Raw genomic sequence first — 72,089 nt, 5'->3', positions numbered from 1 at the left:
ATCACCTAATTCGTCTAAGTGACGAATTAAAGTCTAGTTATTATTATACTTCTTCCTATTATTCTTCCTCGATTTTGTTCGCAGGATATCTCAAGACTGAATAAAACCATTGTCATGAAACTTTCAATGATGATAGATCTTAGTCTAACTTAGAACTGCGTGATTTTTCAAGGACTCAAAGTCATCGTGACGTCATCCAGGCGCCATTTTGTGAAAATCAACTAATGATCATATCTTCATAACGGAAAGTTATTTTTCATTCATATTTATCATGAATAAGATCAATATTCGTCGGGTCAATTTGAGGTCAATAAATGCGCGCAAAAATGCGCGTACGCGTAGGCGCGCGCGTTAATGCGCGCGTAAAATTTTAAATTGCTCAAAATCGTCTTAAATTTTTTTTGCATACGTTTCAGGCCATTATAAGCATTTCATAAAAAATCACGCAAAACACGCATTTTTGCACGTTTTCGTTCGTCACGGCCGAACGAAAAATAATCCCCCAGCAAAAACTTTTGACAGAATATTCCTCATATTTTTTCGGAAAATTTGATACCATGTTTAGCTCTTTATCACTATTAAAAACGGAATGAGCGTCCGTTCAAGATAACCGTCCGTACGCGCGATTTTTGTAATACATTGCATATATGGGCAAAAACATGCCTATAAAAAGTCCATTGGGATGAATAGGGATTGCCAATTTTTTTTTCATATTTAGATAGAGTATGAGTCGGAGGTATGATTTCATATCTCATTTGGCCATTAAGTACATCTTAACGTCATCATAATGGCCTTGGAAGTCAAAAATACAAAATTGCATATTATGACGTCATTGTATTTATGGAAAATGTAGTGTATTTCTCTCAATATTCATCGATTCTCTTTGAAATGTCGATATGTTGTAGATAAGGCAATTTTCTACAAGATCACTTTTCACTAAGTTTCATTTTAATGAGGTCATCATAGTACAAAATTCAGTTAAAGGCCACATGTCAGAATTTTCGTCATTTGCGTGTTATGTCTATGGAAGGTGAATTTCGTTCACATCATGAATCTGCATGGCATTCATCTATGAGCACTATCTATCTTATGTGTGCTCTGTTTTCTCCCAAATTGGGGTATGTTATAGCTGAGACCATGGGCTATAAAAACGGTGTACTTTGTTTTTTCATCGGATGTTGGGATCATGTCGGAATTTTCAATCGAAAGTTGAAATTGCAAATTTTGACGGAATCATTAGGTGGTACGTATCATTAGGTGATACGTAACGAAGTCTACGTATCACCTATTGATTTCGTCAAGATTTTTAGGTGATACGTACGTAGACGTATCACCTTTTGATTTCGTCAAGATTTTTATTATTATTTATTTATTTATTTATTATTATTCTTCCTCGAATTTGTTCGCAGGATATCTCAAGACTGAATAAAGCCATTATCATGAAACTTGCCATGATGATAGATCTTAGTCTAACTTAGAACTGCGTGACTTTTCAAAGACTCAAAGTCATTATGACGTCATCTAGGCGCCATTTTGTGAAAATCAACTTATGATCATATCTTCATAACGGAAAGTAATTTTTCATTCATATTTATCATGAATAAGATCAATATTCGTCCGGTCAATTTCAGGTCAATAAACGTGCGCAAATGCGCGCGGGCGCGTTCGTCCGCGCGTTTACGCGCGCGCAAAAATTAAAAATGCTCTAAATCATCTCAAATTTTTTTTGCATACGTTTCAGGCCATATGGAGCATTTGACAAAAAATCATGCACACGCGCATGCGCGCGCGTTTTTTGTGCGCACTAGCATTTTGTAACATAGAATTGCCAAATTTTCTATTTCAGCGTATTTGGCACATTTTTCCAAGCATTTTGATAATTTGTTCACCTTTTAATAACGCAATGAGCGTCCGTCAAAGTTGACAGCGCGCGCGGATCTGCGTTATCTTTATCCACAATATATGGGCAAAAACATACCTATACAAAATTCATTGTAACTCTTCAGAATAGATATGAACTCCCAATATGTTTTCATATGTTGATAGATTATGAGTTGGAGATATGATTTCATGTCTCATTTGATCCTCAATTAACTCATGATGTCATCATAATGGCCTCCGAACTCAAAATTTAAATTTGCATATTATGACGTTTGCATATTTTTGGAAAATTGATTGTATCTCTGAAAATATCGATTGTTTTTCTTTAAAATTTTGATATGTTGTAGCTGAGATAATTTCCTACAAATATAGTGTACACAATTTTCCTGTTTGATAAAGGTATCATGGCGTATTTTTGCAATTAAAGGAGGCATGTCAATTTTTCACATTTTGCGTGTATTGTCTATGGGACATGACTATTTCTCAAAACTGCATTCTACATTTCCGTCTTTCGCGAGCAACATCTCCGTTGTTTTGACTTTTTTTTCGGTGAGCTTCGAGTATGTTGTAGCTGAGACAATGAGCTATCTCCAATGTGTACTTCATTTTTCGATCATATGCCGGGATCATGCTCATATTTTACTTGCAAAGTGGGATTTTAGAATTCCATTTTCGTTTACGTGTAATCGCTATGGGAAATGTTTTGGTATATCGGTAACGCACTTGACTTCCGACCTTGAGATCCCGGGTTCGAGTCCGGGTGTCTCCCAAAAAAAAATTCTGAACTTTTTTTTTCTTGTTGACCTTTCACTGTACCATCTCCTTTAATTATTCGAACACGTAGAATCGCAAATAATGTAATAAACAACCCTATTTACTTTATTGTTTCCCTATTTTCACTTAATCCATTACTTTTTGCGTGTAATCCCTGTGGGAGATAATTTTTTCTCAAATCTGGATTCTACATTCCTGTCTTTTGCGAGCAATATCGCCGTTATTTCTGCTTGGATTTTGTTGATTTTTGAGTATGCTGTAGCTAAGATTATGTGCTATCTAAATCACCCCTCATTTTGTCAATAAGATGTCAGGATCCTGCTCATGATTATGATCTTCATCATGATCATCATGATCATCATTATCATAATGATGATAATCATTTATCAATTACATTTTCATTTCTTTGAATAAGATAAAATCGTCAAAATGTTATCTTCATGATGTAAATTAGAGTCAAAGGTGTAACTGGTTACTGCGCAGGGTCAATGGTCATATTTTTTCAATCTATCTTCCCTAGATCCATAATGATCAAGGGGACACAATTTAAACTTGACATATGGATAGATCTTAATGGATGAAGCATTTCATGAAATAATATGATATCGTGTAATGCATTCTTTATTATGTAAACCATTAGCATACGTATCACCTAATTCGTCAAAGTGACGAATTAAAGTCTAGTATTTATTTTGTGTCTGTATAGAAGAAATTATTATTAATTTTCCTCAATTTTGTTCGCAGGATATCTCAAGAATGGCAAAAGCCATTGCCATGAAACTTTCAATGATGATAGATCTTAGTCTAACTTAGAACTGCATGACTTTTCAAAGACTCAAAATTATCGTGACGTCATCCAGGCGCCATTTTGTGAAAATCAACTTATGATCATATCTTCATAACGGAAGGTAATTTTTCATTAATATTTATCATGAATAAGATCAATATCCTTCCGGTCAATTTCAGATCAAAAAGCGTGCGCAAATCTGCGCGTACGCGTTCGTGCGCGCGTTTACGTGCGCGCAAAAATTAAAAATGCTCCAAATCATCCTTAATTTTTTTGCATACGTTTCAAGCCATATGGAGCATTTGACAAAAAATCACTCAAACGCACATGCGCACGCGTTTTTTGCGCGTTGTGGCATTTTGCAACATATAATCGCCAAATTTTCTCTGTCATCATGTTTGGCACATTTTTCCAAGCATTTTGTTACCATGTTCATCTCTTTATCACTATTAATAACGGAATGAGCGTCCGTTCAAGATAAAAATCCGTGCGCGCGAGCTCATATATTACATAGTATATATGGGCAAAAACATGCCTATAAAAAGTCCATTGGGATGAATAAGGACCGCCAATTTTTTTCATATTTTGAAAGAGTATGAGTCGGAGATATGATTTCATAGACCTTTTGGCCATTAAATACATTTTGACGTCATCATAATGGCCTTGGAAGTCAAAATACAAAAATGCATATTATGACGTCATTATATTTATGGACAATTTAGTGTATTTCTCATAATATTGACTGATTTTCTTCCAAATTGCGGTATCTTGTAGCTGAGGCTATTGCCTACAAAATAAATACACACTGCTTTTTATTTCATTGATGTCATCATAGTACAAAATTCAATTAAAGGCCACATGTCAGAATTTTCTTAATTTGAGTGTTATGCCTAAGGAAGGTGAATTTCGTTCACATCATGAATCTTCATGACATTGATCTTTGAGCACTATCTAGCTTATTTGTATTCTATGTTCTCCCAAATTTTGATACGGTGTAGCTAATAAATTATCTACAATATAGACGTACATCATTTATCATTTCGATGACATCATCATAGTGAAAATTTCAATTAAAGGTGACATGTCAGAATTTTCTTAGTTTGCGTGTTAGGCGACTTTTTCTGAAATCCTGATTCTACAAATCTCTATCGAATACCTGAAGGGGCGCTATACCACTCTTAATCATGTTCTTTATCGTATTTATGATCATTATCATGAGATCATCATCGGCACACTTTCATGATAACAAAATAGCACGTATCACCTAATTCGTCAAAGTGACGAATTAAAGTCTAGTTTATTTATTATTATTCTTCCTCGAATTTGTTCGCAGGATATCTCAAGACTCAATAAAGCCATTGTTATGAATCTTTCACTGATGATAGATCTTAGTTTAACTTAGAACTGCGTGACTTTTCAAAGACTCAAAGTCATCGTGACGTCATCCAGGCGCCATTTTGTGAAAATAAACTAATGATCATATCTTTATAACGAATAATAATTTTTCATTCATATTTATCATGATTAAGATCAATATCCGTCCGGTCAAGTTGAGGTCAATAAACGTGCGTAAATGCGCGCGTGCGCGCTCGTCCGCGCGTTTACGCGCGCGCAAAAATTAAAAATGCTCTAAATCATCCCAAATTTTTTTTGCATACGTTTCAGGCCATATGGAGCATTTGATAAAAAAATTACGCACACGCGCATGCGCGCGCGTTTTCGCGCGTACTGGCATTTTGCAACATAGAATCGCCGATTTTTTTCTGTCATCATATTCGGTACATTTTTCCAAGCATTTTGATAATTTGTTCACCTTTTATTAACGCAATGAGCGTCCGTCAAAGTTGACAGCACGCGCGGATTTGCGTTATCTTTATCCACAATACATGGGCAAAAACATGCCTATATAAAATTCATTGTAACTCTTTAGAATAGATAGAAACTCCTAATATTTTGTCATATTTTGATAGATTATGAGTCGGAGATATGATTTCATGTCTCATTTGATCCTCAATTAACTCATGACGTCATCATAATGGCCTCCAAACTCAAAATTTTAATTTGCATATTATGACGTCAGCATATTTTTGGTAAATTGATTGTATCTCTGTAAATATGGATCAATTTTCTTTTTATTTTTGATATGTTCTAGCTGAGACAATTTTCTACAAATGTAATGTTCACAATTTTTATTTTTGACAAAAGTATCATGGTGTATTTTTGCGATTAAAGGAGGCATGTCAATTTTTCGCATTTTGCGTGTATTCTCTATGGGACATGACTTTTTCTCAAAACTGGATTCTACACTCCTGTCTTTCGCGAGCAAAATCTCCGTTGTTTTAGCTTCGTTTTCGCTGAGCTTCGGATATGTTGTAGCTGAGACAATGAGCTATCACAAGTGTGCCCTTTATTTTTCGATTAGATGCCGGGATCATGCTCATATTTCACTTGCAAAGTAGGATTTCTGAATTCCATTTCCTGTTTACGTGTAATCGCTATGGGAGATGTTTTGGTATATCGGTAACGCACTTGACTTCCAACCTCGAGATCCCTGGTTCGAGTCCGGGTGTCTCCAACACTTTTTTTTTTTCACTTTTTTTTCCTTTTGACCTTCACTGTACCATCTCCTTTGATTATTTAAACACGTAGATTCGCAAATAATGTCATAATTAACCCTTTTTACTTTATTATTACCCTATTTTCACTTAATCCATTACTTTTTGCGTGTAATCCCTATGGGAAATGACTTTTTCTCAAATCTGGAGTCTACATTCCTGTCTTTTGCGAGCAATATCGCCGTTATTTTGGCTTGGATTTTGTTGATTTTTGAGTATGTTGTAGCTGATACTATATGCTATCTAAATCAACCCTCATTTTTTCAATAAGATGTCATGATCGCGCTCATGATCATGATCATGATCATCATGATCATCATTATCATAATGATGATAATCATTTATCAATTACATTTTCATTTCTTTGAATGAGATAAAAATCGTCAAAAGGTGTTCTTCATGATGTAAATTAGAGTCAAATGTGTAACTGGTTACTGCACAGGGTCAAAGGTCATATATTGTTTCAATCTATCTTCCCTAGATCCATGATGATCAAGGAGACACAATTTAATCTTGACATATGAATAGATCATAATGGGAGAAGCATATGAATGGGAGAAGCATTTTACAAAATAATATATCGTGTAATGCATTATTCGTTATGTAGACCATTTTCATACGTATCACCTAATTCGTCTAAGTGACGAATTAAAGTCTAGTTATTATTATACTTCTTCCTATTATTCTTCCTCGATTTTGTTCGCAGGATATCTCAAGACTGAATAAAACCATTGTCATGAAACTTTCAATGATGATAGATCTTAGTCTAACTTAGAACTGCGTGATTTTTCAAGGACTCAAAGTCATCGTGACGTCATCCAGGCGCCATTTTGTGAAAATCAACTAATGATCATATCTTCATAACGGAAAGTTATTTTTCATTCATATTTATCATGAATAAGATCAATATTCGTCGGGTCAATTTGAGGTCAATAAATGCGCGCAAAAATGCGCGTACGCGTAGGCGCGCGCGTTAATGCGCGCGTAAAATTTTAAATTGCTCAAAATCGTCTTAAATTTTTTTTGCATACGTTTCAGGCCATTATAAGCATTTCATAAAAAATCACGCAAAACACGCATTTTTGCACGTTTTCGTTCGTCACGGCCGAACGAAAAATAATCCCCCAGCAAAAACTTTTGACAGAATATTCCTCATATTTTTTCGGAAAATTTGATACCATGTTTAGCTCTTTATCACTATTAAAAACGGAATGAGCGTCCGTTCAAGATAACCGTCCGTACGCGCGATTTTTGTAATACATTGCATATATGGGCAAAAACATGCCTATAAAAAGTCCATTGGGATGAATAGGGATTGCCAATTTTTTTTTCATATTTAGATAGAGTATGAGTCGGAGGTATGATTTCATATCTCATTTGGCCATTAAGTACATCTTAACGTCATCATAATGGCCTTGGAAGTCAAAAATACAAAATTGCATATTATGACGTCATTGTATTTATGGAAAATGTAGTGTATTTCTCTCAATATTCATCGATTCTCTTTGAAATGTCGATATGTTGTAGATAAGGCAATTTTCTACAAGATCACTTTTCACTAAGTTTCATTTTAATGAGGTCATCATAGTACAAAATTCAGTTAAAGGCCACATGTCAGAATTTTCGTCATTTGCGTGTTATGTCTATGGAAGGTGAATTTCGTTCACATCATGAATCTGCATGGCATTCATCTATGAGCACTATCTATCTTATGTGTGCTCTGTTTTCTCCCAAATTGGGGTATGTTATAGCTGAGACCATGGGCTATAAAAACGGTGCTTTTAGTTTTTTCATCGGATGATGAGATCATATCACAATTTTCAGTTGAATGTTGAAATGATGAATATGTCACGTATGTCCTATTTGTGAAACTTAAACGTTAGCAGTGTCCTCGTATTGAAATTATGTAAGGAAACCCTTTTACTTTCTAGACTTTACTCTCAGACACTATTGAGTGACTGACTGACATGTTTTTTTCTCTGGTAATAAAATACATAAAATGAGCGTTATAGAGAACATGAGCATTCGGCTACATTAATAACCCACTCTGTTCTCATTGTATATTTCCTATTCAAGACTTGAATAATGACGAACTTCATTCAATATTTGGTAGTAATACTACAGATACTTATACTGATATCAATGATTTAAACTATTTATCCGAAAAAGAATATGAGTTTCATTTCAGTAGGTTTCTGAACTGTAAATATTATATTGATGAGGATTTTACGACTGAATTCAATAACATTAACTATCATTTTAGTATTTTACATTTTAATTCGCGTATAGTTTAAACATACATTGTAATGCTTTATCCAATTTCATCTGTACTTATGTATAGAAACTTGGGTTAATGATAGTACGCCACTATTATTCAATGTATCTGGTCATTCATTTATACAATTTAATCGCCAAGTACAAAAGAGTGGAGGTGTTGGTCTATTGGTCGCTGACAATTTTGAATATGAAATACGCAATGATATATTTATATTATACCCATCATACAACTATGAATCACTGTTTATTGAAAGCAATTTGCCGAGACATAAGAATATTATTGTAGGTGTCATATATAGGAAACCCCAATCAAATATCAATGATTCCATCCCTGTCTTTGAAAATGTTTTACAAAAAACACATACTGAACATAAACAGGTTTATATAATGGGAGATTTTAACATTGATCCCGTGAAATTTACTGGCAATGCTGTATGTAATTTCTTGAGCGAAATACATTCAAATCTTTGTATTCCTTTAATTGACAAGCCTTCAAGAAAGACTGACGGATCAATATCCCTCTAATCCACATTCCTTATACAGTGACAGTATATATCCATCCGATATTTAAAGATTTTATTTTCAAGCAACTAGTGAATCTCACGTCGACAACTCAAAATGATCGCTAATGTATTCTCACATTTATTTTGACTTTTCATTTACGCCGGGACATCGTGACGTCATACACTATTCATTTTTAATTATTCATGCATAAGCTCTTATTTATCAATTACATTTTTATTTCTTTGAATAAGATAAAAATCGTCAAAATGCGTTCTTCATGATGTAAAATAGAGTCAAAGGTGTAAGTGGTTACTGCACAGAGTCAATGGTCATATATTGTCTCAATCTATCTTCCCTAGATCCATAATGATCAAGGGATCGACACAATTTAAACTTGACATATGGATAGATCATTATGGGAGGAGCATTTTATAAAATAATATGATATCGTGTAATGCATTCTTTGTTATGTAAACCAATATCATACGTATCACCTAATTCGTCTAAGTGACGAATTAAAGTCTAGTTAGGTGATACGTAACGAAGTCTACGTATCACCTATTGATTTCGTCAAGATTGTTATTTATTATTTATTATTATTATTCTTCCTCGAATTTGTTCGCAGGATATCTCAAGACTGAATAAAGCCATTGTTATAAATCTTTCAATGATGATAGATCTTAGTCTAACTTAGAACTGCGTGAATTTTCAAAGACTCAAAATTATCGTGACGTCATCCAGGCGCCATTTTGTGAAAATCAACTAATGATCATATCTTCATAACGAATAGTAATTTTTCATTCATATTTATCATAATTAAGATCAATATCCGTCCGATCAATTTTAGGTCAATAAACGTTCGTAAATGCGCGCGTGCGCGCTCGTCCGCGCGTTTACGCGCGCGCAAAAAATTAAAATGCTCTAAATCATCCCAAATTTTTTTTGCATACGTTTCAGGCCATATGAAGCATTTGATAAAAAAATTACGCGCACGCGCATGCGCGCGCGTTTTCGCGCGTACTGGCATTTTGCAACATAGAATCGCCGATTTTTTTCTGTCATCATATTTGGCACATTTTTCCAAGCATTTTGATAATTTGTACACCTTTTATTAACGCAATGAGCGTCCGTCAAAGTTGACAGCACGCGCGGATTTGCGTTATCTTTATCCACAATACATGGGCAAAAACATGCCTATATAAAATTCATTGTAACTCTTTAGAATAGATAGAAACTCCTAATATTTTTACATATTAAGATAGCTTATGAGTCGGAGATATGATTTCATGTCTCATTTTATCCTCAATTAACTCATGACGTCATCATAATTGCCTCCAAACTCAAAATTTTAATTTGCATATTATGACGTCAGCATATTTTTGGAAAATTGATTATATCTCTGAAAATATTGATCAATTTTCTTTTTAATTTTGATATGTTCTAGCTGAGACAATTTTCTATCAATGTAGTATTCAAAATTTTTATTTTTGACAAAAGTATCATGGTGTATTTTTGCGATTAAAGGAGGCATGTCAATTTTTCACATTTTGCGTGTATTGTCTATGGGACATGACTATTTCTCAAAACTGGATTCTACACTCCTGTCTTTCGCGAGCAAAATCTCCATTGTTTTAGCTTTGTTTTCACTGAGCTTTGGATATGTTGTAGCTGAGACAATGAGCTATCAAAATTGTGCCTTTTATTTTTCGATTAGATGCCGGGATCATGCTCATATTTCACTTGCAAAGTAGGATTTCTGAATTCCATTTCCCGTTTACGTGTAATCGCTATGGGAGATGTTTTGGTATATCGGTAACGCACTTGACTTCCAACCTCGAGATCCCTGGTTCGAGTCCGGGTGTCTCCAACAATTTTTTTTCTTCACTTTTTTTTCCTTTTGACCTTCACTGTACCATCTCCTTTGATTATTTAAACACGAAGAATCGCAAATAATGTCATAAAAAATCCTTTTTACTTTATTATTACCCTATTTTCACTTAATCCATTACTTTTTGCGTGTAATCTATGGGAGATGACTTTTTCTCAAATCTGGATTCTACATTCCTGTCTTTTGCGAGCAATAGCACCCTTATTTCTGCTTGAATTTTGTTGATTTTAGAGTATGTTGTACCTGAGACTATATGCTATCTAAATCGATCCTCATTTTTTCAATAAGAAGTCATGATCGCGCTCATGATCATGATCATTATCATCATGATCATCATTATCATAATGATGATAATCATTTATCAATTACATTTTCATTTCTTTGAATAAGATAAAATCGTCAAAAGGTGTTCTTCATGATGTAAATTAGAGTCAAATGTGTAACTGGCTACTGCACAGGGTCAAAGGTCATATATTGTTTTAATCTATCTTCCCTAGATCCATGATGATCAAGGAGACACAATTTAATCTTGACATATGAATAGATCATAATGGGAGAAGCATATAAATGGGAGAAGCATTTTACAAAATAATATATCGTGTAATGCATTATTCGTTATGCAAACCATTATCATACGTATCACCTAATTCGTCTAAGTGACGAATTAAAGTCTAGTATTTATTTTGTGTCTGTATAGAAGAAATTATTATTATTCTTCCTCAATTTTGTTCGCAGGATATCTCAAGAATGGCTAAAGCCATTATCATGAAACTTGCCATGATGATAAATCTTAGCCTAACTTAGAACTGCGTGACTTTTCAAAAACTCAAAGTCATCGTGACGTCATCCAGGCGCCATTTTGTGAAAATCAACTTATGATCATATCTTTATAACGGAAAAGTATTTCTCATTCATAATTATCACGATTAAGATCAATATCCGTCCGGTCAATTTCAGGTCAATGAACGTGCGCAAATGCGCGCGTGCGCGTTCGTTCGCGCGTTTACGCGCGCGCAAAAAATTAAAATGCTCTAAATCATCCCAAAATTTTTTGGCATACGTTTTAGGCCATATGGAGCATTTGACAAAAAATTATGCTCACGCGCATGCGCGCGCGTTTTTTGCGCGTACTAGCATTTTGCAACATAGAATCGCCGAATTTTCTCTATCATCATATTTGGCACATTTTTCCAAGCATTTTGATAACTTGTTAACCTTTTATTAACGCAATGAGCGTCCGTCAAAGTTGACAGCACGCGCGGATTTGCGTTATCTTTATCCACAATACATGGGCAAAAACATGCCTATATAAAATCTCTTTAGAATAGATAGAAAATCCTAATATTTTTTCATATTTATATAGATTATGAGTCGGAGATATAATTTCATGTCTCATTTGACCCTCAATTAAGTCATAATGTCATCATAATGGCCTCCAAACTCAAAATTTAAATTTGCATATTATGACGTTTGCATATTTTTGGAAAATTGATTGTATCTCTAAAAATATTGATCAATTTTCTTTTTAATTTTGATATGTTCTAGCTAAAACAATTTTCTACAAATGTAGTATTCACAATTTTTATTTTTGACAAAAGTATCATGGTGTATTTTTGCGATTAAAGGAGGCATGTCAATTTTCCGCATTTTGCGTGTATTCTCTATGGGACATGACTTTTTCTCAAAACTGGATTCTACACTCCTGTCGTTCGCGAGCAAAATCTCCGTTGTTTTAGCTTTGTTTTCGCTGAGCTTCAAATATGTTGTAGCTGAGACAATGAGCTATCAAAAGTGTGTACTTTATTTTTCGATTAGATGCCGGGATCTTGCTCATATTTCACTTGCAAAGTAGAATTTTTGAATTCCATTTCCCGTTTACGTGTAATCGCTATGGGAGATGTTTTGGTATATCGGTAACGCACTTGACTTCCAACCTCGAGATCCCTGGTTCGAGTCCGGGTGTCTCCAATACTTTTTTTTCTCACTTTTTTTTCCTTTTGACTTTTACTGTACCATCTCCTTTGATTATTACAACACGTAGATTCGCAAATAATGTCATAAATAACCCCTTTTACTTTATTATTACCCTATTTTCACTTCATCCATTACTTTTTGCGTGTAATCCCTACGGGAGATGACTTTTTCTCAAATCTGGATTCTACATTCCTGTCTTTTACGAGCAATATCGCCGTTATTTCTGCATGGATTTTGTTGATTTTTTAGTATGTTGGCGCTGAGACTTTATGCTATCTAAATCAACCCTCATTTTTGTAATAAGATGTCAGGATTGCGCTCATGATCATGATCATGATCATTATCATCATGATCATCATTATCATAATGATGATAATCATTTATCAATTACATTTTAATTTCTTTGAATAAGATAAAATCGTCAAAATGTGTTCTTCATGATGTAAATTAGAGTCAAAGGTGTAACTGGTTACTGTACAGGGTCATAGGTCATATATTGTTTCAATCTATCTTCCCTAGATCCCTGATCAAGGGGACGCAATTTAAACTTGACATATGGATAGATCATAATAGGAAAAACATTTTATAAAATAATATATCGTGTAATGCATTATTCGTTATGTAAACCATTATCACACGTATCACCTAATTCGTCGAAGTGACGAATTAAAGTCTAGTATTTATTTTGTGTCTGTATAGAAGAAAATATTATTATTCTTCCTCAATTTTGTTCGCAGGATATCTCAAAAATGGCTTAAGCCATTATCATGAAAATTGCCATGATAATAGATCTTAGTCTAACTTAGAACTGCGTGACTTTTCATAGACTCAACGTCAGCGTGACGTCATCCAGGCGCCCTTTTGTGAAAATAGACTTATGATCATATCTTCATAACGGAAAAGTATTTCTCATTCATATTTATCACGATTAAGATCAATATCTGTCCGGTCAATTTCAGGTCAATAAACGTGCGCAAATGCGCACGTGCGCGTTTGTCCGCGCGTTTACGCGCGCGCAAAAATTTAAAATGCTCTAAATCATCCCAAATATTTTTTTGCATACAATTCAGGCCATATGGAGCATTTGACAAAAAAATATGCTCACGCGCATGCGCGCGCGTTTTTTGCGCGTACTAGCGTTTTGCAACATAGAATCGCCAAAATTTTTCTATCATCATATTTGGCACATTTTTCCAAGCATTTTGATAATTTGTTCACCTTTTATTAACGCAATGAGCGTCCGTCAAAGTTGACAGCACGCGCGGATTTGCGTTATCTTTATCCACAATACATGGGCAAAAACATGCCTATATAAAATTCATTGTAACTCTTTAGAATAGATAGAAACTTCTAATATTTTTTCATATTTGGATAGATTATGAGTCGGAGATATGATTTCATGTCTCATTTAATCCTCAATTAACTCATGACGTCATCATAATAGCCTCCAAACTTAAAATTTTAATTTGCATATTATGACGTCAGCATATTTTTGGAAAATTGATTGTATCTCTGTAAATATGGATCAATTTTCTTTTTAATTTTGATAAGTTCTAGCTGAGACAATTTTCTACAAATGTAATGTTCACAATTTTTATTTTTGACAAAAGTATCATGGTGTATTTTTGCGATTAAAGGAGGCATGTCAATTTTTCGCATTTTGCGTGTATTCTCTATGGGACATGACTTTTTCTCAAAACTGGATTCTACACTCCTGTCTTTCGCGAGCAAAATCTCCGTTGTTTTAGCTTCGTTTTCGCTGAGCTTCGGATATGTTGTAGCTGAGACAATGAGCTATCACAAATGTGCCCTTTATTTATCGATTAGATGCCGGGATCATGCTCATATTTCACTTGCAAAGTAGGATTTCTGAATTCCATTTCCTGTTTACGTGTAATCGCTATGGGAGATGTTTTGGTATATCGGTAACGCACTTGACTTCCAACCTCGAGATCCCTGGTTCGAGTCCGGGTGTCTCCAACACTTTTTTTTCCTTGTGACCTTCACTGTACCATCTCCTTTGATTATTTAAACACGTAGATTCACAAATAATGTCATAAATAACCCTTTTTACTTTATTATTACCCTATTTTCACTTAATCCATTACTTTTTGCGTGTAATCCCTATGGGAAAGGACTTTTTCTCAAATCTGGAGTCTACATTCCTGTCTTTTGCGAGCAATATCGCCGTTATTTCGGCTTGGATTTTGTTGATTTTTGAGTATGTTGTAGCTGAGATTATATGCTATCTAAATCAACCCTCATTTTTTCAATAAGATGTCATGATCGCGCTCATGATCATGATCATGATCATCACAGTCATCATTATCATAATGATGCTAATCATTTATCAATTACATTTTCATTTCTTTGAATAAGATAAAATCGTCAAAAGGTATTCTTCATGATGTAAATTAGAGTCAAATGTGTAACTGGTTACTGCACAGGGTCAAAGGTCATATATTGTTTCAATCTATCTTCCCTAGATCCATGATGATCAAGGAGACACAATTTAATCTTGACATATGAATAGATCATAATGGGAGAAGCATTTTACAAAATAATATATCGTGTAATGCATTATTCGTTATGTAAACCATTATCATACGTATCACCTAATTCGTCTAAGTGACGAATTAAAGTCTAGTTTATTTATTATTATTCTTCCTCGAATTTGTTCGCAGGATATCTCAAGACTGAATAAAGCCATTATCATGAAACTTGCCATGATGATAGATCTTAGTCTAACTTAGAACTGCGTGACTTTTCAAAGACTCAAAATTATCGTGACGTCATCCAGGCGCCATTTTGTGAAAATAAACTTATGATCATATCTTCATAACGGAAAGGAATTTTTCATTCATATTTATCAGGAAGAAGATCAATATCCATCCGGTCAATTTCAGATCAATAAACGTGCGCAAATGCGCGCGTGCGCGTTCGTACGCGCGTTTACGCGCGCGAAAAAAATTAAAATGCTCCAAATCATCCCAAATTTTTTTTGCATACGTTTCAGGCCATATGGAGCATTTGACAAAAAATCACGCAAACGCGCATGCGCGCGCGTTTTTTGCGCGTACTAGCATTTTGCAACATAGAATCGCCGAATGTTCTCTATCATTATATTTGGTACATCTTTCCAAGCATTTTGATAACTTGTTCACCTTTTAATAACGCAATGAGCGTCCGTCAAAGTTGACAGCGCGCGCGGACCTGCGTTATCTTTATCCACAATACATGAGCAAAAACATGTCTATACAAAATTCTTTGTAACTCTTCAGAATAGATAGAAACTCCCAATATTTTTTCATATTTAGATAGGTTATAAGTTGGAGATATGATTTCATGTCTCATTTGACCCTCAATTAACTCATAACGTCATCATAATGGCCTCCAAACTCAAAATTTCAATTTGCATATTATGACGTCAGCATAATTTTGGAAAATTGATTGTATCTCTGTAAATATTGATTGATTTTCTTTTAAATTTTGATATGTTCTACCTGAGACAATTTTCTACAGATAAATATTCCACAATTTTCCATTTTGACAAAGGCATCATGGCGTATTTTTGCAATTAAAGAAGGCATGTCAATTTTTCACATTTTACGTGTATTCTCTATGGGACATGACTTTTTCTCAAAACTGGATTCTACACTCCTGTCTTTCGCGAGCAAAATCTCTGTTGTTTTAGCTTCGTTTTCGCTGAACTTCGGATATGTTGTAGCTGAGACAATGAGCTATCACAAGTGCGCCCTTTATTTTTCGATTAGATGCCGGGATCATGCTCATATTTCACTTGCAAAGTAGGATTTCAGAATTCCATTTCCCGTTTACGTGTAATCGCTATGGGAAATGTTTTGGTATATCGGTAACGCACTTGACTTCCAATCTCGAGATCCCTGGTTCGAGTCCGGGTGTCTCCAACAATTTGTTTCTTCACTTTTTTTTCCTTTTGACCTTCACTGTACCATCTCCTTTGATTATTAAAACACGTAGAATCGCAAATAATGTCACAAACAACCCTTTTTACTTTATTATTACCCTATTTTCACTTAATCCATTACTTTTTGCGTGTAATCTCTATGGGAGATGACTTTTTCTCAAATCTGGAGTCTACATTCCTGTCTTTTGCGAGCAATATCGCCGTTATTTCTGCTTGGATTTCGTTGACTTTTGAGTAAGTTGTAGCTGAGACTATATGCTATCTAAATCAACCCTCATTTTTTCAATAAGATGTCATGATCGCGCTCATGATCATGATCATTATCATCATGATCATCATTATCATAATGATGATAATCATTTATCAATTACATTTTCATTTCTTTGAATAAGATAAAATCGTCAAAAGGTGTTCTTCATGATGTAAATTAGAGTCAAATGTGTAACTGGTTACTGCACAGGGTCAAAGGTCATATATTGTTTCAATCTATCTTCCCTAGATCCATGATGATCAAGGAGACACAATTTAATCTTGACATATGAATAGATCATAATGGGAGAAGCATATAAATGGGAGAAGCATTTTACAAAATAATATATCGTGTAATGCATTATTCGTTATGTAAACCATTATCATACGTATCACCTAATTCGTCTAAGTGACGAATTAAAGTCTAGTTGTACATTTAACATTGAAGTCACTACCTTAGCTCCACTATCCCCCATCTGAACAATGTTACCTAGTCCCTTTAGGGAAGATTTTATTCTTTTAAAAATATGTCATTCCTTTCAGAAGCAATCCATGTATGTGCCTCATTCCTTTCAGAAGCGATCCATGTATGTGCCTCACCCCCCCCCCACCCCCCCCCTTGGTCTTGGTCATCATGATGGGCAGGATTATGACAAGCGGCTGGAAGGGGCTAGCCTGGTGGTGCAGGGGAGGGGGCAGGGCAACTACCCATGCTCATATTTCCTTAAACATCACAGAGTATAGAAGAAGTACTTATTAATTGCACTCAACACTCCTAATCCTTTGAACTTTCTGCATTACTAATGTCTAATCACTATCGTCCAGTTATCATACAAAAATATTCACACAAAATTAATATTTTACACAGTACATAACTCAATATTTACTTCTGGGATATGATCATTAGGAAGTTTTCGCAAACTCATTGCAAACGGAGATTCTGCGGTTCGTGTGCAAAATCGAGAAGCTACTATAGTAACATCGGGGTGACCGCTGAGGTACTGAAATCCAGAACGGTTTTTAGCCAAATCTACGGGCGTTCTCAATGACGCCTCAAGTGAATCAAGTACTCGATACAAACTATTTCATTCACCTGATAATAATAATAGTATTTAAATAGACAGAATCAAATCTGCATACATTAGTTGTTGCAGTTTGCATTCTAACTATTGCGCATACTAGACAGGTGAATGAAATAATTTGTATTGAGGAACTTTACAAAGACTTATGTATCACATTTGATTACATTACGAAAATGGCCTATTCCCTGCCACGCAATACAATACAGACGGGACTACATGACTAGCACAACTTCTCTCGACCAAGCCACAAAACGGCTTTTTATCAAATTTCAAAAATTGATCATCAAGTTTTAAAACAATTCATGTTATATCCATATTCATGCTGTTATAGTTCAGAAACAATAATCGGAAGAAAAAAAAAGCCCACCGAAGAGCCGTTCGCGTCAGGTGCGGATCTAGGGGGGGGGGGGTAGGGGGTTTACAACTCGCTATTTACGTCTGGGGACCAACCTTTAAACGTCACCATCCGAATGACGTGACTCAGTTTGGAACCTGCGTCACCGGCTGAATCAGTTTGTAACTTCCACTGTCCGCTGTGTCGGGATTCTTGCTCGATCCTCTCAACGCAGAAGTTTGAAGTCGGTGAGATGTATTAATATTTTTTGTTGTCCTTACGAACTGTGACTTTTCATCGGACCAAGAAACATTTTTGAAAATTCAGACAATGATTAAGAGTCAAAAACGGTACAACGCATCGTCTTCTTTCTCTAATAATTTAATGACATGTCAAAGCTTCCGCGTTTCGCGCGGGAGGGGCGAAAATAAATTCAGACAAGGATTAAGAGTAATAATTTAATGAAACGTCACAGCTTCCACGCTTCGCGCTTCTGTCTGTCTCTCTCTCACTGTATCTCTCTCTCTCTCTCTCTCCCTGTCTATATCTTTCCATCACCTCTTCCTCTCCCCTCTCTCTCTCTGTCTGTCTCTCCCTCCCTCTCTCCCCCCCCCCCTCCCTCCCCTTTCCTCTCCCCCTCTGTCTCTCTTTAACAACAAATTATTTCAATCTGGACAGCAGAAATCCAGATTTACACCAAAATTGTTTAATTTTCTGGTTCTGGGTTTCTCTTTTACTTTTCTTCAAGGCTATGTGAAAGATACCAGTAGCCAGAATCAATTTATTGTTACCCTTTTAGTGATGGTTCTGCTTAATCTTAAATAAGTTCATGAATTGTAAAATCATCAATTAATAAATTACACATGAATTGTTAATGCATTACAGAAGCCACAAATAATAAAACAGGCATTCAATCATCTGTTTTGGTAATTTTATTTTTATTTGTAAGGCAAGACATTCAGTATTTAAAAAAATGCTTAGTACAAATAACATGATAATTTCAGAAATACAAACACAAAAAGAAAATTACAAGACATATGACTCTTATTAATATAGCAACATTGATATGATATGATAAATGCTACATCTATTAACTGAGCACTAAATGGTATAAGCGTTATACCAAACAACAGAGAACTAAACGGTATAAGCGTTATACCAACCTACAGTGCACTAAATGGTATAAGCGTTATACCAATCTACAGAGCACTAAAAAGTATAAGCGTTATACCAATCTACAGAGCACTAATGGTATAAGCGTTATACCAACCTACAGGGCACTAAATGGTATAAGCGTTATACCAATCTACAGAGCACTAAATGGTATAAGCGTTATACCAATCTACAGAGCACTAAATGGTATAAGCGTTATACCAATCTACAGAGCACTAAATGGTATAAGCGTTATACCAATCTACAGCGCCGAAAATTTAGCAACGACTCAAAATATTTGAAATCTTTTTTGATAAAAATTGACATTTTTTTTAAATTCTAAATTATTTTTTTTCTCCCAAAAATAGGATCAAAAAAAAAATTAAAAAAATTTGATGCATGATATAAAACAAATATATCCCTCAGCAAATAGCACTATTGGAGTCACCTCTTGCGCATAGTCTTAACCAGAACCTCTCAAGACAGTGTATATTTGTATACTACAGAGCACTAAATGGTATAAGCGTTATACCAATCTACAGAGCACTAAATGGTATAAGCGTTATACCAATCTACAGAGCACTAAATGGTATAAGCGTTATACCAATCTAAAGAGCACTAAATGGTATAAGCGTTATACCAATCTACAGAGCACTAAATGGTATAAGCGTTATACTAACCTACAGGGCACTAAATGGTATAAGCGTTATACTAACCTACAGGGCACTAAATGATTTTTTCAAAGGGGGGGGGGGGGGTTAAAATCTTAACATCGCGCCGAAAATTTCGCAACGACTCAAAATATTTAAAATCTTTTTTTGATAAAAATTGACATTTTTTTTTAATTCTAAATTTTATTTTTTTCCCCAAAAATGGGATTTAAAAAAAAAAAAATTAAATAAATTTTTGATGCATGATATAAAAAAAATATACCCCGCAGCAAATAGTACTATTGAAGTCACCTCTTGCGCATAGTTTTAACTAGAACCTCTCAAGACAGTGTATATTTGTATACTACAGAGCACTAAATGGTATAAGCGTTATACCAACCAACAGGGCACTAAATGGTATAAGCGTTATACCAACCAACAGGGCACTAAATGGTATAAGCGTTATACCAACTTACAGGGGCTTACGCAGGATTTTTTCCAAGGTGGGGTTTTAAAATCTGAAAATCGCGCCAAAAATTTCGCAACGACTCAGCCGGCCTGTGAATAAGCGGGGGTGAGGGATGGGGGGGGGGGGGGGAAGGAGGGGGGTAAAGACTACATCCCACGTGCACAAAAATTTGAGATAAATTTATACTCATACAGGAAAAAAATGTTTTACATTAACAGTTGACATGGAATTAGTCTGTCTCTCCTCTGATATTTTCTAGAAAAGAACTTGAGCCGAATAAAATACTTCAGTGCAGTTTCAGGGCGAACAATTTATCACATATATATGTTACTTAAAACTAAATGTTCGAAAGTTCATTTGTTATCTGTAGCAGTAAATAATCAATATCATCTCAGTGATGATTTAAAAACAAACCTTTTTAAAAATTGAGTTGTATGCTTAAAAGATAAAAAATTGAAATTCCTTTATTTCTATTACCAAAATTTGTCTTCAATCACTATCGTCATGAAAATCCTTGCAGAATTGTGTGTTCATTGAAAACCCTATGTCAGTACGCACTCTATGTGGAATATTGCCATCAAATTGGGGGGGGGTGGTCCCAACACTATAGAAGGGCTTTAACTAGGCCTGAATACCCCCAAAATAAAACAAAAACCTACTTCAAATAATCCCTATATTTCTCCTTCAATCCATTCACTATCTGAAGTGGCAGTTTGTCTCCAACTGTCAGAGTGAAAGGAAGGAAAATTACACTATCCCTTGTAATGGTCTCAACCCAAACCTGCTTCCAGTCCTGCTGTCCTGTGACAGCAACCATCATCTTCTTCCATTTTGTTGTCAATGTCCCTGTAAACCATTCTAGTACAAGGCCATCCTTCCTGACCTTGTCCACATCTTGTCCTTGTCCTATCTGTGGTCATTGTGTGCTATACGCCTCGCGGTAGGTGGCCACCATATCTCCCTCCAGTATTTCTGTCCTCGTCTCCTTCCTCGCATTGGGTCCAAGATGAACCTGAGCAAACAGACAAGCATAAACCAGGTGATTGAACAAATGAAATGTATAAAAGCTGCGCTATATAAATTTATTATTATTATTACTATTATTATTATTAATGTGTAATATGTGCACATGTATTAACTATCCATACATGTATCTTTGAATAATAAGAAGTTAATTACAACTTGTAGACAAAATTAACTGCAGTTGAGATATATGGCTTCCCATATGACACAATTGCCTCAGACTTATTAACTTTAAAGGGACCTGGTAACATTGTTTAGATAAATAAAAATACTGCTGAGGTAGTGACTTCAATGCTAGCTGTACAATTAAAGACAATCTGAAAGTTCGAGTGAAAACAGAACATTACCAACAATTAAAATGGGGAAAAACTTATCTGATTCATTTATAAATTCTCCCAACTTCATTACTTTAATTAAATTGAATTCAAGGTTAATTTAAATTTAAATTGTTACAAAGCAAGGTATACATGTATAGATAGACTCTTTATACCATTTTAAACATTTGAGTCATGAATGATTTGAAAGCAATGTTTTATGTCATATTTACAAGGAAAAACAGTTGGGAGAATTCAAAAATTGGCAGGGAGATTTTACACATACCACTTTCAAAGAAAAGCTTATAGTTGTGGTTTGTGGGTTTTTTCAGGAAATTTGCATTTTAGAGGGTTTTTACAGTAGTAGGAATATAATAAGTAACATTTCATATTAAAATTAAGCATTTTTGTCATCAACCTTCAGTAACCGTATTTAAAGATACCCAGTTTGATAGAGATATCTCTTTCGGTTCTGGTTGTATTAGCATCTAATTGTTTCATGAACTTTGACAAATGATCTTTCTACCCCAAAACTTGATCATATCATCCTGACATAGCCATACATGCCAAGTTTGTGTATGCTCTCCTAATCTGGTCTGAAGTTATTGCGTTAACAAAAGGACAACACAGTGACATAATGCCTTCAACAGTGCCAAATATAGAGGTTTTTGTTTTCATACTGTATTTACATTGGGGAACTGTAATTTATGGAACTAAGATAAGTGTGGTTCCTAATGTGTTCCTTCTTACATTTTCAGGGGTTCAGGGGGCCACAAATCAAAATTTGAGGTTGCAAAAGTGAAATGTGTTTTAGGTTGCATCAGAAAGAATGTAATAATGAAGTTGAGCACTTCTATAGTATAATGGTAGTCTATGATTGATGTGATAATATCCTTGCTTATTTCTGCATGATAGAAAATACCTGTCTGTATGGTTTTTCCTCTGTGATGTCAGCATGCACTTCCTGCTGTGGAGCATTCACTGGTTGAGTGCCCGCTAGCATTAGGTCGCAAATGGGCCACCTCACTGTTGCATCGTCTTCTGTAGATGAATAAAGAAGAGCACGGAACTCAACTTGTATTCAAGGAACTTAATAACATAGTTTTCTGTTCACTATATAGTGCGTGTACAAATATCAGATATAAATCCATAAAAATTAAGCAAATAAATTAAGTATTATACAAAATACACATACAACTAGAGATTTCGCAATCTGTGTTGCCGCCCAATGGAAATGCATCCGCTGGCAGAGGCAGCGATTTTGGTGTCTTCCTTATGTTCAAAGGAGGGACAAAGACTGCGCGATTTCGATCTAAGCCGTCTTAAATATTTCTCATCAGATTCTTATAAGTCCACTCCAAAAATAGTTTGCTTTTAATAGATGCTGAACAACAAGAGATAAAGAGCAAACAAAAATGAGTAAAATCGGATAATTAATAAGGATGTTATGAATTTTCGAAAAAGTATGAAAAAGTATGGAACAATGGAAATCCCTACACAAATTGCAAATTTGGTTATCAGTTTGTGACGTCATTGCTATACTATTTATCAATTACTTATACATTTTCATCCCATTAATGTTCCTTTTTATCCCCCAAAAACTTGATTTCCCCATGGCTTTGCCGAAAGTATTGATTTGTATCATATTGCATGCATGACATTTCACAAAATATTTTATGAACTTTGAAGAATTGATACATTTTTCTAAATATTGTATATTCATAGGCCTAATCATTGATTTTTATATAAATAGTTAATCAAAATTAGCATTTTTCAGGATTTAACTGAAAAAAATTACTCTATATTAATTCATCCTCACAAAAACATATTACTATCGATAAAATTTGGATGCTGGTGTGAGGAAATAACATTCTTGGGGGGGGAAATGGGAAATTTGTATTATCAATATAAAGAAAATAATTAGTGGATAGTGAGGCAATGACGTCACAGACCCATCAGTGAGTTGCCAATTTGTTTTGTGATTTTCAAAGCATAATCATGTATCTTATTTAATACGTTTACTATGAGTATTTCATTTCATTTCATTTAGCAGCACCATGAATATACATTGTTTTCTTTCACCTTCTCTCCATTTATCTCCTTCTCTTTGCTTTGCTCTCTCTCTCTCTCCCTCTCTCTCTCTATCATTCTCATTTCTCTATCGGTCTTTTCTCTCTCTGTCTCTCTCTCCCTCTCTGTCTCTCTCTCTCCCTCTCTCTCTCTTACCGTCACCTTTTCTCCTCGTTCCATTTCCCCTTGACCTCGTATATCCGATGTATATAGTGTTGATGATACCTATTATGCATTTTGCAAGTGAACGTTACATTTCTATATATCACTTTTTAAAGATACGGATCAATTAAATAATAATGTAATAGGACATTATTCGTGATATTACTGTTCATAGTTCATGGGATGGAGCAAAGCTGGTGTACAGCATGCTCCGACAGGCAAGGTGCGTGCTGAAAGCATACTTGAGATCCTCTTCCAAGGAATATACTAAATCATTGAAAAAATGAGTATTTAAAACTACGGTAAGGCCAAAAAAAAAATTGTTTGGTTGCCCTCGATTGCTTTTCTGGAGTAGGGGCGGGCGGGCGGATTTTTTTTTTGTTTTAACTTCATTTTGTGTGTCTTTTTTTTTTTTTTTCCCCCATTTTTTGTTGTTTTAATTTTTTTTTTTCCATAAAAAAAAAATCATTGGTATTGACAAGCATTTAAACAAACAAAGTCTATAAAACACTTTAATATGTTAAAAGACTAGTTTAATGTACAATGAATATCAAGATCAAGACCAACACAGAAAGTATTTTGGGCTTTGAAATACAGCACCTTTTAAATCTCCATTGTACTACTTATAGCTACTTGCGCCCTCTATGTAGCAAACAATGCCTAATCGGTGACCATTGGTCCTCCATGATCCTCTTTATCTTATATTAACTGAGAGCTAATTTGATGAGATAACCACCTGTCCAGTGACCTTGCAGGGTGGTCTAATCCCTCCTGTAAACTAATACAGATGGGATTTAAAATGAGTTTAAGAATGCTCAGAACCTGATTTGAATGAACGGCATTTTGACATAGAAAAATAAAAATGGCAAGTCTAATAAATACCTAATTGCGTACTGAAAAGACAAAACTGGCAACGGGACGCATTTTGATCCTTGCAAATGCATAAAATGGTATGTTTGGCATTTAAGATTGCTCCCCAAAAAAAATTAAATGAAAAAAAAAAAAAAAAAAATACGAGCGGCCCGAAAATGACGAGTGGGCGGTCGAGGACAACCAAATGATTTTGTTTTGTTTAGCCTAAGAATCATATCCCTATACCCGCAGGAAATTTAAAACCTTTCACAACGGATGCTAGAGATATTGATCATCGCGTTATTCTGTGAAGAATATCAGGAAATAATATCAGGAAATAAAAGCTGAAAGTGCATTTCGTAATCTTTATGTTTTTCTACCACATTACCTTTCAGTACACTTAATGACTATTCGAAACAAGAAATCAGAGGTTATCATCCCTATTTGATACAATTCTATTATCTGATCAATGTACATGAGAAAACTTGGATGAATAATTGATATGAAGGTAGTCTTTGTCCTAGCAGATCCGGAAATCGACAAACGCTGGTACAGCGGTGGTAGTGTCGGGGGAAGCGGGAAGGGGTTGCGCGAAATTTTACCTTGGGAGTGCATGGGTATTATTTACCCAATAATATCAAGTAAAATCTGGGGCACCAAACTGTACATTTCCAGTGCATTTCAATGGGAGATTGCACGTACAAGTAGAAACCATATAGGCAGTTTTTGCAGTCTTCACTTTAAATCGGAATTTTGACCACGATACCGTCTTTTGATCAAACATTTAATCGAGTGTACTCAAAGTAAAGTAAAGTCTCAGCTACAACGTAATAAAATATGGGAGACATCAGATTAGGGATAGACGAGACATGTACGAAACAACAACGGCAAATATTACCTAACTGAATCAAATTCAATTGTTTTCCTTTGATTGGCACTATGTTGACGTCATTTAGCATTCTAACAGCGAACATGGTACATTAAATTTCCTTTCTCTCTTTCTCTCTGTGACCCTCTCTCGATCTCCCCCACTCTCACTCTCCCTCTCTTTCTCTTTCTCTCTCTCCCCTCCTCCCTTCTCTCTCTCTCTCCCCCCACCCTTCCTCTCTCAATATCTCTCTCTTTTTTTATATATTTCTTTTTAATAGTTCGCTGGGACTTTTGTAGACTCTGTTCCCTAGATCATCAGAGGTGACCTCTACTTCTGGATGAGGAAAGAAAGATCATGAGAGTTCAACATAACAGGAAATAACACCCACCTCGTATTCGGCCTAGGCCTACTTTGTGAAAATATGACCAAAGTCCCAAAACATGATCTCGCAAACAAAGTATACTACCTTTAGTGCAGGCCTACTTGTGCTAGATGTCCTGATAGTTTTCACACACAAAGCCTTGCCAGTCGCTGTACGTAACAGTGTCTGCATATTGATACTGAGGGCATCCGGCAAAGGCTCTACTTTGCTGATTTGATGCAGCCAGAGACTGACAGAGCTAAACTCTGCTCAATGCTTGAGGATTTGTGGTAGAGTGTCCCTTTTCATCTCTGATGGTAGCCCTTTTTTGGTATGATGAGTGCTCATTATCCTTTCAAATAAGTGACTTTTGCCCTTCTGATTAGTCTCACTTTTTTTTCCTTCTAATTATTTACTCTTTACCTGTTCCTTAAAATCCCCCTTTTCACCCTTAACATATGCTCCCTATTAAAGACCGTCAATACTACTGGGCCAGAGGGGATTAGGCCACACAGCGAGGTCACTGACAGGTGGCTATCTCATTAACTCAGCTTTCAACTAACATAAGAAAAAGAGGATCATGGGGGACCAACAGGCACCGATGGGGGATGTTTTCTATACAGAGGGAGCAAGTAGCTACAAATAGGACAGTGGGGCTTTAAGAAGATGAGTTCCGTTAATTTCTTTGATTAATGTCCCTTTTTTCTATTAAATAATCGCCCTTTGAAAAGTGCACTTTTTTTACCATCATTTCCCACTGTCAGGGGGAGCGAAGTGTCTTTAAAAGTGGGGGGGGGGGCACCATATAAACTATACAAATTTGTGACATTGGTAGGCCTTTATACCCCTATATTGTGATTAGATTATCACGAATGATTTAATTGTTTGTTTCTACTTTTACATGGTCTAAGATACTGCTTAAGCATCATACTTTACAGTTGGGTGTACTGAATATTTATTTGCGAGTGAGTGAAGCAAGTGAGCAAAGATTTTAAAGATTTTTGAGGTAACAGTGTGAAAAAATACATCTTAAAATGAGGAAAAAACAATCCTAAAAAGACTCAAAAGATCTTGAATAAGAAACAAAATTATATCAACTTTAAATTTGGGTGAAGCTGAAAAAAATTGCTCTTACAATTGCTTTAGATTATATAATTTTATGGATCAAGGATTGAACCCGTGATTCCTCTTATTAAAGCCGAGAGCCTTCACAACTATACTTCATTATTTATCCAGACATAGCATTAAATGAACCAAACACCGCTACAAAATGCATCGAATTAGAAACTAAAATTTAAACTCTTACTTCCCTTACTACCCAACCCAAACACCCCTTGCAAAAGAACACACACACACACGCACGCACGCACATTCACACACACACACACACACACCCGCACACACACACACATACCCACACCTAGGTCTTCATTACGCTTCGATATGTTATTCTTTTTATCATATTCATTCGAATTTCAAAAATGACTCCTAGAACATTGTGGGAAATTATCGTTAAGTTGTATATTCCTGATTTCAGTATACATTTTCTAAGATATAGATAACGATAAATAAACACTTTACGCAATAATATTAACACGAAAATTAAACATAGTCAATTACTGATTGAGAAAGTAAAGCCTGACATACCCTTAACAAAAAAGAAAATAACGTGTCTACATTTGCAACCGAAGATTTGGAATTATCTAGATTCGCTAGTACACCAGATTTCAATTACTGAATTATGGGGAATGTCCTCAAAAGCGATGGCAGTTGATATATATTGGAGCCCCCCCCCCCAAAAAAAAGAGTGTTTTCGGCCTTGGGAGAGACTAAAGCTACGGTCACAAAGCTACGGTCACAAATACGAAAAATTGAACAGCGTCGATTTTTTTTTCCCTCCTTTTTACTGCTTCCATTTAAAATTATTAAAAAACTTGAATTCGGTGTAAATATTCATAATTGAATGACACACGCCCTTAAGACTAAAACAACAACAAACAACAACAAGGTTCGTACGAACGATACGTTCGTACGAATCTCCCTGTTTTTCTATTGTCTTCCCGAATTTTCATGGGGTTCGTAGCAGTTCGAATGGCATTTGTGACCGAGGCTTGTTAGGCTTCCCCATACCACTTTACGACATGACTTGATTTGAATCACAAATCCTTATTGGGACCGACTCACTGAGTGAGAGACATGAATTACTTTGTCTGGTTAACTCTAATTGTTTTAGCGTATTTTCCTCTGGTTTCGTTTTTGGACCACGTGATTCGACTGACATGCACCAGGTACATGTACCTGCTTGATGTCACGAAACTGTGAAATACGGACTCACGCACACTATGCTCTTCATTTGATACGGGATATCAGTCACATCTACATGAAAATAATCTGAGTGGAACGAAGCACATTTGTGCAAAGTGAATTTGCATAAGACTGATTTCTAGATCATTTTCCTCGAGACACTGCATGTTTTGGCATCTGTCAAACTGGATTCATGGCACAGATACAACTCTGCTCTTATCTTGCCAAACAGAATTTGTAAACGCTTTTATTACACGTTCTAGGAGAGAACTGCCATGTCGCTTGTTGCCAGTTACTTTACTTTGAACTGTGTAAGAATATGTGTGAATCCTTTTAGCTCAGCTATAATTGGATAAATATTTCTGAGGAGAGGACTTGACGCCTCATTCTACAATTCATTTCGCATGTAGCAGGATCTAGCCAAACAGTGAGTATAATATATTATTTTTTGACTCGTTACCTCTAAATTCTGTTCATCCAAGCAATAGCCATTGTATAAGCTCAATTAACGGAATAGAATATTGCAGAAACCCTAATCTTTAGTAAATATCATAAACAATTTGACTAAATGTTATTACTATTGTGAGAATGATGAGAATAAATAGTAACAATAATATCGAATATTTAGGAGCGCTAAAAACAATAAGTACCATAGAGCTTACATATACAAGTATATGAAAAGAGGACAAAAATGTACAGTATATCACATAGATCATTGAGGAAAAGGGTGAGTTTTGAGGGATCTTTTGAAGGTGGCAAGACAAGTAATTTTCCTTATTGAAAGAGGGATGCTGTTTCAAGTCTTTGATGCAGCTACTTCAAAACGTTTTTCAGCTGCTGAGAGTCTAGATTTGGGAATGAAAAGTTTAAATAGATGTCGGTTGCTGAACGAAGATTACGAGTTGGTTTATATATTTGGAAGGTGGACTATACCCACATTAGCATGTTCTAAGTTTCTTAAGTCTATACCTGGGCAAGGATAAGACTCTTGTTTTATTATCTTGTAATGTTTGGAACATCATCTTGTTCGAAGCGATCCCCCCCCCCCCCAAAAAAAAAAAAAAAAAAAAAAAAAAAAATATATATATATATATATATAAATAAATAAATAAAAATACCCTGTAGGATAGTGGACTTTGCATTAAATTAACCTAAACAATGTCTTTCCGTTGAAGATTTGTTGTTGTTGTTGTTGCTGTACATGATCGTGGTGAGGATTCGTGATCTCATGCCGTTAGAAAGCAAATTCAACATTCGGGCAATGTTGGGCAATTTGCATAAACTTGTTAACCCAATGTTCCGTGATGATGCATAATAGGTGTATTTCTAGCTTCTGAAGCCGTGAAGGGAGTAGGATTCACTTATGATGTTTATTTTAGCCTGAGGGTTCACTGATAATGTAAAATATGATATTGCTATGACTTGGCCTTAACTGGCACCCATACCCCTGCGTGTAGAGGCAGGTAAACAAAACCTAAAATGTGTCCGGAATCACCCCTTCCCGCACCCGACGAACATTGCACAGTGGCTTCGGAGTTCCCAAGTGGACTCGTTTTTCTACTTGCATGCAGGGGCGTAGACAACGGGGAGGATGAGGGGGATGCATCCCCCCCACCTCACAAGGTGGGGGGATGGCATGTACAATCATCCCCCCCCCCAGGTTTTGGGGAATGATATTTGCTTACTTAATAAGTCATAATGATGATAATAATAGTAATAATAATAATGATAACAATTATAATATTAATAATAATAATAATTATGATGATGATAATAATAATCCTCATCATTATTGTAATTGTGTTTATTGTTATTAGCCGCATTCACACGGTGAAAGCCAATTCAGACGGTAAAAAAAAGAAAATCTTACAAGTATTTTGTGGTTATCTTGTGGTTTGGAAACCACAAGATAACCACAAGATTAAACAGGCGCGGATCTACGGGGGTGGGGGGGGGGGGTGGTTTAGGGGGTTTAAACCCCCCTTGGGCGGCCCCAAAAAACAAACAAACAAAAAAAGGGAAAAAAAAGAAGAAAAAAAAAAAAAAAAGAAAGAAAAAAGAACGCACGCTGGAGAGAAACCCTTTCAAGTGCAAATATTGTGAGAAGATATTCAACTCATCTGGTAACTTAACCAAACATATGATAACTCTGGATATAACTGTGTATTTAACTGTTACTTGATTTAAAAAGACGTTATCATGCACTGCTTTTTATGGTCTCCATTGTGTTAATAGATGCCAGGAAAACATCACTTACGGGGTTCAAATAAACACCCCAAAAAAAATCGGCTCGCCGCTTCGCGGCTCGTGGACGATGCTCCGCATCGTCATTATTTTGGTCAACCCCCCCCCTTAGCAAAAAGCTAGATCCGCCCCTGAGTCATCCCCCCAGGTGTACGAACCTGTCTACGCCACTGCTTGCATGCCAAGAGTCTGGCTAACTTTTCACACAATGATATAAATATTTCATACGGATAATTCACAGGTGACACTACTTGCCCAGTGTTCGGTCTGTTACACTTGCAATAGTTTATTAAAGGTATTATAAAATTTGGGTAAGGGGTCATGAATTTGGTTGAAATGAACATATTAGAAGCCTATGCGATTTTACAATATTCAATGATCGTTGTCGCGGTTGAAACCGAGTCTAAATTAATGAAATTGTAAATAATAAACTCCTTATGTTGTATAGCGCCCTCTCAAGACTGATATTACTTTAGCTCTAAAACAATTGTTCTTGACTACAACAGACCGATTTGCTACTCCCGTTTGGAAACTTTATATCAGAACTGCATATTCTGAGATTTTCATGATCGCAGCTACCATGGAATGGCCTTAGGCGCTATTTGAAATATTTGAAATTTACTGGGAGCACCGGTAAATTTGTGATTATTCAATTTCTCGAAAGCAGAAGTGTTTTAGGGGCTAAATTTTCTAGTGCTTATAATACACCCGCAGGGGCATTCAAATATATCGACATTATTTTAAAAAAATACTATCAATCCAATTGTCAAAATTTCCCTAAACTTTGCATTACCTTTAATACGAAATGGTATAACTTTTACAATTCTTCTTGAATTAGTACAAAACATGAAATGTTATTACAAAAACATGTTCAAACTGTTATGAGTATTTTCATAGTCTCGTTCCATTATTTTACTCCAATTCTGCTTTCTCAGTACTTTGATATATGTCAGATGCTTATATCCTTATATCCTCAAACTTTCGTTTGATATGGATGATCGCAAGCTCCTGAAAAACAAGTTAATTTGATTTATGTAAACTGGCTTTTAGCGAGAGTATTTACAATTAAATTCAAAAACCGTTTGGCTGGTTTTCATATTTGTGGAATATATTTTTTCTTCTGTTAATACACTTCAACAGAGATTTTGATATCCACGGAAGTCTAGAGCATTATTTTATGATTCAACGACTTTGTTGGCGATTAGGAATAATAAAATTATAGTAATGCAGTAGTATTTCCCCCGAAATCATCAAATTAGTCAGTTGACCGAGTAAAGTGCATATAAGGCATTTCACATCTATGATAAATAGATGAAACAGCACATCCTACTATAATACATGTGCATAAATATCCTTGATAAAACGTGTCATCTCAGTCTATAGACTGACCAGGCGCGTACGCAGGGGGTGGGGGGGGGGTTAAACCCCCCCCCTTGAACTTTTATGTGTGTGTTTTGGAGGAACCCCCCCCCCCTTTTTTTTTTTAATTTAAAAAAAAAAAATTGTGGTATTGGGTGACCCAAAAAGCCGACCTTACGAAACGAAACGAAATATCGATCGGCCCAATTTTCAAATTTTGGGACACAAAAAAAAAATAGGCGTTTTTTTTGTTGTTGCCATTTTGAACCCCCGTAATGATGTTTAAAATATTTAAAAAATATCTACTAATACTGGGTGGGTCTGGACACATGGGGTTTATCTATGCACATCACATTTTCACTTGGCAGCCCAAGGCCAGGGGTGGGGTGCGGGTTAAATCCCCTAACCCCACCCCCCCCCCCCCTCCGTAGATCCGTTACCATATCCTTCAACAATATCTTTGGTCTTCCTCTTCCTCTTTATATTGATTTACTGGTCGAGGTTCATTATTTGCTGGTCTTTTGGAATCACTAAATGTCAGAGGATTCAAGCTTTTCACAACGAAAAACTTATCCATGACCATATTTCAGCCCTTGCGCGATCGCCTCCAGCGCCAACAGATATGGGGCGGCAGCGTGCACAAACGTACCGGTACTAACGGCGCAGTAAGCCCAGGCGCGGATCCAGGGTTGGAGCAGGCCTTGGCTCCCCCCCCCCCCCCCCCACCTGCAAAAAAAAGGAGAGAGAGAGAGAGAGAGAAGGAAAAGAAGGGAAAGGGGAGAGAAGGGAAAGAAAGAAGAGGAAATGAAAAGAAAAGGGGGAAAGAAGGAGATCGGAGGGGGAGGGGAGGGCCCGAAAGGGCCTTGCCTCCCAGCTTTTACCTCCCCCTCCCCCCCCCCCCCATCAAAAAATAAGAGAGAAGGAAGAAAAGGGAAAGAAAAAAGGAAAAGAGGAGATAAAGGGAAAGAAAACAAGAGGAAGAAGAAAAGAAAAGAAAAGAAGGGGGATATCGGTTTCAATTTTCCCACTAACAAGTTGTAGTTTGGGGGGCCAAAAGAACCTTGCCTCCCCCTCCAAAAAAAAGGGGGGAAGGAAGGGAAAGGGAAAGAGGAGAGCTAAAAGGGGAAACCAAAAGAGGAAGAAGAAAAAAACAGGTGAAAAGAAGGGGAGAACAGTTGCGATTAATCCTGCCAACAACGTGTAGATCGGGGGGGGGAGGCCCTTGCCTCCCCCAGCAAACCTAAAACAGAGAGAAGGAATGGAAAGGAAAGGAAAAGAGGAGAGAAAGGGAAAGAAAAAAGAAAAGAAGAAAGGTAGGGGAGATCAGTTGCGATTTTTCCCGCCAACAAGGTGTAGATCGGGGGGGGGGCCACTGGCGTACTGATGGGGGGGGGAGGGAGGGGGCTTGGGGGTGACAGATGCCCCCCAAATATAATTCAAACGTGGTTTATTTATAATTCGATACCGGTGATTTACAAATGATTTCCAAGATTTTTCCTCAATGTTTAGTAAATTATACTTTTTTATGCGTTTGTTGGAAAATGGCAAATTCATTAAGAAAGAAAGAAAGAATAGTGACCTGCCTATGTCACAGAATAATAAGGTGTCAAAAAATGCTCATCTGACCGTAATTTATTGCCCAAAACCCCTGAGCTTCCGGGGGCTCCGTCCCCTGGACCCCACGCCAAATCGTGACTCATCAGTGTCACAAATAAGGTATCAAAATATGCTCATCCGCCCGTAATTAAATGCCTAAACCCCTGAGTTTCCGGGGCTCTGCCCGCTGAACCCAACCCTCGCATTGCACTGCGAGCTTCCGTTGTATCCGTAATTTTTTTCATTTTTTTTTAAAAAGATTGTTTGCCTTTATTCAGATCTTCATAATTATACAAAAACACAATTTTTCTTACAGTATAAACATACATGTAGTACATTGTCTCATACATTATAAACACAGACATATTTTAAAAATATTTTCCATTTGTATCCAAACTAATATATTACAGATTCAAAACAAGTGTCCAGAATGTGCTCCAAATCCTTTAAAAAAGGAAAAGGTGACGGTAATACTTGGATACAACATTATAAAAAGGAACATTTTTTACAACATAATAAGCAAATTAATTAGTTCAATATAAATTAAGCAATCTGAACAAAGATTGTCTTATATAAACAAAAAGTATAAGGTGAAGGTGCTGCTTCATAATCCATGATAACCAAATTTGTTATATTTACATATAATGATATGGTGCATTTTTCATTATAACTATATAAGGGTCTTGTATCAGTGGAGGTCTTTAACTATACCTTTATTAAAAAAAATAACAATATAAAATATAAAAAACAAGCAAACACGATAGCAGATAAGTGTCCGGATCGATGAGAAAGTGAGGGAGTGAACAGGAAACAGGAATTACAATATATATACAATCAGTTCCCCTGCCTTAAGGGGTAAAATTTTCTCATTTTTGATAATGTATTGGCAGTTTGTCCTTTAATTTTGCTTTTTCATGTTCAACTTTTTTTGAGTTCTCTACAGCCTTACATATTTCTTTACTAGTTGGGAACTTTCCTTTTTTACGATAACTGTAAATTTTATATTTGACCAAGATCAATACATGATTTAACAAAATATTATCTTTCATATTTTTTCTGAAACCAAGCAACACATCAATCCATTGCATATTAAGAAACTGAAACATCTTTAAACTGTTTCCCATCTCATTCCATATTCTGGAACCTTCAGAAAATTCAAAGAAGATATGACGATAGGTTTCTACTTCTTTTCTACAAAAGGAACATAAATTTGACTGTGTTAATCCAAAAAGATACAATTTATCATTACAAAATATGATGTTATGTAAAAGTTTATACTGAAATTCCCTTAACTTCCCATCTAGAGTGGAAAATCTGGGGATTGAGAAACATGTTGTAGTTTCCGACTTATTTTATTTTATTTTAGTTAAGAATGTTATATTTTGTGATAGTAATACATGTATGTACAGCGCCATGAGCGTCAGAGCCTGGCGGATACCGGCGCTATATAAATATCCATATTATTATTATTATTATTATCTAGATTTAAAGCTATTACCTCTGGATGTTTAAAAGCAAATGCATCTTGTATTATAGCAATAAAAATGTTATAGAGCATTTTGGAAGAGACAGACTCAAAAGAATACACTGTTTTGTTAATGATAAAGTTAATGTTGGAAAGATCAACAGTGTCATTTAGAGTATCATCTCTCCCTCTGCAAATTCTCTTAATCTTCCAGGCAGCTGGCAATTTGGTGTATAGATCATTAAAAAAAAACAGATCGTCTACATTGAGACCTTTCCTTATGAAATAGTCCCCTGATCTCATATCACCTTCTGCGTCCGTCAAATGTTTAACTTGAAAAATGTTCACATGAAATAATTTTGCATTAAAAGGAATTATCCTACCTTCAATAAAAGTATTGTTAAAGATAATTTGATTTTCATTATGTGTTTCTTTTACAATATATTCCTTCTCCTTTAGATATTTCCAGATGTTCAAAAAATCCAAGTATATATTAGGTGCCTTAATATTGATTTTTGGGGGGTTATAATTGCAAAGAAATATTAACTTTCCTCCTACCGTTCTGAATATATATTCGAAAATTGTTTCCATTTCATGTCATTATTGCCACCAAGCAGTTTCTTAATCCAGACTACACGCTGTGCATAGATCATGTACTTGAAATTCAACATTTTTAAACCCCCTTTATCATAGTTCAAATATAAAATATTCCTTTTTATCTTATCATGTCCATTCCATATAAAATTAAAACATATCTTTTCACTTTCCTTGAAAACACTTGGTGGTACTGAAATTATAGAAGACACATATAGTAATTTAAAGATTGCAAAAACTTTAACCAATTGAATTTTCCCAAAAAGTGTTAAATCCCGTTGCTTCCAACACCCTAACAATATTTTTATTTTGCTCAGTATTTCCTTATAATTCATTTCTTCTTTAACATTAATATTCAAGGAAAAGTATATTCCAAGAACTTTTACCAGAGAAACCATCTTACCCAATGTTATACCGGTCACATTTTCATTACTGTGACCAGAAGAACCAAGCTTCATAATTTGTGTTTTGTTCCTATTAATTTTTAATCCAGATACCTGAGAGAAGGAATCTAATATTTTTTCTAAGATTTTCATGTCTTCTGTGTCTTTCAAAAAAATTGAACAGTCGTCCGCATACATTACTATCTTCGTCTGTATATTGCCTATCAAAATACCTTTTAATTTTTGTTCATTGCGAATAACCACCGCTAATATTTCTATGATTAACAAGAATTAATATGGACTTAAGGGATCTCCTTGTCTTACTCCCCTGCCTATTTCAAAATAGCCTGTGGAAAAGCCCCCATTCATGACACAGCTAACTACATTTTTGTACAATACTTCTATCCATCTACAAAAATATGAGCCGAAACCATATTTTTTCAGTAAGAAATTCATATATGAGTGTGAGACAGTGTCAAAAGCTTTCTCGAAATCAACTGTTTAATACTAGAAAACCCTGTACCTTGTATACCTGTGTGTAAAATATGACATCGTCAATAATTCTCACCGCTTCTCCTATATTCCTACCAGGCAAAAATCCAACTTGGTCTACATGTATCACCTCTTCCAATACATTCTTTATTTTTTCCGCCAACACTTTAGACAAAAGTTTATAATCTACATTAAGGAGGGTAATTGGTCTGTAATTGCGAATATATAAAGGGTTTTTATCTTCTTTTTTTATTACCGTTATTACACCCTGTTTTTGTGTGGTGGACAATTCACCCTTCTCAAAGGAGGCATTGAAGGAGTCCAAAACAAGGTTCCCTATATCAGGCCAAAAAATGCGATAAAATTCCACTGACAAATCGTCATTCCCAGGCGATTTGTTTAAAGACATTTTATTTAACATTGAAGTACATTCCCCAAATGTAATTTTCTCATCACACGACTTCTTACTAGCTTCACTTATATTTAAGTGAGACATATTAAAAAAGAGATCATCTGTCCTATTCATCTTTTCATTTTCTGAGTATAGTTTATGATAAAAATGTTTAATTTCTTTTAAAATTTGTTTTGGATCAGATGTTTCTTCATTCCTACCATCTAATTGTAATTTGTCTATAAATGTTTTTTTCTGATTGGATGCCAACAGTTGTTTAAAATAATTTTCATTGATTTCACTTTCTTCAAACCATTTTGCACGCGATCTAACTTTTAACCCGACTACTTTCTGATCATATAACACTTTGAGTTCCTTTCTCTTTGACTCTAAATTTTGTAAGGTATCATTATCTGGAGAAATAACCAATGAAAGTTCAAGCTTCTGAATATCTCTCTGTATTTTGCGTAGGTTTTCCTTCGTTTCTTGTGCCCTACCTTTGGAATATTTCTTTGTTTTTTCATGAGCTTTCATTTTAACGAAATCCCACAGGACTCTGGCGTCTGTAATATCTTTCTTCCCCTGATCTACGACAGATTTAATTTCTGCTCTCATATATTGAACATATTCTACATCTAAACACAGACTATTATTGAACTTCCAGTAAGATGGACCTATATTCTGAAAAAAATTATCACCCAAAGGCAAACCTAGATGGATGGCAGAGTGATCAGGAGCTATGGAGGGTATTATATTACACTCGGCAATTTGTTTCTCCAGTTCGTTTGAAACTATCAAATAGTCTAACCTACTTTGAATTAAAGGGTTATTTTGTCCGTAAGTAAATTGAATCGTATCTAGGTTTCTTTTCCTCCATATATCCAGCATTTCAAACCTTCCAAGGAAATCCTCGAATTATAAATTAAACTTGTGACCTCTAATACTCCCTTTACTTGAAATATCCAATTCAAAATTCCGAATCATATTACGGTCGCCACCAATTATCATAAGGAATTTGTTTAAATTGAATTTATTTAAGCGAACACTTAAATGATTTTAAAAATCTATTTGTTCCTGCTTTTTTTCTCGAACTGGAAAATAAACATTACAAATAATGTATCTTATGTTTTGTACCTCAATTTCTAAAATAATGTACCTCCCGTCTGAATCACAGACGGGAGATAGAGATGGGAGATATAGCGCCATCTTTCGGCGAATAAGCGTACATTTCTGTCCAGTATGTCAACCTTTACTCTCTAGACACCGACAAATTCGAGCGAGAAATCTTGCACGCTAATCTAAGTTCCATTTCATTGGTTAAGGTTTGAAAATTGAAACTCATTTTTGTGTCAAAATTATTACACAAAAGATAATCTTTATTTGTTATAATTCCACGGGGAGATTTTAGATTTTAGAATCACCCCTGTGAGCAACCTGACGGAGGCGATTATGCAGCTCGCGGGGGTCGAATCGCCCATCGCCCCAGTCTATTTTGAGCCTTGTATATATATATATATATATATATATATATATAAACATAATTATATATATATATATATATACATACCGGCGCAGAGAGAGTAAACAAAGTCTCTGAGAAATGAAATTGTCAGGAATAGACCGGTTTACTAACATATTCAAACTAAATGCATACTCTTTAAACAACGGTCGTTCTTAACAACCTGAAAACTTTGCGGAGGCTTTCCCGACATAGTGAGAAATTGCGGGGACAGGCCGCGGCCGAGACTACCTCCAGAGCAGGGTCAAATGCGCGGCCAGTTTGGCCTCGCATTCGGCCTTTTGCGCGTTTACAGTGCGAGGCCAGGCCCGGCCTTTTGCACACTGTAACAGGCAGGGGCGGATCCAGCCGGCGTCGAGGGGGGGGGGGGGGCAATTTGTGAGAAAATATTGAACGGCGGGACGGGGGGAGTCTGAGGGGGGATGTGTCCCCCTGAAAAGCTGAAGAAAAATCGAATTTGTAAACTCAATTTGTGCAATTTGGTGTATACTTTTTGCCAGGATATCATTTAAAATCTGTGACTTTTTCCAGCATAAATTTATGATAGGAGGAAAAGACTGTAAACACAAGAAATCGGGACTATGTGTGCAGTCCGCATAGTACCCCGTTGTGACAAAAAGTCTTTAGGACACTGGTATTCATGGCACCGGTACCTCTAGCCAGGCGCGTACGCAGGGGGGGGGGGGTTGGGGGTTAAACCCCCACCCCCCTTTAGTTTTTTTTTTAAGTGTGTATTTTAGAACCCCCCCCCCCCTTCGGCGATTTTTGTTTTGTTTTGTTTGTTTAAATGTCCTCTTACCACCCCCCCCCCCCCCCGCTTATTCAGCGGCCGGTGTGACCGCGCCGTTTGTCCTACCAGTTTCGTTTGTCCGTCAGACATAATATGCGGGTTTTCTGCTCGCGCGGATCGTCCGTGACTCGCACGGATCGTCCGAGGGACGATCCGTGCGGTTTGCTATCCGCACATTCTGTCCCCCCATTGTTTTACGTGTATATTTGATAAAAGGAAGCAACTCGGCAAATCAATATATTTAGACCCATTGTAAATCATGTGGTTGACATTTTTTCTTGAAATTACATAATAATAACTCTACAATTTGTTTAAAGCAAATGGGCCAGTCCTTTTGAAAGTAGAAGTGAATATTTTCTTTAAAACCTTTATTCTATGAAGGCATACTTGTGATATCGGCCCCACAACTGTTGTTATCGATTATACTTTTGTACGTGGCTTCGTACTTCAACCAACTCACTACTACGACTAGTAAATACTCGTGATACAGGCCCCACCCCAAGGAGTTAAATGGGAAATAAAAGTGATTAAAAATGGGGTTGAAAGTGAGTGGGGGAGGCTAGAGTATTCAAGATAAGGTAGATAGTTTCCTTCAACATTTAATTTTGTTGCTGTTATGAGTTTATATTCATATTTTTGTTATCAAACAGGAATAAATCAATGAATATATAAATACATTTGTAGAATGATCAGGAGTGTCGATTTGTATCCGTGATTGGGGGGGGGGGGGGGGTTGATAGGTGTCAAAATATTTTCGGCAATGGATCAAAGCAACCAAGAGGTAGAAGCGTGTGGCAGGTTGCACCCCTCCCTTCCAAGTTATTAACTTTTTCACCCTCAATAAAGATACCATTTCAGAGAATGGCACCCATGTGGGTCCCACATGGGCTTGCTACCTGGGTTATTATCCTCTCAAGCGCGTTGCCAGTATGTTATTTTAGGGGGGCGGTAGTGAGCACGCGAAGCTCGCTCCCTAGGGGGGTGGGTGCAAGGAGGGGGAGTTTTCCCCAGAAGCGCGGAAGCTTTGATGTTTCATTAAATTATTAGAGAATGAAGACGGTTCGTTGTACCATTCTCGACTCTTAATCCTTGTCTGAATTCAGTTCCCCCCTCCCGCGCAAAGCGCGGAAGCTTTGATGTTTCATTAAATTATTAGAGAAAGAAGACGATTCGTTTTAACTTTCTCGACTCTTAATCCTTGTCTGAATTCAGTTCCCCCCTTTGATGTTTCATTAAATTATTAAAGAAACAAGACGATTTATTGTACCATTCTCGACTCTTAATCCTTGTCTGAATTCAGTTTCCCCCCCCCCCCTCCCGCGCGAAGCGCGGAAGCTTTGATGTTTCAATAAATTATTAGAGAAAGAAGACGATTCGTTGTACCATTCTCGACTCTTAATCCTTGTCTGAATTAAGCTTTGATTTTTCATTAAATTATTAGAGAAAGAAGACGGTTCGTTGTACCGTTCTCGACACTTAATCCTTTTTCTTCCTACGTCCTCTGTCTTTCTTCTTTCTCTCTCTCTCTCTCTCTTTTTTTTTTGGGGGGGGCGGCCGCCCCCCCCCCCCCCCCGCTCCCTGGCTACGCGCCTGTATCCTCTCTGTCTCTCATTATCTCTCTCTCCCACTCTCTACTTCTTACTTGCACTTTTGCGGCAAAGGCAAAGGCCTTTCTCCGAGATCCACATCTTGTTTGCAGGAAAATTGCAACTGCTATCTCTTCTTTTCTTTTCTTCCTCCTTTCCTCTTCTCTCTTCTTACCCTTTCCCTTCTTTTCCTTCCTTCTCTCTCTCTCTCTTTTTGTTTGCTGAGGGGCCAGGGGAGGGCAGGCGAAGGCCTTTCGCCCCCGATCCACACCGCGTTGATGGGAAAAATCACAAGTGATCTCCCGTACCTTTCTTTTCTTTCCCTTTCCCTTCTCTTCCTTTCTCTCTCTTTTAAGTTTGATATAGAAGGGGAGGGGGAGAGAGAGAGAGAGACAAGGGCCATTTGCCCCCCCCCCCCCCGATCCCCAACTTGTTGGCGGGAAAACTGCAACTGATATGCCCCCTTCTTTTCTTTCCTTCACTTTATCTCCTTTCCCCCCTTTTTTCTTTCTATTCTCTTCCTTCTCTCTTTCTTTTTGCTGGGGGGGGGGGGGGCAACAGCCTGGGAGGCAAAGCCCTTTCGGCCCCCCCCCGATCTCCTTCTTTCCCCCTTTTTTTTCTTCTTCCTTTCCCTTTGTCTCTTCTTTCCCTTTCCCTTATTTTTCCTTCCTTCTCTCTCTCTCTCTCTCTCTCTCTTTTGCTGAGGGGGGGGGGGTGGCGAAGGCCTTTCGCCCCGATCTCCTTCTTTTCCCCCTTTTCTTTTCTTCTTCCTCTTTTTCCTTTCCCTTACTCTCCGCTTTACCTTCTCTCTCTCTCTCTCTCTCTCTTCATTTTTTGTTGGCGGTTGGGGGTCGAGGTCCTCTTGCCTCCCCCCCCCCCCCTGGATCCGCGCCGGGAAGACCAGCCTGTAGTGTCATCCATTATACTTGTATTGTATACGTGTGGACTAGAGTACGGACATTCGGTGCGGCAGGCGGACTATTGGTGCGAGACCTCTTCCGCACAGATTGTCCGTCAGACATTTGAGGCGCGCACGGAATGTCCGAGAGGGACATTCTGCGCGGATAAAATCCCCACCGATCGTCCGCTCTCGATCGATCTTTAATAGGCGGACGATCGGTGCGGGTAACATTCTACGCGGTCACACCGGCTGAGTCGTTGCGATTTTTTTTGGGGACAAAAAAAAAGAGTCCTCTTAGCCCCCCCCCCCCCCCGATTTCAAAATGTTAAAACCCTGCGTACGCCACTGCCTCTAGGTGTAAGTGTTTAATATTGATATATGTATAACTAAACACAGCAATGATTCCCTCATCAAGATCAAGAGTCCATAAAGTATATCTTTTATCCTTTTTTATTTCATTTCTAAACAAGATCTTCAATTGCAACAATGTTGACAACCACAATTGACACGGTACAGATTCCTAATACCTCGGGTATCACTTGATTGTCAAAATCAGTCAGTACAAGACTAGTGCAGGCTGTTTAGCAGTTGTGATGGGCAGACAGCAATATCTTGATTCGGGCTGCAGCTTTAACACATCAGGCCCCGGTGAACGTTTTTCAAACTAGGGGGGGGGGGCTAAAGTATTTATGAACAGGTAGAGCGTAGCGTAAAGTTGGCGTAGGGTCCAGGGGGCGGCGCCCCTGGAAGCTCGGAGGTTTGAGCAGGCCAGGGGCAAGTGAAGTCATTCAAAGGGTGTGGGGGCATCAACAATACAGGGCACTTTCCGGGAGAAAAGGGCACCTACTAAGGGAAACCTCAAAGCGAAAATTTAAAGTTTTTTTTTAGACATTGGTATATACCCCTACAATGTGATTACAGGGATGATTTCAATGTCTGTTACTCTCTTAACATGGTCCATACTGTTCAAGCATCACACATTTACCTTGTAGTTGGTTTGTGATGGTAAGAAAAAATTTTGCGAGCGAGCGAAGCGAGCGAGCAAAAAATTTGGATTTGTGAGGTCGCAGTGAAAAAAATTACATCTTATAAAGAAGGAAAAAAAATCCTGATGGGGTTTTAAGCACAATCTAATCATGAAAGACTGAAAAGATCTGTAATATGAACCATAATTATATCAACTTTAAATACGAGCGAGCGTAGCGAGCCACACTTGGGTGAAATTAAAGAAAAGTTCCTCTTAATCCCTTTAAATTAGGAGCACTTTTTATGGGGAAAGGAAAAGGGGCACATATCCAAAGGGGAAAATGACACTTATTTGAATTGAAATAGAGCACATATCAAAGTAAAAAGGGGGATTACCAGAGGTGAAACTGGGGCACTCCTCGCACTTATTAAGGGGCACTCACCAGAGATGAAAATAGGCACTTATGACAACGGAAAAAGTGCAATTTTCAGAAGAAAAATGCCACTAATCAGAGATGAAAAGGGGCACTTATTACAGAGTTAAAGGGGGCACCTCTTAAATTGTAATAAGGGCATGCACTCATCGGGGATGAAGAGGGGCACGTATAAGAAAGAACCAAATCTCACGCACACATTATGCAAAAGAGGTGAGTAATTACGTCCTGCAGGACACAACACAAATCCCAGGTTGGTTTCCAGAAGCTGGAGAAGAATCCTTTTCGCATCGTATACTGATTTTAATTTTTAATGATTTACGCATCTATCCAATCTGTCCATATAGTGTAACAGTAACAACCCATCTGTGACACTAATAAACGATGTGCATGAGACTAATTTTATTCGGTACAATTTACATATAATAAATATTATGGGCAGATTGAAAAAGAAAAATTTAGACTGACAGGTCGTCTTCTGTGCACCTTCTGAATAAATCAGGCTTTTACGACCACTTTTACGGAACTAATTTTATGAATCCGCGAACTACCGAATTTGGAAGCTTTGCCGACATGCTTCACGATGCCTCCGTGTTTTTACTTTTCGCATTTGCTATTTTTTCGTGCTTTTTTCCTTAATTACGTTTGCTAAGTCGCGCTTTTATGTAGATAAAATATGTGGTCTCGCATTTTGCAGGGGCCTTGCCCTTGGTTGGTTTCTTTCTATTTCTCTTTAAAATACTTTTTCAAATAAGAGGGGGGGGGGGGGCTCGAGCCCTGCCATACCGCGGACCCTGTACACTGTGTAACTGCATGATGATTTGACAGATGGACCTGAAGTTAACCGAGTCCTGAAATACTTTTGAACGTTGTAAATTAGACGCCCTAGTGTAGAGAGATTATCGGCATTTTGTTTCTATCATAATATATAGGCCTAAAACACGAATTAGGGCTAGTTTTGACCTGAAAACAACCCAAAGCTCGGCGCATGTCCAGCTGAACCGCGGGAGCTTGGCCTATATACGGATAGGTGAGGGCCCTGGGTCCACTCCTAACTCGTGTTTTAGCCCTTCTTTCTTCCCTTTTCCTTTCCTTTCCTTTCCTTTCCTTTTCTTTCCTTTCCTTTTCTTTTTTTTTTTGGGGGGGGGGGGGGCCGGGCCCGTCGGGCCCCCCCGTGGATCCGCGCCTGGTAACAGGGGTCTTAGTCCCCGGGAAAGACACATCTATAGCATTCAAACAATTGAACCGGTCAATTTTTAAGAAATTTTGCCCCAAGCCACCCTTAATTCGCCATACGATGGACGGTGGACCCCATGTTTGTGATTATTTATCATTTATGTATCTCTATTTATATTTTGACATTTCTCCTCAGCTTGGATACCATTCACGATGGCAGAGAGGCTGAACAGCGAAGAGATGACTGAACCCCCAAGTGATGACACACCAAGTACAAGGTACAGTCTATGTTAAGCATAAGTCCACTGTGATATAAATTATTGTTAAATTTGCCCTGGTTACAGAATGCCAATGACTAAGTAAGACCATTTATCACTTTTGAGAGTAGTTCAGGTTATTATTCTTTAAAATGTCATGCGAATGAACTACTGGTAGTAATAATAATAAACTATGGTCGACACCTGTTGTGAAACATATGACGTAAAGATTCATCTCAGAGGGAAAGAAATGATGAATATCAGACCTCCAAGATACAACAAATCTTCTTTTTTTAGTACACTAAAAACAGATAAGATTATATGGTCGTCCCAGAAAAAACAAAACCGAGAATTATCGATGTTTTATCATAACTTAATCACAATTATAATCAATAAATGACACATATTTGTAAAGCTTCGATCATCCTCTTTCATTTGATGCAACTCATTATGATGCATATTTCACGCATGAGTGATTAAATTCTCGGTTTGCCTTTTTCTTGGACGCATAATAGACCCTACAGTTGACCATTTTAAATGGTAAAATCATGAACCTACTACGTAGTTGGTCCATGGTAAAATGCTGCCTCCTTTCAATTCATTTAAAGCTTTATTATGTAAAAAGGCAAATACATAATAATAGGTGACAGCGCACCACAAAACAAACAAAAGGTTATATAGTTTGGTTTTCGGTAAGAACTCAATAAAGGTGTATTTGTTCTGGATGTTCACATTAGCTTTTTATAATTTCCTAAAAATGAACAAGTCTTTTTAAAACTCTTTTCATGACTGTTCACTCGACTGTCGACCCAAAGCTGTTCGTTGTGATTAACCATAACGAACAGGGGATCTTGATGACTACTCCGTTAGTCTAGTTCTGGACCCTTTTATTGATTTTTTTTTTTAATTCGTCGACTATAAGCGTTAAACCGAGTGATGGCGCGATCCTTAGTGACGGCGCGATCCCCGAGAACCGCGCTGGTAAAAGCCTATACTTAAATTTGACCATGATATTTCGTTTGATTTTTCACTCAGTTATATGAAATTCGTGTAGTATAAATTTGTGAATGAAATGCTTTAATTTTATGTTGATGTTTTTTTAAATATTTATTCTAGTGGTCAAACGTCGAGGCAAACACATAGATTCGATGACGTCATCCTCAAAGTAGCAAAAGCCATATCAGATGATGGTGATGTAATGAGACTTGGTGTTGAGCTGGGAGTCCAGATTGCTGATATCAACCGGGCATTGGAGACGAATTGGGCTGGAGGTAGAAAGACCAGTAATGGTAATGTGATGCTGCTTCAGAACTGGGCAGAGACGGTCAAACCATCCAAGCAACTTTCCATTCTTAGAGCTGCTCTCCAGGCGGCTGACTTCAAAGAAATAGAGGAGACGTGTTTGCAAAGAAAAGGTGAATTCAAACTTGGTGATATACATGTATCATCATTGCAATACAATCTGATTAGAATTTTAGTAATTAGGCCACTGGTCAAATGTTATGAGGTCAACTTTGTTCAGTGTTAATGTTAAAAAGACTTTCCTGCACAATTTTGAGGTGGACAACCTTGGGAATATGTAAAATAAAAATAAAAAATTATAACTTCTCGTGAACTATTTTGGAGATTACTTTTGTAATGTTATCATTTGTAAGGAGTCATATGAAAAGGAAATTAAATTTCCTACCAGGTAATATCACATTCATTAGGGTTGGGGATGATTTGCATAGCAATTTTTTCTCCCCAATTGTGAATTATCCCCAAAACACCTATTATGATAACTACTGTCTTGGACTGAATGGAAAAACTGTCCATGAAATTGGTTAATCTCATACATGTCCTATCTGTGAAATGTAAACGTTAGCAGTGTCCTAATACTCAAATTATGCAAGGAAACCTGATTACTTGCTAGACTTCACTGTCATACACTATTGAGTGACTGACTGGCCTTTTTCTTATTTGGTAATAACATACATAACATGAGCTGTAAATGGTACGTGAGCATTTGTCTAACCCACTTCTTGTAATGGCCAGAATTAAACTGATTGAATCTTTGCGCAGCACAAAACGTACGACCATTCGGTACAATGGTCTGAAAATCAGCCTATTACTTACTGACTTGGTTGCACTTAAGTCGATTCGACAATTACTAATAGTCGTTATTTTCCCACTTAAAGACATAAAGACGAAAGACTTCATGCATGGCTGATCGTCAACGAAACGGAGTTAAAGGGCAAGTCCACTCCAAAAATAACTTACTTTCAATAGAAGCAGAAAAATCGAACAAACCAATCAAAATAAGTTTGAGCAAAAATCGGAAAACTAATAAGAAAGTTATGATCTGTTTAAAGTATGTAAAACTATGAAACAATGAGTATCACAACACGAATTGCCAATATGGTTTTCAGTTTATGACGTCATGTCTTCACTATTTATCGATTGCTTTATTTACTTTAATCCCATTAATTTCCCTTTTTATCCCCTAAAACTTGTTTTCCCCATGCCTTTGCCCAGGTGAAATGATTTATATCATATTGGGTGTATGACATTTCACAAAATCTTTCATGAACTTTGAAGAATTGATACTATTTTCTGAGTATTAATACATTCATAATTTTTTATATATTTTTTTGATAGAAATAGTTTTTGAAAATTCAAATTTTTCATGATTTAACTGTAAAATGTTTTACTTTATATCAGTGCATTCATACAAAAACATATAACTATCAATCTAACGTGGATGCTGGTGTGAAGAAATAAGATTCTTAGGGAGAAAAAGGGAAAATTTACATTATCAATATAGAGAAAATAATTAATGGATAGTGAGGACATGACGTCACAGACTCATGAGTGAGTTGCCAATTTGTCTTGTGATTTTCAAAGTTTTTCATGTCATTACAAATTCATAACTTTCTTATTAGTTATCCGATTTTGCTCAAACTTTTTTTTATTGGTTTGTCTGATTTTTCTGCTTCTATTGAAAGTAATTTATTTTTTAAGTGGACTTGGCTTTAAGTCTTTTATCTATTCTGTTTGTTGCTACAGCAGGCAGCCAGTGAAAACAAGTTCGTTTAATCAAATTATGGAATTGCAAGCATTACTTCAAACAAACAGAACGTTGTTTTTTCTGGCTCATTTTTGCTGATTGAGGTGTCATATGAAAGGGCAGAAAATGAACTCTCTAGAAATGTGACTCTCTCTTTGAAATTCAGATACCGTCTGCCAAATGAATTTTGTTTTCCCTCTCAAATTGCTTTTAATCACTCATGCGTGAAATATGCATCATAATTATGAGTGGCTCGTCAGGTAATAGACTTAAAAAGGATGATGGAGGACCCTCTTACGCTAACGTAGGTTGGGCGGTGAGGAGGTGTACTACTGACTCACTTGATCCAACCTGAGGGACCTCGCAAATAAGCCTTGGGTGGTCCACCTCCGGGTCGCAACTCAATTGAGCTAGTCGATCCAGGTGAAAGTCGGGGGAAGCCCCTTTTTGAGGATTCATGAGGGACCAGCTAAGCGTACCACCCCAGGCACATCGGTGCCCCTATAAGGCAACGTTTATTAAAATTCGTAGTGTATTTCACAATCTGATGTAATTAACGTTGTAGAATTATATTTAATTATGTTAAATTATTTTCGTTCTCTTAAGTTTAATGTACTTACCTTGTTAGGCACCTTAAGCATCTCTTGGGGTGGATATGTGCGCATTATAAATGTTGTTATTATTATTATTTTTTATTACAATTGTGATTAAGTTATAATAAAACATCGATAATTCTCGGTTTCGTTTTTTCTGGGACGCACTGTATATAACGTGAAGAAAACCTTAATTTTGGATCATGGATCAGGGCCCACTATACATTCAAAAACAAATACACGATCAGCTGATTAGAAAAGTTACAGAGGATGCATATTAAATCTTACATCCTAAATGTATTGTTAGGCCATTGTTGGGGAGGCTGTAACGCGTACTCATCTACGCACAACGTACTGTTTTATTTCTAAGAAATGTGATATCGGTAGACCTACTTTACTCGGTGGTAGAACTATGGGGAAATCCCCCCCCCCCCTCCCATGTCGAATTGAATAATTTGATGAGACTAAAATGAACTTCATAAATTAAGAAAATGAAAGTTTATACAATTTCTGTAGATAGCAATTTGGAGAGAAGCTCGCAGTATACGTCAGAGTGTTGCAAAATCCTCGGGGGATGATTTTCCTGGGGGGGGGGTATTCCTCGGGGGGGGGGTGTCCTCGGACCTCCCCCCACCCCCCCCCCCCCCCTTTAGCGACGCCCCTGGACAAACTATCTTTAACTAGGGAAGGGTGGATTGGCATGTCACACGAAAGAGTTATGAACCCCGTTACTAAGACTTACATGTAAATATTTTACAGTTTAAATCCTGTCCAACATTTTAGTCTAAGGGCGCGTTCATGCTTCACTTTTTCTGGCCAGAATCAAGCATATGTTACGCGTTTAGTTTAAAACACTGTTCGTAATCACCGAAAAACGGCGATCACGATCGCCGATCGTAAACTCACAAAAAGATGCGTTTACAATTTGTAAACGCGTTTAAATGGGGTCAACGCACTGACCTCTAGTGGGTCTACGCACGGACCATGGTCTACATAGCATGCGCATTTCAAGGTTGCGAATCCAGCAGCTAGGCCAATTAAGGCCACCAAGGGAGAATTGCCTGGAGAAGTGAGAATGAACAGTACACCGTGGAACTGCGATTACGATGAGCGTTTACGATGAGCGTTACAAATCGCTCATTCTACCTTCAAAATCAAGCATGAACGCGCCCAAAGTCTACGATTATTAAAGTGATGTCCTGATAATCGGTTTCTTTCATAATTGTAGGTATGGTCTTGAGTTATGAATAATTTATATGGATTTATGTCAGAATTTAGAGAAGAGGGCGGGTAATCTGTGGATCATTGGATTTTAAGTATTTGTTAGTTTTTGTGATATATTTTTCCAATTCAATTTACTTTTGAACTTAATGATGTTTGTACCATTCTCTATAATTTATTTTGAGAGTGTGTATGCGTGAGGAAAGGGGTGGTGGAATCGGCATGTCACAAATGTGGTTGGGTTGCAGCTTCTGCTGACTTTCACCAATGTTTTTCCTTCTTCGAAAGAAAATGTAACGGGCGCAGGGGGGGGGGGGGGGGGGGGGGGTAAGTGAGCACTCAAATGTTGTTATTTTCGCTCAGTGTGGGGGGGGGGTTTAGTGTGAGCACTAGGTAACAAATAAATAAAAAATGATTTATTTTTTCTATTTTTTTAATGGTAACCATCTTTTTTGAAAAAGAAAACAAATTGACCAGGCCACCCCCCCCCCCACCCCCGTGGATTCGCGCATGGTAACAGTGTTCAGTAATCGTGTATTGGGTATCCACACGTAGCATAAAAAAGAACCAAATAATTAAGCAGATGTGACTTGGTCTAGCGGTACTGTTCTGTCTGTATTTGCTTACACATTAACTCTGACTCAAATTTTGTCATTAGGATGAAGTATGACTGGACATTGCAAAACACAAATCATTAACAAAGATTTACGTCAGGATGGGTTGCTAGATGCCCCCTAATTTTTCACTGATTGTCGCTTATATTCCCTCTGTTTTCGAAGAAACTTCACGTCAAAAACGTGATCTGTGTATAAAAAACATACAAATAAAAAATAATATGATCTGGTTTGAAGGGCTATATGGCTAACAACAATGTTGCGAAAATGGCTTGACCGTATATGAATTGGATTGAATCAATAGACTCATAACTTCAATTGTGGTAGAAGGAAGGCCCTTTCTAATTTCTCCGTTTTTGCACTTTATTTTAGGAAGGCGTGAACAAAATTGTCTAGCCCCCAAGCGGGGGGGGGGGGGATTTCCCCCCTCCCGCGCGGAGCGCGGAAGCTTTGACGTTTCATTAAATTATTAGAGAAAGAAGACGATTCGTTGGACCGTTCTCGACTCTTAATCCTTATCTAAATTCAGTTTTTTTTTACGTTTCATTAGGGAAAGAAGACGATTCGTTGTACCGTCCTCGACTCTTAATCTTTGTTTGAATCAAGTTCCCCTTCCTAAAGAGAGAAGACGATACGTTTTACCGTTCTCGACTCTAAATCCTTGTCTGAAATCAGTTTCCCCGCTCCCGCGCGAAGCGCGTAAGCTTTGACGATTCATTAAATTATTAGAGAAAGAAGACGATTCGTTGTGCCGTTCTCGACTCTTAATCCTTTTTCTTCCTACGTCCTCTTCCTTTCTTCTTTTTTTTTTTTTTTTTTTTTTTGGCCTGCGTTTTTTTTATAGTCATTCCGCCTGCTAGCCCCAAGCCCCCTCCTCCCGTAATACGGTAAGATTTGTGTTAATATCTGACCTCACGCTCGTCATCATCTTGTTCTTGTCTTCTCTCAATTTCAGGTGAACACAGTGATATTCCTGAAGAAGTACAACGATTAAGAGAGAAGTTAAAGGCTAGATATATCGAAGAATTTAGCGAGGTCAAAGTATCTCCTATGGACCCCGAATCACGCACATGGCTGCAGCATATCTTCGTCAGTCTCATTTTAATGTTAGGGGGTACAAGAGATCAGAAAAAAGAAATTCGATATGAGAATCTGTTCAGTCTCATTCAAAAAAAGACTGAGAAAGGATTCATAACACGGTTAGCCTTTCTTGGAGAAGCTGGTGTGGGCAAATCGACCTTATTTGCAAAAATAGCCCTCGATTGGGCGATGGGTAAATGTCTCCAAGATATCACTCTTCTCTTTCACGAATCATTTCGAGACATAGAAGATAGCCCCTTTTTTGGTGATATCGTTTTGAATCATTTCCCAGATGACACAAAGATTATAGGGGAATGGATTGATGAATACATCAAGGAGAATCAAAGGAAAGTTCTGATCTTACTGGACGGGCTGGACGAGGCTAAAATGGACATGAAATGTTCAAACCGTAAACTTGCTATCGTCTCGATCGCAAGAAGGGAGAGATTTATTGACACATCCGTTCTCATTAGTTCACGTCCTTTTGGAGCTGATCAAATCAAGAGCATTCCGAAAATCCATGAAAAGTACTCTTACATACTGGTTGAGGGTTTTACGAAAGAAAACACGAATAAATATATCAAACAGTATTTCAAAAATGACACAGCTTCTGCATCCAGTCTCATCCACTTCATAAACACTAACCGTGTAGTTTCTGCGTTTATGGCACCATTCCCAATCTTTTGCTGCATGCTGTGTTACATGTGGGAAGTAGAATCTAAGCGCAAAACAACTGAGAAGCTACAAACGATCTCCCAACTAATGAAAGAGATTGACTTCGCTCTTAGGGAACAATATTCTTCAAGACACACTGACAGAAAGGAAGGGTACCAATGTCATATGGAGAAGGCTGTTGAAGCCAGTGCAAAGGTTGGTCGTGTGGCCTTCGAGGGGTTGCTGAAAAATCAGCTAATCTTCACCAAAGAGGAAATGGAAGCCTGTGATGAGGCTGCAGCAGTAGCATGTCAGGTTGGGATTCTGAGTGGGAAAAAGAGGTTGGCCTCAAAGGAAATCAGACAAACAGAGGGAAAGCAGTTCATTCAAGAGTTCTGTTTCCCTCACAAGCTACTGCAGGAACATACTGCCAGCCTATACCTTGCATCGCTGTATAACCACAACCGTTCGGAATTCAACAGAATCTTGACACACAAGCTGTTAAAGGACTACAGGGCATTAGAATATGTCTTGTACTTCACTGCAGCTCGTGGAGGTGAAGTAGGAAAGTCGGTCCTGGAAGCCCTATGCAATCAAGTTGATGACATGAAGTTCATCAATCAGTGTGCATTTGAATGTCATGATTCAGAAGCCATTGGTCCCGTCAGGAACCTGTTGAATACAAAGACATGTCTTACGTTAGCTTCTTTGTTCGTTTCTGTCGCCGCTTTATTCTTCACACTGGAATCAATAGGGAAGGAAGTAGTAAGTTTCGTGAATAGAATTTTAGACGTATCTCATTTACATTCATCTAGTCTAATTGATATTTTATTATATCGACGGAATACTGTCATCTGTTGTGCTTTCAGTAATTACATAATCAGTATAATTATGCAAATTTGGCTACAAACAAATGGACAACTACACATTATACCGTATTTTATTTGCTTTCCAGCATTCTTACCCATAATCATCTAGAACTGCCATTTTGTCATTATATACGTACTATAGTGGGCTGTATTCCAATGTGTATTGTGTAACCAGTCTCACATGAGAACGAGAATCATGTTACCGTTTGCCTCTTCCTCATAAAATATATGAATTTAAAGGACTTACTAATAAAGAAATAGAGTAACAATGTACGGTTCTTTCAGGATTAAACAAAGAGAAAAAGTGGAGCCAACCAAACGAACTATAGAAAATATAGGTCATTCTATTTTCAATATACCCTCCATAGCTACCTCAATAGCTATCCAAATTTCAGGTATAGATATTTCAGATAATACAACAAAAACGATAAGTCTAAATTCGATTTGTCCTGTTCATATCACCTTCCATAATTCGTGATGATAAGAATGTGTGTTTGTATCCACGCTATTTACATGATACATGATGTCAGAATCTTGCATAATGGTGAAGACATCAATAAAAAATAACTTGGTGTGTTGTTGTATTACTTTTACCAACAAATGCATGCTATAAGAATTGTTCACACAAATTAAAAGGTTAGCATATGTTTGGTTTTTATTAATTGAAAGTATTATTTATAGATCGAATGCTAAAATTCATTTTTTGTACAGGTAAGAAGAAGTTCCTCGATTCGTGCAACATTGGGTGTTAGCGAGTTCTTCGAAAGTAACGAATCATCGTCTGATGTCGCAGCAGCAGTAGGACTCTTTACATTGCAGAACTTACGAGAGTTGTACATTAGCGAGCGCCTGGATGACAAATTCTACCTAGGAATGTCTGCTGCAGCTTCACAGTCCAAGGTTTCTGATTATTGTATAAACCGTGATGAATCCTAAATCATAATTTTTATTATTTCCTATCCGATGCATGCTATTTGTTTCTTAATAAGATAAGGAAAAGTATTTAATTTATGAACAAAATTTGGTTATTTATACTTATAATTTCGTTCACTTCATTTCACAAAGGTGAGAAGTCTAAAGGATCTTAAAAGGCTTGTAAAAAGGTCTAGCTCTCCTCTTTCTTCAGCTCCACCCTCTTTCTCTTCCATTTCCTTTCTACTTATCATTATATTTATCTTCCTCTCTTTTCTCTTTGTCTCTATGTGGCGGCGCTCGCATATCGAGAAAAATGTCACCCCTAGTCAAAGTCTTTGCCACCCTCCAATATATGAAGAAATCATTTTCACTATACTCTTTTTCTTCTTGTTCTTCTTCATCTATTTTCTTGTTCAGGTTAATCTTTATTGACATTTTTTCCATAGCCATAGAAGATTATATTAGCACTGAACACACTATAGGACGCAGGAAATTTTCAACTCGGAATTGCATTCAGAAGATATATGAGAGGAGAAGTTACTAAGAAATTTATGATATGGGTCCCTATTATTGATGATGAATAGTTTCACATATTTCAAAAGAATTATGAATAATGTGAATATATTGCATTTCAATCTCAAAATGATATCAAATCATATAAATGTGTATTTTTAAAGCACGTATCCTATAAATAGAATTTCGCATTTTGATTCTAGAAATTATATATAGTTTGTCAATAGTCTCAAAGAGGTATTACATGTACACTGTAGATAAAAATATATACAATTTCCATTCTTCTGGATCAGCTACTTTCTCTCTTTCCCAAATGTCACAATGAACTAGATTTATATAACAATGCGTTTTAAAGACATAACCTAAACATAATATTTAGCAATATTTCTTTCATTTTTGGGGGGGAGGGGGGAGGGGGGGGGCAATAATCGCAGGATATGAATTTTACATGTGCATTGTAAATAGACGGATATAACTTACACTTTTCTTTTGTTAAAAAGACACGTTCTCTCTTCATCAAACATCTATAATTGACGACATTTGTTTGACTTTCTTCATCTCGCCTTTCTTTTTCTTTTCTCCCAAACCCATTTCCCATTGGGTTTTTCTCTCTGTCTCTGTCTCTGTCTGTCTCTCTCTCTCTGTCTCTCTCTCCCTCTCCCTCTCTCTCTCTCTCTTTCTCTCGTTCTCTTGTTTTAAAAATCTAAGTAGAGATTACTAATGTAATATTTATGACGGTTAGAATATTTAGAACATACATGTCATCTATACTGATGATACTATTCACTCTTTTCAACCTGTCCTGTCACATCACCAGATTGAGAAGCTAACCTACTGGAACACAGATCTGGGTTATCATGCATCCTCTCATTACGCGAGAGGTATCTGCTTCATGCCGAATCTTCGATCACTGTATATGTTCTGTGTGGAGCTGAGTGATGAGTTCTACTCGACGATGGCCACTGAGGCATCACAATCAAAGGTATACAAAATGATTTCTATCGGAAACGACTTGTTGCAAGTTTTGCATTCTTCAAACTCAACTGATGGGGTAACTGTTTTTTTTTAAAGTCATCATTTATTTCCATTAGTTATTAGCACTCTCCTATAAATATTACGAATAGTTAGGCCATGCTGACAAGGACATAAATACCGGTAAATAGAGTGACCCTTGATGTCATAATGTAAGCCTGTTTTAGAAGCATGTTTCCTCGAAATAGTTTTTCGCATTCTATTTTTAGATATTATTTACATTGTGTCAGTAGTTGCAGGAAGTCCATTTTACATGTGCATTGTAAATCCACGGATTACTTTTTTTTTATTCTGCATGAACAGACACGGTCTTTCTTTTCTTACTACATGTACCTATATTTTTTGAGATTTGTTTGTCTTTCTTCATCTCATCTTTCTATTCTTTTTCACCCATTTTCAGTTGGGCCTTTATCTCTCTCTCTCTCTCTCTCTCTCTTTCTCTATGTTTGTCTCTTTGTCCCCCCGTCTCTCTCTCCCCCTCTTTTCCTTTCTCTTACTTAAAAAAGCTGAGGTAGAGGTTAACATTTTTGCATTAATGACAGTAAGAATACATAAATCAGACATGTCGTCTATACTTGATATTACTATTCACTCTATTCACCCTATCCTGTCACATCACCAGATTGAAAAGCTAAAGCACGCAAAGGCGGATCTGGGTTCTGCTGCATCCCATCATTACGCAAGAGGTCTCTGCTCTATGCCAAATCTTCAATCACTGAATCTAAACGATGTTGGGCTGAGTGATGAGTTCTACTCGACGATGGCCTCCGAGGCATCAAGATCAAAGGTATACCAAACACGATTTCTATTGGAAACAATTTGTTGCCAGTTTTGCATTCTTCCAACTCCACATATTGTGGGATAACTGTTTTTTCACACATTTTAAATAGAAATCATTTATTAACATTATACAAGAGCACTCTCATATCAATATTATAAATAGTTTGGCCATGCTTACAAGGAAACAAATCGTATGAATAGAATGAACTGTGGTTTTATACTGATATAGATTCATGAAAAGCGCGTATAAAATTACATATCCTGTATTTAATATTTTGCATTCTATATTTAGAATCATTTTAATTTTGTCAATAGTCACAAGAAGTTAATTTTACATGTGCATTGTATATATACGGATATAACACTTTTATTTCGCTTGAAAAGGTCTCTTTTTTCTATCAATCTATAATTAGTTTCAAAATTTGTTTTTCTTCATCTCGTCTTTCTTTTCTCTTACGACACCCTTTTTCCTTTGGGCCTTTTTTCTCTATCTCTATCTCTCTCTGTCTCTGTCTTTCTTTCTCTCTCTCTCTCTCTCTCATTCTCTCTCAAGCTCGCTGTCGTTCGCTTTCTCAGCTCCTGTCAATTTTTCCTTCTCGCAGACTATTCTTTGTATGTATTACTTATTGATCTTTCTTGGCAATTTCTTAGATCTATATCTCATCAGATAGAGATATTAGAATGTTTGTCCACTTTGTTTAAGGATTAAAAAGTAAGAAACATTATCTACTCATTTAAGGAGAATGATGCCCCCTCCTTAAATGTAAACACGGAATTAAAATATATATATGTATCTTAAAAATCACTTGGATTTTTTTGTTAAACACACATGTATTACATAACTTGTTATATAATTATCGAAATTATTGACTATAGACGGATGGTTATTATTTACTATCGGGTAATGTAGAAATGTTAGATTCTAATAGGCCGCTACTATGAATAACCAAACATAATACCTCGATGTTCATCTCTTCGAATTTTTAGATAAAAGTAATTAATCTATAAATGAAAAGTACTTCGAATATATTCCTCGACTAATGAGTTGTAACAGTAGATAAATAATTTCTGTTACCACGAATATTTGGATTTTTATGTTCTTTTCGTTTGTAACGCATTAAGAACCGATTAATGTGTTAACTTAATGATTTTAACTGATTTCAACCTTGGTCCACATGACCCAGTTATCAGGTAACAACTATTGTCTAAGACTGTTCCCAGAGTTTTCTTGTAAAGTATACCTGATATCAACAACATGGCACGCACAAATGACACAATGTCAACTCATGTGACTGTCCAATGAACGATGTTTCACAGATCTGAAGCAATATGTATTCATGCGAGTGTCCTTTTGTATCTAGTGAATTTAGAAGAATCAATAAAATGTGTACTAATCCACGTTGAAGGAAACAGGTGAAAACAAGGGGGAAAAGTATAACATTCTCTCTTGAAGAAATCATTTTGACGTAATGTCATCCCACCGATACGATCCCTAAAAGGTACAATGTCCCTTTTGTAGCCAACATCAAATGCTGTAAAGCTTTGCAGGAATATTATGAATATGTCATGTATGTCCTATCTATGAAATATAAACGTTAGCAGTGTCCTAATATTCAAAATATGCTAGGAAACCTGTTTACTTGCTAGACTTCACTGTCAGACACTATTGAGTGACTGACTGGCTTTTTTTCTTCTTTGGTAATAACATACATAAAATGAGCTGTAAAAGTTACATGAGGATTTGTCTACATCAATAATCCAATTCTTGTAATGGCCAAAATTAAACTGATTGAATATTTGCGCAGCATAAAACGTACGTCCATTCGGTACAATAGTCTGAAAATCTGACTATTACTTACTGGCTCTATAGCTCTTAAGTCAATTCGCCAACTAATAGTCGTTATTTTCCCACTTAAAGATATTTTTCAAGCCCCCCCCCCCTTTTTTTTTAGGAAAGTTCAAAATTAGTATTATCTTTCAAATGCCGTTGGAATTTACTCTTTCATTTTTTTGGCATGCAAATGGGACATAGTACCTTTAAGTACCTTTATTGAAATACATCATGCCATTCATACTGAATTGCTTTTTTCTTTATTATAATATGTTGATTCATTTTAAATATAGCAGAAATAGAGATGAAATGATAAAGTTACTGAAATGTAGATTCATCTGATATTAGCTGTGATTTTAAAAGATGTTTATTTTAGTAAAAACAATAATTGGATCGCATCGTGGATTTGGTGAGAACTGACAAATTGTCTTTGCACAGATCCAGACGCTGGATATGGAGAAAGTTTCCATAACTCCATGTCGACTACACTCCATTCTCTCGCTACCATGCCTCCAGTCACTCAGCTTGACGGATATCAGATCAGTTGACATAGACGATGGAGAGACACTGGTATGTATCTTTACTATTCCAAGATTGAAGTCATAATCCTCTTTTTGTTCCAAGCTCAAAAGGAAGGGGTTCGGAAAATCTAGACAGACTAACTGTAAATAATAAAGGAATTGCCGAAAGGATAATATATTTTGTCTTGAAATCAAGTTAAAACCACATACTACGGGCTATTTAGTAAATCTATGGATGGTTTTATATATCAAACATCTATGCATGCACGGTTACAATTTTTTCGATTTGGGATGAAAACAAAAGAATCATGCATGTTTTCTTAAAGCTCGTTAAACATCGATACATGAATGATTGCCGTTTGCTATTTCCTAAAAAGATTCATTTGTAGGTTAATTTTTCATCATGAAATGTGTAACTTTCAGTAATGTGAAATCATTTGAATGATTTTTTTTTAGTCTGGCTAAACGAATATTGCAATAAAAAAGATGAAAATTAGTATACTACAATCTCGTCATCTTCCACTGAAAAAAAGAGGATAATAACACACGTTATTAAGTTGGCTTTGGTCATGTTGGTGGAAGCAGACAATTTAACGAACATGTTACGAAGGTTTTAGAAAAAGCGGAGAAAAAATAAAAACGTTAAGAAATTTCGAACGTCGACAATGCTAATGATGTGAGAAAACTTGTCATGGCAATGCGGTCAATTTGATGCGTAATGTCATACAGGGGGTAATCCTCTATTTTTGTTGGTTTCTAAATTACCACAAACACCTTTTCTAGAGTCTTATGATAGACAAACATTTTTTTTAAAGGGAGGGCAATACACGTTTAGGCCTAATGGAACATAATCTGCTGGATCATGGAAAACAGAGAGGTATTTGTAATATTTTGGAAAAAGACATCGATATAGTTCATCCTGAGCGGCACCGAATATGACTGTACTGTCAATGGAAGATTCTCTATGTCATTTATAATCTCGGCATCCAAAAGTGCAACAAATTGTATTCTTTGTCCCATTTTCCAAAAAACTATGCGTCTGATTATTTCTTCTTACTTTAAACTAACGAAAACCCTTTAAGTTTTATTATTGTATATTTGTGGAATATTTACCAAGCATGATATGAACAGTAAAAGTACTTTATTAATACAATAATGAGTCAGGTTATGTAACATAATTTCTTACGTTAGTGTTGGTTTCCTTTGGTTTCATTTCGTAAAAATCGCTGCTCCTCATGGATAATTCCTGAACTTCGTCAACTTTTCATGAATGAACGTTCTCTGTTTCGAGTTGCTAAACGGACCAGAGATCCATCTGACTGGGACTCGTACAAATCAGTCAGAAATGATGTAAAAACTCAGTGTAGAAAAGCTTACTGGTCATATGTTAATTCAATGTTTGCTTCTGATGACAATAGGCGTAAATTTTGGTCCTTCATACGTAGTCGTAAGAACTCACCACCTCCTCCAAAGTTCAGGTATAATGATGCAACAATTGTAAACTCAAATGACATAGCTTCTGTATTTGGTTCTTATTTCAGTTCTGTGTTTAATCCATCTGTACCTGTACCGACAGACCCTCCGGTTACCCTTGCCCATAGCTGCACTCTCTCGTTTGTCTCTTTGTGCTTCTGATGTTTATAAAGCTCTTCTGAAATTACAGAAAAACAAATCTCCTGGTCCAGACGGAGTCCTCCCTGGTATACTTTCCCGAGTTGCCCTTGAAATTTCTTACCCAATCTCCATACTGTTCAACACGTCTCTGCGCTGTGGGAAAGTGCCAACATAACTCCTGTCCATAAAGGCGGTGATAGGTCTTGTATTTCCAATGATCGACCTGTCGCTCTAACCTCGATACTCAGTAAGCTACTTGAAAGATTTGTGGCAACTGCCTTGCACAATCACATCGATTCATATGGTTTGCTTTGTACTAACCAACATGGGTTTACGGCAGGAAGAAGTTGCGTGACCCAATTGGTTAATGTATTGCTGGAGTACTTCACTGGATAAGAGACGTCCAACAAGAATAGATGCCGTGTTCCTTGATATGTCAAAGGCCTTTGAAAAAATGCCCCATCATGTCTTGCTCTCTAAACTAGCTGCAGATTTCAATGTCCAGGGTCAATTGTGGCACTGGATATATGTTCATTCCTCTTTGGTCGGATTCAACGTGTCATTTTCATGGGCTCTACCTCTGAATGGTCCGACGTCCAATCAGGGGTACCCCAAGGGAGTGTCCTTGGACCAAAGCTGTTCAACTTATTTGTCAACGACTTGCCTCTCTCGGTTCTTTCCTAATGTGTTCTCTTTGCTGATGATGTACTTTTGTTCAGGGAGATCACATCTCCGATTGACGAAGTCCAACTCCAAAATTATCTAAATGCTCGGCATTAGTAGGCCCTTAGGAACAACATGATATTCAACGCAGCAAAGACTAAGATTATGCATGTGACACGAAAAAGGCGGATTGAACCTCCTATTTACCTTTTAGGTGCTACCCAGATAGATCCCATTTCCACATTTAGATACCTTGGCGTAGTTATAAGCTCCGGCCTGACATGTAATTCGCACGTGGATGCGATTGTGTCTCGGGTGAATCGCCTCCTTGGCTTCATAAGACTTGTTGCACGTGGCGCTTCATCCAACTCTATATTTTGTCTTTAAAAAGCACTAGTACTCCCGTTACTAGAGTATGGCCTTCCAGCTTGGCACCCATTGACATGTTCCCAGGAAAACAAACTTGAACGGATCCAGAGAACCGCCACGCGCATTGCACTGAAGCAAGCTCGTGGAGTGATGCCATACAACGAGAGACTCCGCTCTCTCAATTGGTTTACAGTAGCTTCTCGTAGAGACTACCTTTTGTGTGCTTTTGCCATGAACTGTCTATACGGTCTATGTAATTGTTCAGCTCTGCTTGATAACATGCTCATCAATCATCGTCGTCCCCACAGTCTGTCCTTTCGCCAACTTCCTTCTCGTACAAATACTCTGTTCTTCTCTCCTTCAAGGCGACTTCCAAGACTTTGGGACACTCTTCCCATAAGTGTCAGAGATTAGGCAGTGGTATCCTCTCTGTCTTCTTTTCTTCGCGTTTCAAAAACAGCAATATTAGATAGTTCGTAGTTGTAGTTTTATCTCATCTGGTTATACAGTCATGTAATTACTTCACTTTATACCTCTGATTAGCTTCCGTTTATTTTTCTTATTATATATCGTGCCATGAAGCTGGATTATTTGTATTGTACTTAATTAATCTTACTTTTTTTTTATTACATATTAATATGATTACTGATATATTGACATGCTTTCTCCAGGCCTATATATTAAACACTGAGCTAGGTATTATATTTTATTATCGTTATACTTGTATCTTACTTCATTTATACACTATACATGTTAATACTGTTTAGGGCATTGTATACTCTAAGCTTTATATCCTGCGTCTTTAATAACTAATACACTATGTCTGATTCCAATGATTTTTCTCAACCCTGTTGAAGATACCAGCCTCCATTACTCTATATCTTGAATTTCTCATTACTTTAACATAATGCCGCTTGTATCATAAGGATTGTAATTTCCTTGGTACATCTAAGTGATATTCATCTTTGTAGGAATATGCGATGTAATACATTTGTCATTTTTGTTTTAGTTTTTGGAAGGGGGGAGTTAAGATGTATTTTTTCAAACAATGTGCAATATTGTATGTAAGTCAATGTTATGTTTATATATAAGTTGATTTGGGAGCAACATGTGAGGGCTAACATGCCTCCGGGTAATAGTGTTGAATTTCACTTTTGTGAGCCCTGGCCCACACGTTGCTCCCTCCCTTTTCCTCTTGTATTGTTTATGTATTGCATGATCTGTCAAAATGTATTTGTATTGTGCTTTTATGATTGGCCTAATAAATAATAATAATAATAATAATAGCATATATAGTGATCGAGCCTTTTTTGCCTCCCTGTTGTTTCATGTAGACTCGACAAATAACCTCAGTAGATGAGCTGTCTGTGGATGGTAAGCATGTGACCAGCCTGTGGAATCTTGGACTTCATTCATCATGTCCCCGAGTGAAAACTCTCATACTGTACTGGTTGGACGATGGGGAGAATGTCTCATCAGATATCGTCACAATGGCCTGCTCTCCATTCCATCATCTAACTCACCTTCACACCCATGGATGCTGGTTTAGTACATCGACTACACTGAATGATCCCGTTTCATTCTGCAAGGCGGTGATAACATCATGTCCTCGGCTCACCAAGCTGTCCATTACCCGCGTAGTCCTGTACATCAATCATGCAGCTGAGATCATCCAACTCATGAAGACTCATCCAAACCTGGCAAGCATAGAGTGAGTCTCATTTTGATTTACCAGGGTAATGATTGCCACATTATAGTCAAAATCTTAGAAATTTACATGTACAACACATTGTGGAACGACACATTTGGCTTACCTTTTACCGTGATTGTTTTCTCTCTTCATTTATTTTTCCCCCTCTCTCTCTCTCTCTCTCTCTCTCTCTCTCTCAGTCCCTCTCTCTTAATTAATTTTCTCTCTTGACTAATATTCTCTTTATGTTCTTAAGTACAGTCAAAATAGTAGTTTACCCAAACAAATTGCAAAAGAATTTATCCCACTTCAGTGAACTAGGAATGCATGTAATACTTTAAACAACATGCTAAAAGTTTGAGAACATTGAAGTAGTGGAAAGCAATTAAAATTCCGTCATAAGAAAAAAAAAGTTATTTTCTTATTGGAAAATATGCATTTAAATACTAAATTTAAAGGATTCAGAGACAACAATAAAGAGATTATTATTCAAAATATGCAAAAAAAACTTCGAACAGAGAGATATAAAATATATATTTTTATCATATCCCAGTTCAATCGATTCAAATAATGTAATGGATATTGACATTGTCACACTGAACAGGATGAATTCACTTCATGCATAATATGCAAATTAAGTTTTCATTTCTTGGTATTAAAATCGAAAGTACTAATGTTAATTTATATGTTCATACAATTATTATGGCTTAATGTTTGGATTGTAAATCTCAAAATTGTTCCACCATGTATGAATACCCATAATACATAACTTTCAATACATGAAACGTTGTAAGAGTTGACTTGGATGCAATTTAAGATTTAGGAAAAATAAGATTAATTTGTAATGGTGGGAGCTAATTTGCATATCATGTGAAATTCACTTGTTTCAGCAGGCGCGTACGCAGGGGGGGGGGGGTTGGGGGTTGAACCCCCCCTTTGGTTTTTTTTTTTTAATTATTAAAATATATATATATATATATATTATACCAATGGCTGACCTAAGAAAGTTGACCTTACCCCCCCCCCCCCCCGCCCCGCCCCCCCCCCCCCCCAACAGAGCAAAATGTCTAATTTTCAAATTTCGAGACCCCCCCCCCCCCCCCGCTTATTCAGCGGCTGGCTGAGTCGTTGCGAAATTTTCGGTCTGATTTAAAAATGTTAAACCCCCCCCCCTCCCACCCTTGAAAAAATCCTGCGTACGCGCCTGGGTTACAGTAATATTAAAATGTATTAATCAGGTTCAGTGGCATGGGCAAAGTCAATCATATCACTTGTCATGATTCAACTGGGATCTTAGAGCATGGCAAGTTATGAAAACATATAATTTCATTACCTTTTTGTGAACGATCATTGGCATATTTATGCGAGAAAATGTGCTCAGACTGTTCACTAACATCAGGACCATTGGATTGAGCACTTGATTTGTTCAAATCAGATATTTACAACGATATTACATAAAATTAAAATTTGAATTTCTTTCATACCTTTAGACATATAATTTATGCTTACATGGTGTTGATACAACCTAGATACCTGAATATAAATATGTTTGATCTTACAAGCATGATAAGAGGAAAATTAGCGTAAATTTAACACATTTGAATTTTGCTATCAAAGAAAATTGATTAGGACAAAACACTATGCACCATAAGCCACCTTTCGTAATTACTGCTAAATTAGTTAGGGGTAATTGCATAAAGGTTTGGAATGAATCGCAGAGTGGGTTGTCTTGAAGATTCGATGATAGGGTGCTGTATAGGGAATTTTACAATAATTTACATTATCTGATGATCTCTTCATTTTTAGGGTTTAGTCATACCAATATAATTTTGTTCAGATGAATTTAAATTAAATACTTTATTTATTTCATTCATCGTGATGTTCATAGACTTGCTTCATCTTAATGATACCGTGGTTTGCATTCATGCAATATAAATACAGAGCAAAATCATGCAAGTTCTGATGCGTATTAAATTGTCATCTATTCTCACACCATGTAGTATACATCTCTGATGACTTTTTAAGAGAGTATCGTACGTCAGGTTAGTTCAGAAGATAATGTATTGCGCCCCCGAAATGTACTGTTTTATTACTATAGGTTGCATTGGTGTGGTACCGACGCGGATCTGGATCCACTGATTTCTGAGGTAAACAGTGAAGGCAAGCTGACTGTCACCGTGAAGCATGGCTGGGTAAGATATAACAATAGATTACATGCCCATCCTTTGATTGATTCTTCTCCCTCTTACTTGTATTCCATCGATTCAAATTAGGTTATTTTTTTATTAGCCATGTTTAACTCCGCCCAATCTGTACCCAAGAATAAACATAATACATACAGTTTAAGCTGTCTTTAATGTGTTTATTCTGGCCTGATTAGAATAATCACGTATAGCAATAGGTTTGTTCGTGTTTTCTGTAATGATATCCGGAAACTGAAATATAACAAACATAGAGAAAAAGATTTTTACAACTATATGAATATTTTTAGTGAAAAGGTACTTTTCCTTTATGTACATGGTGTAAAAGCAAAAATGTTCATGTTACTTCGTCCTCTTTAAAAAAAAGCGATATGACCTTAATATCTGATGAAAGGATGAAATATTTTCTCGTATCCTATCTATAGCTCTACTTAAAGAAATGTGTCATATGATAATGTAGCATGCATCTCACAAAATAAAGTCTACTTCAATCCGTAGCGAAAAGTAGAAAGGCAAAACATGCTTATAATATATCAATACCCATGCGTTTGAATTCACAAGTGTACAGTATATTGGAAAGAAATTCCAACAAATTACGCTGCTCTATATTAGCAAACATAAACTACACTTAGCACCATGGCAAAAAGTAGATACATAAAACATGCTTCTTACAATATAGCAATATCCATTAGTTTAAGTATATGAGTTTTAATATATTGGAAACAAATTCCTACGAACCACACTGCTTTTTTCAGAACATGTTAAAGATGCATAATCTTGTTTGTAGTCTGCATGTATTCAATAAAAACTGCCTGTATGTTCTTAACTCTGTAATAAAAACAAAAACAAAATTCATGAAAAAATTATGTCATTAAGATGTGTGATAGGTACGGATTGTATTATGCCTATATGCGTCTCCTCTTCCTGTGCCTGCCACCTTGGTCATGATAGCGAAATCATATATATATTTCAAATCTCCCCTGCCTGAAAATTAATCCTTGTACTACCTTTTTTAACAATATTATTTATCAATATAAAATTTCTTGCAAATAGTAATCAAATTCAAATATAATTGTGGTTTTACTAAAAAATGATATCCTAGGATTTTACATAAATTTCTCTCTTCTTCGAATGCAGACATGTGAATGAATCCATCGCCTTACTGATTTGAATTTAAATGTAAAAAAATAATAATGATCATAGTAAACATTTATAATACGCCATGTCTGTCAAAATTGACACTCCTGGCTTTTATATAAATGATTGTGAACTATTTAATCGTTAGGTATCTAACCTACATGAATTTCAATCTCCGGAAGATAATTTTTTTCACTTATTTAAAAATCATTTTTAACTTATTTTTTTTTTGGCTAATTTTATTTACTAATTTATTTTAAAAATGCCCCTATTGTCATGAATAGTAAATGTCATAAGGTTATTATTTATACATCCACAACTTGACTTGATAAATATGTAATCCTCCCAATACTGTAATAAATGTTACTTTCTCTCCCTCCCAGCTCCTCTCTGTCCCTTCTCTTTCTTTTGCTATTTAAAAAAAATCTTGCTTCCTTCCTTACTTCATTTTCATGCCTCGCTTCATATTGTATGTATTCTTATTTTCATTTTCAAGAGGACGTCACTTCAAGCTTGTGTTTAAGACGACCCCTTTTCTGTATATACCGTGTTGTTATCATACATCTAAAGTTATAAGATTTTAAATGTAAATGTGTTGTTGTATAAGGAATAAATAAACATCACATGAAATCAAATCAAACTATGATTATTTAAATAGACAATATAACGTTTACATCTCTCAAATTCAACTGCAAAAATGCTTGCTTATTGACAGGTACTTAATTTTAGAAAAACATCATTATATATCAATTCTGGTATTCTTATAATTCCATAATCATAGTTTTGAAGATAACGCTCAAGTGATATGTGGTTTGGCCGTCAAGCAACAACGTATCAACGTTGGAAGATGACCCTCATCAGACCACATGATGGCAGCAGACTGCTACGGACTTCAAAATGAAACTTGTCAAGTGTGGCAGTAACCAGGCTACCCAAATAACTAAGTGAAGGATGTCTTAAGTTAAAATACATGGAATACAGTATCGTAAACATATTACTGCTTATGCCATGTCTCGATACTTTTAATTAGTAACTTTATAATTATGTTGAATCATATGGTGAAGGTAGATTTATTTTCGGGCCGAATTTATAATTCAAAGGGAGTTCCGGGTGATGTAAATAAGATAATAAAAACATGGGATATAGTGTTAAAATAATCTATGCAATACAATCTAGAACCTACGATATACAGGCTACAACCAACAAGCTATGATTTTACCTTGGGCTTCTTCATTTCCTCTTTTCTAATTTTACTTAAGTCCTTAATTTACAACTAACTACAAACAATCAAAGTGATTTGATATAATTATGAACTTATATAAATTGTATTGTCACGATCATTACAATTCAAGTAAATAAAACTGACAATAAGGAACGTAAAATGTGAAATATGAAATGAACCGAACTGAATTTGAATATCTAAACTCTCTATTGATTGTTTAATACAATTCGAACCGGTTTCTGTGTACTCATATTGGCTATACCGTAATAATGATGACAGTATATTACATTGTACTATTATAACAAGGTCATCAGGAATCTAATCCGTAAGATCTGTTGATAATTATCCTTGATCACGGTGATACATGCATTATGTAAGAATTTCCGGTATACCAGGATCTATTTCATGAACTACGGGTACAGTAATTTGTATCAACTTTTTCCTGTTTAACCGACAATTCCTAATTAATCCATTATCAAGAAAGATTGTTGAAAAAACCGTGTGTAGAATGTATATACTCGATCTAGACAAGCTTTTTTCTTATTTCTGTCCCATTCAATAAATTCTTGTTTTTGACATATAAGTATTTAACATATTTCTTTCTAAATTTAATCGTTATAGTCAAGAAGTGAACATTCTCATTTCTTGATTAGATGTACAAAAACATATGATAAAATATATGATATGTTCATGTGTGTAAATATAGCATAATCATTATATCATGAATTTTTTTAAATTATTTTTTTTGCTTTGTTTTGCTCTTCATTCAATGGAAAAAGAACATCTATACAAATTGGATTTGAGATGAAACAATTTAAATTAATAATTATTAATGTCTATATTTTGAACTACATGCCTTGTATGTCCAATACTTCATTGAAGTGTTGTTTATGGTTATTAGCCTGAGAGTCTGTCGTGCTTCATGAACATAATAAGTTTGACGAAAATACAAAGTTATGACATGTGATTATATTTTGCAGAGTGTGTATGTGGTTAAACTGTGACAAGAAAACAGTTTGTCTACTTGATGTACTTTTACAAACCCATTCAAACCATATAACCATATGAACCGTATATGTCGTGCTTTTGTTGTTCTTATTGTTATCCCCCTAAGATGTATTTTGTCATAACATCATTTCCCAGAACTGCTACATCTAACTAATCATGATCCTAACTTTGATATAATCTAGTCTAGTTTGTGACATGCATGTAACAGTTATTGATGTAGTACAGAAGAGGAATTAGTCATCTTGATATCGTTGTGATATTCTTGTAGTCAATTCGTGATCAGATCGTATAAAATCTAGTTTACTTGAGACGGGTATGTAACAGTCGTCGATGTAATATGAGAGAAATTAGTAGCTTCTTGTATTCAACTAATCATGATAATATTATGTAATTAAATATAATTGTGTGACATGCATGCAACGGCCATTGCTATATTCAGAGATAGATCTACACTATCTCATTGTAATGTTCCTGTATTTAATTAATCACGGTCATATTTGTGGCATTTCATGTCAAACTTATTTGTGCTGTAAAAGAGAGGAATAAGTCATTTCGATCTCGTTGTTATAATATTCTTGTATTAAACTAATCAAGATCAAATGGTGCATACCTACAATCTAGACTTCTTTGCGACATAGTTTTTCTAAATAGTTCAGAACCCTTTAGGAATGTTATTTGTCATATATTATATATTTGAAAGGTGTTGTAACGATTCAAGCTCTATTTGCTTATTTTTCATCACCTTTTTGTGTTCATTCCTTTAGCTGTATAATAGTTGCAACTTGTTTTTGGTAAAACATTGTTATATATTAATTTTCACGTGAAGTCAATTCAAATGGGTTGTAAAATTGAAAATGATTTGTTATATTATATTCTTTTTCATGTGATGTTAACTCCAATAAATTTTAAAATTGTGAACATTCATGTATAAATAAATACAATTTATACAATACCTGCATATAACAGTCGTTGTAAGACAGAGAGTAATACAAAGAGGAGTAAGACAGGTAGAAAGCTCCATTAAATGGTTTGGAAAATGGCGTTTGATGGAACACATATCTAGATTTACAGTATTATTGTCGTTTTATTTAGTAGCATTAGAATGCGTGTCTATTTCCAATCACAATGATGCAATTAAAGTTATGTTAATGTTTTTGCTATGATCAGTAGATCTGAATAGGATATAGACTCATATGATTTCTTATAAAATGTCAAAGGTTTATTCTTATGTACAACCACAATTTGTTTCAAGTTATATATTACAAACATCCAATGATCCTGTACAGTATTTTTACCCATTACATCTTATCAATTTATACTATATTATACATTTATTTCCATTTATGTCTATATTGTAATGATCGTTTTTATTAATGCCTGTTTTGTAATGATTTTGTCAGTTGGTGCGCAGTACACCTGAATAAGGGAAAGTGAAGTGAAGTCTTGCAATGTACGTTACGTTCTGAGAGGTGAATTCTCTTTGTTCAAGCTTTTTTAAACAAATCGCTCTTCTTACAGGCTCTTTGATTGACTTGAGCAATTCTGGAATCATCTGAAAGCCGGTGAATTTCTCTTTGATATATTTCCAATGTTCATGGATTTGCAGGACTGCTTTAACATGTTATTGATATCCGGAATATGTAAACATATAAATATATACATGTATAATGTTCTCAGAAAGGGAATCGCTTTGCATTCATTCATTCACGTCTTTCTACACACGTTTTGTTTATATCTGAATTTATTTTGTTAATATATCGGAGAGTGTACATAATTGCATGTCAATAACTCAACACATAGAATATGTATGACTAGCTTATCAGTAGGACTTGCAGAATATGGAATTTGTTGTAAGAACAACAAATGTTTGAAATGTTTTTAATTATCTTATCAGTAATTGTATAGACAACAATTCCATGTATTTATCTAAGAAGTGAGACTGTCATTTGCTTAAAATTATTGTTTTATCATGTGATAAGCAACTTATTTGGTTATGTCGTAGACCTAATAGATCCGTAGCTATATGGATTTTGTATATGTTTGTTGCAGTTGTGATGTTTTGTATATAAAGGTAACACAAATTATTTTAAGGTCATTTGGTAAAAATCTGTTGAGTGTGTGTGTGTGCAGCTAGCTCTTCTAAGATTGAATTGAATGTCAGCTCCATGCATTTACGTTGGTTTTATTTGTCCGGCAAGAAAGATCTATATTGCTAATCCAATTATATTGTTATTATACATAGTCATTCCCATTTGTGTATATTGTGAGATTAATCAGCATGAATAGACTTTCATCTAGACAGACCATAGTAGGAAGTTTCATCGTTGAAATTTCAATAATTTGGTGAACCAACCGTGACCCAACAAATCGAATGGTGACAAACAATATCCATTAACAAAAATCACTCAAAGTGAGATTTCCCCCAAATGCAGATATTTCAAGACATATCATACTACCAGTCGTTTTTCTCTTTCTTCTCATAAGCCTGGGAAATTGTAAGTGAAAGAAAATGTAATCATTTTGACTTATACCAACACTACCTGTGAATCAGAATCATAACTATAAGCACTTTCAGGGAAATACAAACAGATTATGTCTGTGTACATATTGTATAAAAGAGAAAGTTCGATCTATAACTGATTGAACTCATGGGATTTACAATGTTCTTGTTGTTGAGAGATAGTAGAAGGGGATATATCGCAAGAAATTGAATAAAATAATTATGAAAGCCATTTACAGTTTGAATAATCGCCTCAGAGCTTTATTCATGTAAACTGGAATAAGTCGGATAAGAGGTGGGCAACATGAAGAAGGAAATAAAGCGCTTTTTACAGAAAAGAAGAAAGGATTTGATTGGATAGTGTATAAAAGAGAGAAAAGGCGTGGTGTATAAGTAGACGCTGAAAGATGGAGACGGACCAAGAGAGAGTGTGAGAGAGTCGAGGGGGGGGGGGAAAGAGAGAGTGAGAGAGAGAGGGGGTGAAGGGGAGGAAAAAAGAGAGAGAAAGCAAGGGAATAACGAGAGAGAGAGAGAGAGGAATGAAATACAAACACGCAAACGAAAGAAAGAAAACATGATCTCACAGATAATTATATGCAAAACAGTATCAATGATCACTCGTGCTCATTAAAGAGCAACATCGTTATAAACATCAGTATAAACCTATCTCATCATTAATCCCCTCTCTCTCTCTATTTATGTATGATGTATGCATACCACCTTTAATAATTAATCGTTTTTTTCTATGCCTCTGAATATCATGAAAATGCACTTTTAGACTGAGGAACAACATATTTTAGGCCTATGTCGAAAGGAGCGTGAAAAAAAGTTACTATGAATAAAATAATATAGAATATTTTGACGAGCAAGTTCCCAACCCCGATGCATTGACATGGTACCCTTAGATTTCTAGCAACATGTTTTTGAAATCTCATTATACCCTCGCTCGACCAGCCCCTACCATTGATGATAAGAATCTTTTATGGAAAACCCGCATTGCGTGTACAACATAACAAATGAATTTATTCTTTAAAAATATGTCATTCCTCTCAGAAGCAATACATGTATGTTCCTCACCCCCCCCCCCCCCCTTCATGATGGGCAGGATTATGACAAGCGGCTGGAAGGGGCTAGCCTGGGGGTGCAGGGGAGGGGGCAGGGCAACTACCCATGCTCATATTTCCTTAAACATCACAGAGTATAGAAGAAGTACTTATCAATAGCACTCAACATTGCTAATACTTTGAACTTTTTGCATTACTTACCCCCTGTCCACACACAACATTTTCGTGATTAGGCGTGATTCTTTATTGAGTTTCAGTTC

General features: G+C 36.2%; 1 protein-coding gene and 1 long non-coding RNA gene across 2 annotated transcripts; one reads left to right on the top strand and one right to left on the bottom strand.

The window, feature by feature from the left end:
* Nucleotides 1-21,459: 21,459 nt before the first annotated feature.
* On the bottom strand, nt 21,460-22,934 carry LOC105437466. The gene is made up of 2 exons (XR_970618.2): nt 22,842-22,934; nt 21,460-21,594 (listed from the first exon to the last, which is right to left on the bottom strand). It is a non-coding gene; the product is annotated as an uncharacterized LOC105437466 (long non-coding RNA).
* Nucleotides 22,935-28,554: 5,620 nt separating this feature from the next.
* On the top strand, nt 28,555-66,572 carry LOC105446137 (NACHT, LRR and PYD domains-containing protein 5-like). Its single transcript, XM_030986765.1, has 10 exons — nt 28,555-28,966; nt 44,632-44,713; nt 45,809-46,107; nt 51,122-52,665; nt 53,481-53,669; nt 55,015-55,179; nt 55,852-56,016; nt 58,279-58,410; nt 62,342-62,718; nt 64,796-66,572. Exons 2-10 carry the CDS (start codon nt 44,649-44,651, stop codon nt 64,968-64,970), a joined length of 3,111 nt encoding a protein of 1,036 aa, XP_030842625.1. The 5' UTR covers nt 28,555-28,966; nt 44,632-44,648; the 3' UTR covers nt 64,971-66,572.
* Nucleotides 66,573-72,089: the final 5,517 nt, after the last annotated feature.

This window comes from Strongylocentrotus purpuratus, unplaced genomic scaffold (genome assembly GCF_000002235.5).
Source record: "Strongylocentrotus purpuratus isolate Spur 01 unplaced genomic scaffold, Spur_5.0 spur5_scaffold_16, whole genome shotgun sequence".
Taxonomy (NCBI): domain Eukaryota; kingdom Metazoa; phylum Echinodermata; class Echinoidea; order Camarodonta; family Strongylocentrotidae; genus Strongylocentrotus; species Strongylocentrotus purpuratus.
The sequence above is the reverse complement of the archived record's forward strand: the minus strand, read 5'-3'. Positions and strand labels throughout refer to the sequence as shown.

Bases quoted from the DNA above. Each gene is read 5' to 3' on its own strand.
- LOC105446137 (XM_030986765.1), top strand. From the start codon at position 44,649: ATGGCAGAGAGGCTGAACAGCGAAGAGATGACTGAACCCCCAAGTGAT. The intron at 55,180-55,851 runs GTATACAAAATG...TCACATCACCAG, and splicing joins CTGAGGCATCACAATCAAAG to ATTGAAAAGCTAAAGCACGC. The intron at 62,719-64,795 runs GTGAGTCTCATT...TTATTACTATAG, and splicing joins CCAAACCTGGCAAGCATAGA to GTTGCATTGGTGTGGTACCG.